This window comes from Cydia fagiglandana, chromosome 5, assembly GCF_963556715.1.
Source record: "Cydia fagiglandana chromosome 5, ilCydFagi1.1, whole genome shotgun sequence".
Taxonomy (NCBI): Eukaryota; Metazoa; Arthropoda; class Insecta; order Lepidoptera; family Tortricidae; genus Cydia; species Cydia fagiglandana.
The window spans coordinates 6324242-6396330 of record NC_085936.1 but is presented as its reverse complement, the minus strand read 5'-3'; the positions used below and the strand labels follow the sequence as shown (position 1 = coordinate 6396330).

Below are 72089 nucleotides of genomic sequence, written 5' to 3'. Positions count from 1 at the left end.
ATGAACAAAAACAATTCCAAGCACGTAAAATGGACCTAGAAATGTGCGGAAAGTAGTGATGCTACTACACCCGCTTAATGCCGGTGATTTGTCTCTGCCCCACTAGTGTTGGTTAAGTTTCGAGTTCTTAGATTTCACTCGACTCAATTAAATCGAAACTCGAGTTGTTTTCCACTTGTTATGGGCCCGAATATTTTGTAGAGACTTGAATTCCTTTGAGACAAGTACCTCTAACTCTTTTTAAACAAAGTTTTCAAAACAGATATCTTTTTATGTCATTACATGGGTTAAGTACACAAATTATACAATACCTATACTTCGTTTTTTTTAGCATTAGAAATTAGGTAAACAATCTTGATGTGTCTTTTAATTGAAAAACACATTTTAAAAATAAGTTACGGCAAATACGTAACAATTATGAATCTAATACGATCATTTATATTCTCCTGCTTTCATAAGTAATAGTTATTGATTTTTAAAAAGCCTTTTTCAATTAAAAGACATGCCAAGATCGCTTACCTTCTTTCAAGTTCTTTCTAATGCTAAAAAAAACGAACTATAGCGCCTGCTTTACAAACCGAAATAAAAAGAAAGAAATTAAATTACTTACATAAAGTAATTTAATTTGTTCTTAGAGCGCCAGTTTTCTTTACTGTTAATTAGATAAAGCCTACAAAATTGTTCGAGTTATTTTGAGTTGTGTTGTGCTTCAAAAATAATAAAGGACTCGACTCGGGGCTTAAAAACTTCTAAGGTATTTTTAAATTTTGGCTCAAAAGACTTAAGTTCCTACCATCACTATGCCCTACCCACTTTAATACAGCCATAATATTACAAGTACCAGTATTATGGCTGCTATTAGGTATTATGCTTGGACAACATTCTCTGTGACAGTTAATATGTGCCTAAATAAAATCGCTGCAAAGCGAGACTAACCGCCCTGATTAGAAATTTAAGATGCGTCAAAAAATTACGCTAAAGATACGACATTTGATGTGAGTTTTAGTTTGAAGAAACTACATTTTTGACACTTACATATCCGATCCATATGATACGATATGGATCGGATATGTAAGTGTCAAAAATGTAGTTTAGCAATTTTTTGACGTATCTTAAAGTTCGAATCAGTGCGTGAATGAGCCGTTACTAAACCAATGAGCTTTAAGGGCCAATAACTGAAGCCTGAATCCGATTTAACATGCAACTTATCTTGGTTTTGATGTTATTTTGATACGACGAAATGAAGCGAAAGTCGAGCGAAGTGCGAGATGCTCGCCAATCACTAAGACGATCGTCAGTCATATCAAAACCGTAACAAGCTGTAAATTTGAATCGAGCTCCTTTGGTCATCACATCTGTAAAAAATCTAGGTACTGTTTGGGGATCTTGAATTTTGAATTTATTGAGGAAAATTCAAGGTAACTTAACAAGAAATGATTTTTTTATTCTTCTGTATTTAATTTAGAATTAGGGCAAAATATGTATAATATTTGCGGTATAAAAACAAAGCCGGGCCTTTCAAAGCTTGCATATACTAGAGCATTTGGGACGGGTACCGTCGTGGCCGGGCTAGCAATGTACAAATTGCAGAACATTCCCAAAAAGCGGAAACGTTCTCGAGAATGTTCTCAGAACATTCCTGCAACATGGAAATTATTGTTTAAACAAGAGAATATACTTGAAATAAAGTTTAAATAGGCATAACTTAAAACTAAATGTTATTATGCATATATTATTGTCTATTACAGTTAGCTATTTTGTTGATGTGATAAATTTACCAATAAGTTGCTTAAATTCTCACTTTATATCAGAGAACATTTCGACTTTCGACAAATTTTTCCAACATTTTTTTTAGTTTCATTAGAATCTATAGGCCTCTATCTCCCGCCATGCCAAATCTCAGCGCGCTCGGACCAACTTGAAAAAATTAAAAAAAAGTCGGCCATTTTTTTTTAATGCAGTTTTTTTTTTTTTCTGGCTTACTCCCTGCAATTTTGCACAGGGTGAATTTGCCAATGTCGGTGTTGACTTTCACACGTGAGGAGAATGTTCGGTATAATAATTTTGCATTTTTGGGAGGATGTAGTTGGGGAAACCTAAAAACAAATAATTGTTATGAACATCACAGACAAACACATGACGAATACAACGATTAGCAAAAAAGCGGGAAGCGGATGACAGAACGTTAGTAGTAGAGATGCACCGGATATCCGGTTACTATCCGGTATCCGGCCTATCCGGCCATTATTTTACTATCCGGCCGGATACCGGATAGCGACCTGCTATCCGGCCGGATACCGGATTTAATGCAGTTTGTTTTGTCTCGGGGCCCTCTATGACATTTGGTCGAGCACCCCCCACCTATCACGCACCGTTTAAAAGTTGCCATACAAAATAAAAGTGGCCAGTTTTCCCGCAATTGTAGCATTTTTCCAAAAAAATTTTTTTCATAGGTTTTTAGGGGACCCTGAGATTCCGTGACCAAAATTTCAGTGCGCTAGGACAAAATTCAAAAAGTTTTAATAAAAAGTCAGCCATATTGAAAAAAAATGGCGGCGTCAAAAACTGCCAGGGTCCCTCTATGACATTTGGTCGAGCACCCCCCACCTAAGTCTGACCGTTTGGCCGGGCCGTCATACATTTTTCTGACCGGAAACGGACGACCAAAAGTCGGAATTTTCTGGGCGTAAAGACTATACCTGTTTAGGTGTAGTCTTTACGCCCTACAGCCTACGCCTTAGGACTACACGTGAATATTCATGGTATAAACTACGATAAATAAATAAATTCTCGTTCTCGAGAACATTCTCAGAAGTTACCGAGAATTTCTCATGTGGAAAGTTTCGCAACTTTGGAAAGTTCTCGTGCGTGCATTGCTAGGCCGGGCGGTATAGGCGTCAGGAAGTGAAGCTAAAAAGCTGGTGTGATTCCGGCCCCGGCTATCGGAGGGCTTAATCACTTTTTCTTTAGTATAAATACCAGTAGTTATAAAAACAAGCGGACCCCAGGCTCTCATGAGCCGTGGCGAAATGCCGGGATAACGCGAGGAAGAAGAGAGAGAGTTATAAAACAAGTTTTAGCAAACCGCATAAAGAATTGTCGTTAGGTATAACTAAGTGAAACAAAGAAAATAAAGAAGAAAAGTCGAAGAACAACTAAAAAGAAAAGTAAGTTTATTTATCAGCTAAATATAATAAATTGTAAACTTGCACGAATTCCGAGCACGCAGGTCGCAGCATCGACCAAATGTGCGGAAAATAGTGAAGCTACTCTGCTTAATACCGGTGATTTGTCAGTGCCCTACTTACAACCGGTCACCGGAACACTGGAATACCGTAATCTTGTTGTGCTTAGCGTCAGGTGCGCCGGAAAATATCGCCGGTGGAACGGGTTCATGGATAAGTTAAATAAATCGTCGGTATAGCAGAGGTAGTAGTCAGTGACATTGTAAATAAGCTTTTGACCGACAATGCACAGAAATCGGTTGATTTGAGTAGCACTAGCAGTGCTTCTAGAGTTCTGGATGAATTTAATTAATAGATTTTAGCATTGCGATACAGCGGGGAAATGCCGCCAGCATCCTTGGTACAATGCCTCAGGGGCCTATTTTAGATTTAAGCTAGTTATTAATTTCGTTTAGTAGTACCACTGTATATTATATATATTGTATGTAAATAAATGATTTAAGGTGGTTCGCCTAGGTTACTCAAAACTTAACTCTCGCTAGATGGCACCACTTTTGCAAAATTTCAGATTTTATTTTTTTGTGAAATGGTCTTGGTATTTGTATACTTAAAAGTATGTTTCGCGCACTCTTTAAGTAAATATTGAACTATTAAAATAAACATTGAATACTTCATTGTGCAAAAACCACCTTTTTAATTCGACGGAGTGTTGCTGTCACGCTTTTTCCTACTATTACTCACACATGCAAACAGTGTTTCCGTGATCCTTGTAGTAGACAATTTCACACAACGTAAGTATGCTGCAATAGCGTAACGGTATGTTCGTGGAAATACGTGCAAGAGGATTGGGGTTCAAGACTGGTGCGAGTAGGTAATTTCTTTTTGTTTCTCCTTTGTGTTATCTTACCTTTAACCCTTATCTTGGCAAGGCTCAAAATATCTTAAATATAAAATTTTTTTTAGTTTTTTGTCACCTATTGAGCATACTAGACTATTAAAAAATAAGGAAAAAAATCCAGGTTTTTCCAGTTTCGGAAAATCATATGTATCATATTTAATACAATGCCAATAACTCTACAAAATAGTTACCTACTTTTTAGAAGAAAAATGTAGTTTTTAATAAAAATAAAACATGTAATGCAACAGAAATTAGCATTTACTGCTAAATAAACGCAATCTAAAGCATCAGATGACTATTAAACCTGTAAAAATAAATTATATCTACGAATACCTGATCACAAGGGCGGAAAATTTGATCCCGTAAAGTTTCAAAAAAATCGTCAGCAAAAAGTTGAGTAAAATATGAAAAGTAAACAAATAATTAAAAGTAAAAAAAAAAAATACTTTGGGGCCATTTTTTGCCATACACATATTTTCCCGTGCTACGGGCTACGGCGTAGCAATAATGCTACAGCGTACGAATATATAGTTAAATAACATCTAGTACTTAAAAAAATTAAAGTTTAATAACTAAATAATACAACAACTAATATTAAATAATTGAAGCATGTTTTGTAACCCCACAAAAATAAAAAAATCATGTAAAACTATTTTGACGATAACTTGGCAATGTATTAAATGTAATACAATCCTTTCGATATGTACATTTCTGAGTTCTTGGCAGTGTATCAAATATAATACATAACAGTTTCATGTAAGGTTCTGTGTACTAAATGTTTTTAAATTCGAAGGCATTGTAAATATGTATGCACTAAGAGACAGTAAAGATATCAAAATGCAGATTATGGAAAAATATATACTAACATAAGAAATAAATGCAAAACTTCCAGTACGAACCGAAATCTATTGTTTCCGCGGCGCCATGTTGATTATTACTAATTAATTTACAATGACACTCGTGTCCATTATTTTTTTCTATAAGTAAGGAGGGTAGCTCGACATATTGATGGCAGAATTATTTTGTTAGCCAATAAAGTGAACCTGCTAGATTTTTTAAGTTCCATGTATCACGGGTGTTACGATGCCAACATAAGGGTTTAACGAGCAATTATTAGATATATAATTATTTATTTATATATTTGGATGGTATCAGAAACGGCTCTAACGATTTCGATGAAATTTGCTATAAGGGGTTTGATCTCTTAGCTAGGTCTATGAGAAAACGCGCATTTTTGAGTTTTTAGGGTTCCGTACCCAAAGGGTAAAACGGGACCCTATTACTAAGACTTCGCTGTCCGTCCGTCCGTCCGTCCGTCTGTCACCAGGCTGTATCTCACAAACCGTGATAGCTAGACAGTTGAAATTTTCACAGATGATGTATTTCTGTTGCCGCTATAACAAGAAATACTAAAAACAGAATAAAATAAAGATTTAAATGGGGCTCCCATACAACAAACGTGATTTTTGACCAAAGTTAAGCAACGTCGAGAGGGGTCAGTACTTGGATGGGTGACCGTTTTTTTTTTGCTCTTTTTTGTTTTTTTTTTGCTTTATGGTACGGAACCCTTCGTGCGCGAGTCAGACTCGCACTTGCCCGGTTTTTATGTTTTGTAAGCTTTGGTCGGTCTCCCAGATATTCAATCTCCGCTTGGCAACTAATCCCAGAATAGGCATGCGCACTAGTTTTTACGAAAGCGACTGCCCTGACCTTCCAACCCAGAGAGTAAACTTATTTGGATTAGTCCGGTTTCCTCACATTGTTTTCTTTCACCGAAAAATAGGTATCGGTGTATAAATAGGTATCAAATGCTATTTCGTACAAAAGTTCGAAAAATCATTGGTACGAGCCGGGGTTAGAACCCGCGACCTCCGAATTGCTTTCCGCTAGGCCAGCAGCGCTTCCCCCACATACTCAGTGTTATCAGGTTTTAAAAAAATCAAAAACGATTACTTATGAAAGCAGAAGAATATAAATGATCGTATTAGATTTATAATTGTTACATATTTGCCGTACCTAAATCAAAGATCCGTTAATAAAATCGTTTTTACCAGTTTTCTTTGATATCCTGATTGTAATAAAAAAATATATGTGCTAGTTACGCGCAACAAAATAACTAGGTACCTACGCACTCACACAATCAACTGTAGTTGCACACAACGTAAGTTAAGTTGTAACTTATCACAATGGCTCTTAGTACAGTCAGGTAATGCACTCAAGAGGGTCCTTTGTCCTCATTCCACAAAAAGGTCTACTTTGTCTGGGGTCACATCTGGCAGCTACCTTAATAACCTGCAGAAATCTGTTTTATATCATGTTGGATTTAAAGCGTTATCATGCCGTATCAAACGTTATCATGTCATATCCGCTTCGTGGCTTTCTTAGAAGTGTTAAAAAAGTTAAAGTTAGCGTCAAGTCCCCGACACTTTTCTGGAATGCCCCTTATATCTGTCACAGTCATTAGGTCCTCTAACACACACACACACATTCAAAGAAAACCAGTTGGTGTCTGCACACACACGGCTGTGAGTGATGTCGTTATCCCTTAGGCAGATTGCATTTAACATTTATCTGACGGATATCCTCAAAATAACGGCTTCCGATAGCGCAACGTGCTTTAAATATCGGCGCCGCCGACGGACGGACTTCCAGTGCAGATATGAAACTTATATTACGAGTGCGACTTTGAACTTCGAATTACAAGCGATATTGTGATAAACTGTTGGTCGTCAAAACGCTTTCTCAACGATCGTTTGTTCGAAAGATCGAAATCGCGATAAAAGGTTGCTCGACAGAATGGTTTTGCGATAAATATTTGTTCGAGGGATCGAAATCACAGCAAGCAAGCTCGACAAATCGGTTTAAAGCGTCTTTCTTACTTACTACAGCGTGTTATTTATATTGCAACCTTCCTAGATTCCCCTTTAAAAATTTCTTCATCCGTTTTATGCAGATATTTGCCTGACAAGCAAAAGTTGGCTGTAAGCAGGACACAAACTTCGACCAGCATTCTGAAACCCCAATTTTTCTGCTTTCCCTACAGAAAACTTATTACACTCGATTATTTTCCCCTGATCGTGTGATTTAATGTCGAAGACAATTCTTTATTGGCACGTACCTATTATTCAACACCGTTTCAAAACTTTTGACGAGTAATACCAGTTCTAAAATTCAGGATTCCTGGAACATGATCAATTGTTTTCAGGACACGAGGCGAATATTTGCCACGTGGACATTTAATTGAATATAATTTATAATTATAGAATACGTTGTAAATCTAGCAAATCTATCAATAATATAACACTTTAAACTCTCGCGTTTTGTACACATATTCAATTACACAAACGGGTCTACCGCGATATAATTTCATTGTTTTTACCTTTAATTCCGACGTTTCAGCTGAGTTGCACCAGCTGTGGTCACGGAAAGACTGACGTCCCAACAAATGTCAACGGAGATATTAATAAAACAACACTAAACTACCCGAAATTAGTTTATAAAAATGTGTTAATAATAATTCAGGATTCCTAGAATAAATGATCTATTGTAGTCAGGACTCGAGGCGAAGATTTGACACATGTACATTGAATTGACTATACTTAATTTATAATAATTATAAAATAAGTTGTAAATCTAGCAAATCTATCAGTACTTTAAAACAAAGCATGTAGTGCTAAATCGATACTGAAAGAGTAAATGCTGAACTTCGTACTAGGTACCGTTCGTTTACTGAAATCGTCAAGTTCGCATATTAATAGTAACTAATAGGTACGGAGGTAGTCTCTGACTTAACAATTTGTTAAAATTATGATTATGTTATGATACGACTCTCATAGCATTTTGCGTTTGTTGACAATTGTTCACGCCTATACGTCGACCGTGAGGTCGTATCATAACAAGATTCAAGCAAATTATAAAATCAAAATTGGCCTCATGGTGTTTAAGTTTTTCACTGGTATTACGACGATAGCGCTAGGTCACACCCGATACGAGAACACGACTGTCAAGCTAGGTTGCGTAACCGGCCTGTGAGTACAACAATGCGCTGAATAGGTGAAGAGTTTTTGAGTTTTGTAAAGGTTCTCTTTATTCTTCAAAAACTGATGAAATCTATCCACAGTACTAGTAATTTGATGCTAATTTTGTGTCACTTAAAAACCAATTCTAACACCCAACGTGAGGAAACACAATATTTTCCTCGCCTTGGTGTGATGAAAGAGCTTTTCACATCTTCCTGAATTTAGTAGCTTGTTCACAGACAGATGTTACTTGAAAGTTAGTACTTAAGTACCTTGTTTAAGCCCACAGAAACCAAAGTTACAAATTGTTTCGCTAAATGGATGTGTATTAAATTATCAGACGGCTTAATAAGCTCGTTTTGATGCATCTACAAAGTTTATAACTTGTTGCCAGGCACCATGTGGATTGTGGATAGGGTTGACATATGTTATGAATAAAATGGAATGTCCTGAAAAAAATCCCGACATTAAATAAATAAATATTACAGGAGCTGGTACTACCGACCGCTGTAGTTGCGTCGTACAGGACATTATCACATCCGAGAACGCCTGGGAGAGCTATTGGTCCATGAAACACCTCATGAAAGGAGACCTACCTATGTCACTCAAACGTAGGCTCATGGACATGTGCATACTTCCAATCCTCACTATACTTTTAGGTGCTCAGACTTGGTCTTTGACGTAAGCTCAGAAGTCCAAACTCGGGGTTTGCCAGAGAGCCATGGAGCGCAGCAGCATTAGATGCGAAACTAAGGGATTGCATCCGGAACACCACGCTGCGCTCTAAAACTCAGATAATAGTTGTAGCTCGAAAAGCTTACCATGGTTACCTGTACAATTTGACGTTGGGTTAACGGTTTAACCGCTTAACCCCGGGTTAGTGGGATGGTGCAAGTGGCACTAAGTGGTCAGGGTTTTTTAAAAGCCTCGACTCTCGACGCCCGCCCCGCAACCCTGATAAAGGACCAAAAATTCTGACATGTCAGGAGAAATCTTAACGTATGGCAACCCTACATGTGGAGTATCAGAAACCTGTTTTACGATCGTTATAACCTTAGTAACTTTTAGTCGTTACCCAGAGATTAGAACACTTTGTTGAGAGTTCTTCGAGAGTTGAGGTTAGTTATTTATTAAGAATCTTCTTTAGGTGTTTACGTCATGAGCTCTTAGATTTTAATGACCTTAAGTAATTTGATTCCGAAATTGAATAACCTTACCTTAGGGGAATTCTACATTATATTAGGTTTAAGAATATATCCATAATTATGTTCAATAGTTTAGGCTCTGTTTTGTCTATCAGTATATGTGACGGGATTGTTTTTTATACAGGATGTCGAGCTCAGTATCGACAAAACGAAGGCAAAAAAAAATAGACAAACATGAAACCTATCGATTTGATCTTATAAAATTTCGCTGAAATTGCCCTTTTGTCAATGCCTTTCTTTTGATCGGTACTGAAAGCGAAACCTTGTGTATTATGTATACCTACCTCTGTGTAGAATTGGATTTACTGTATATGTAATCACATTATCAATATTATCTACAATTACAGGAGCGCAATTAAGATTTAACATCTTGTTTTGATTTTGAACTGGATTTGATACGACATTGACGATCGTCTTGGTAATTGGCACGCATTTTACGCACGACTTTTACTTCTTTCTGTATGCACCAATTAGTGTGAGCGGTCTTCAACATTGTATCAAAATAAAATCAAAACCAAATCAAGTTGTTACATCTGAATAGTATTCGTGGTCTGTAGACCATGCTACGAACTTGCTACGAACACAAACTACGATCGTAGCACATCTTTTGACGTTTGTTTGTGCTACGAATTGAAACAGCGAATTGTTACCAGTTGCTGCCTCAACAAGATTTGTTTACTTTCAATTGAAGACTGACTTCTCAATATGAGTTTTAGCCAATAATATATTAAGCCGTATGCCCGTAAAAATAAGGTACACTTTTATATAAAAAACATTACCGTGGAGAGAAATTTTGAATATTACGGTAGTAACGTTAAGTATGCTTATTGCCTTTATGTTTAGCCTGAATGAGCTACGTGCGACATGCTTAAAGGAATATGGCTACGAAACGGTCTAGCTTGTTCTTGTATTTTAGCTTTGCGCAAAATCACCAACATTTACATAACATTGGAGCGATTCTCAACATTTTGTCAGCTCTTGACATGGCAACCTTATATTTTTTGTCTTTTTAATGTTGACTTTGATTGATGCTATATTTTACAAATGTGAAAACAGAATAGCCCGAAAATACGTTGATATTTTTTTACTGCGGGATATTGTTGATAAATGATAACATTAAAAACGTTTGCATTTGTGTGCCAAAGTTAAAGGAGAACATTTTGAAAATAATACGTTTTATTTAAATATATTTTTTATTTGTTTCGTGTGAACGTATTTTTAGGCGATCTTGTATATAAATAACACCAATACCAGGGTTCAGGATCTATACCTACCTGAAGGGAACTAATGGGAATGAAAATAAAAGATACTATCATTTTTATTATATTATTTCGTTCCCAGTTTCACATATCTTCTTAACCTTTATAATTAATAATATGTAAATATCTACGTATTTAACACATGAAAAATATATGTACATACATTTTGTTTTATTTACACTTTATTATCTGAGGAAGTACTTATTATATTTGACCATATAATTTATAATATGCTTAGGTTATTCTTTGAGAAGATTATATTTACATCACAGTAAGTATTATTTTTAAAAAACTGCCAAATGTATTTTAATTAGGCATTTATAAATACTTAGGTATAAATAAATAAATAAATATTATAGGACAATTTTACCCAGATCGACCTAGTCCCACAGTAAGCTCAATAAGTCTTGTGTTGTGTGTACTAGACGACGATATAATATACGTAAATAAACTATACATATAAAAAAAGACTGGCCTAATAGGATTATTCCTGTATGTGTTGTATATCTTTGCACCAGCACAAAGGCAAGCACTAGTGTAATATTTTTATTGCCTGATATCATATCCGATCAGCAAATCATTCGAAATTAATCCATCTCTAGCTGATGCTTGAAAAATTAGATCTAAATCAAATGACTTGGTAAAAAGTTTGTAAAAAATAAATAATAACGCTTACATACTCTAACCGTAGAGCTACAAAGCCTTCGAATCCTTCACTTTTTGAAGCTTTCGGGTAAAATTGATTGTTTATTTACTATATCTATTCGTAAAATATTAAGTAAATATAACAGAACACATTATTTCATTCTGATATACGTTCAATTAGGCTTAACATTTTTATGATAGGTACCTGATCTATATACAAACATATACATTTATTTATAATTTATAATTTAAATACATTTTTTCCTTCTGATTCAAGGTAAGTAATAGAAATGATAATCTATAGAATAGTCGTTGATATTTATATAACATTATCTGAAACATTTACTTAATTGTGGATTGTTACATAAGTATCAAATCTAGTTGGTAAATTACGTTACGTTGTATAAGTTGACAGTTAACACATAGCTCTTTCGCGACTAGAGGAACTTAACTACAACAGACATACGAGTAGTTTTATAACAAGCAGAAACCTGCCTTATGAAAAACTTTTCTTTGCACATTCATTTACATTTTAAAGCCAACCGTCACTATGTTTGGTTGACCAATCAGCTTACGCGTAGAGATCTTGCGGGGTGAGGTAAGATCGCGGGGGGTGGGCGCGTCATATCCACGTGCGTTCGACTTCAGTCGTCGCTCGCTCGCCGGGCGCGGCGGACGCGCGACGCCGTTGTCAGGTGGACATCACCATTGTATTGTTGTACGTGCTGTGCATCGACATTCTGAGCGTACCTGTGGGAAGAGAAAGAAATTGAGAAATGGGTCTCTGTTCCAATTTAATCTATAATAGGCCCCTGGTACTTTATTTGGGCTCGTATGTAAAAATTGTATAGGGAATGATGTGTTGCAAAAACATGATTTTATTAATGGGTATTAAAATCTGACAGTTATTTGTACATGATAATTTATCATAAACACAACGAATATAGGTACAACAACAAAAACATACTCATGCAAATGATGCTGTGCGTGCATCGTAATTTGCGTACAATAAACTTATACGAACAAAAATGAATACGGAATTCTAAAAAGCATGGAAATAATGACGTCTCGCCCTCACATCACGTTTCAAATATGTTAATGCTGTACCTACATGGTAATCTGCTTCTGATGAAAATAAAATAATCTTATTCAAGCTTTTCGTGACCTCATTTTCAGGCCCGCCCCACGTTTGGGCGCCATAGTACACTTATTTCCTTAAATCTCATATCTGGGGCCTAATGCATGATAAAATACAAGCTTAATACTATTAGTAATTTTGTATATAAATTCACTAAGAGTACCTATTACTTAGCTTGTATTTTACTATGCAATAGATCCTTGGTGCCATTGTCAGTAATTTTATTATAGAATAGATAACTGATATCTAGACTTAACGTTTATGTGGCTTATTTGGTCGTCAAATATCTATCTATACATACTATCTGAATGTCATATTTCATCGCTGTTATATGTAGGTATATTGTTAATTGCAGGTAGTTAGTTTATAATGAAATAATTAGCTGCAGAGGCGTCAAGTGTTCTTACAGATAACTTTATGTACCTAATTGCATATTCTAATTCTGATAATTACAGGACATTTATTGAGTTCGTTTGTTTAGAGTAATTAGTTACTTTAACTATACAATTAATCTAGATATAACCAAAAGACAAGCATGTAGATCAGACATTCCTTTTCTCAATGGTTTTTAGGAGCTGTAGTTAAAAATAAATATTCTGATTTCCATAAATTGATGATTATGTAAATGTCAGAAGCGACAGTTAATTCAAGCGAGAATGAGCAAGCACAACCAACGTCAAATTAGCCTACCTACTGATGAAGACCTAAATAAATTTGAGAAAATAAATTTAGAACAATTTTGAAATAATTAATACTGGCATACTTGTTTCAATATTCATTTGTTTTATTAGGGATGAAATTGCCGTTTTTTAATGCATGGCATTGATAACTAATATTAACACAATTATATAATTAAACGGCCTCCTAGCCTAGTCGGTAGTGACCCTGCTTACGAAGCAGGAGGTCCCGGGTTCAAATCCCGGTAAGGGCATTTATTTTGTGTGTTTATCACAAATATTTGTTCCTGAGTTATGGATGTTTTCTATGTATATAAGTATTTATATATAATTATATATTATATATATCGTCGTCTAGTATCCACAATACAACTCTCAATTGCTCAAAGGTTGACTGGAAGAGATCCCTTATAGAGATAAGTTCACCTTTGTACATTATATATATTTTTTGTTTTATTGTAATTTAACCTGTCTTATGTACAATAAAGTGTTTACATACATACATACATACATACATACAATACAAGCCTTATTGAGCTTACCGTGGAACTGGGTCGATTTGTGTAAAATTGTCTTATAATATTTATTTATATATAGCCTGGCAGACCAATTATTTCATCAGTTATCTCTGCAGTTTACTGCACACACTAGATGATTTGATGATGGCAAGTTTAACATTTTTCAACGAATCCATTCTAGTAATTTTACCTACCTATCATCAGTAAATAATTTTATAATAATAGGTCTTCGCCAGAATTCATGTTATCTGTAATAGGTATATGTATAAATAGCTAAGAAAAGCCGAATGTAGAATCGGGCCGGAATTGGGTTTTGACAGTTTGGCGGATGTCATAGTAATGTAACCCGCTATTAGGCCTGTACACTCAGCCAAGAAAGTGGTTTACCACTTTTCGACTCTATCAATCAGATAATAGAGTCGAAAAGTGGTAAACCACTTTCTTAGCTGACCGTACCTCATACATCTTTTTATTGAAATACACTTTTGAAAAAAAGTCACGGTTAATATGTAACAATAATTATGAATCATATAGGTATATTATTTACATTATTTTGCTTTCATTAAGTAATAGTTACTGATTTTTAAAAAGCGTTTTTCAATCAAAAGACACGTCAAGTTCGCGTAGTGTTTATGGTTTAAGACATTTATTCTCATAAGAATATACATTATTCACTTAAAATGAGAATACAAATTTAACTTAATGCTATACAATAACTTGGTGTAGGTATTATTATGTTTTTGTATCTCAAGGAAACACGAGTAAATTCGTATAGTTATTTATGTGATTTATCTATCTAATGCTAAAAAAACGAACCGTAACACAAAGACAGTATGATTTTCTCTGTCTATGTTTGAAATGAGACAGTCCTTGGCTAAACTATATTTACAAAGTTTTCGTAGTGTGATACTTCTATATGCCAGTATTATTTATTTATGATCCATACAATAACACCAATAAATTACCAAATTACACCTCCTACTTGTGTATTTTGTTTGCATGCAGCAAATGGGGGGACCCTGGCGGTTTTGTAGAGAATTTGGTCGGTTTTGTTGGTGGTGCCTTGAAGAATCTAGGCCAACCTACGAACAAGAATTATACTGTTCGTAATTTCGTTTGTTAGGCTGGACTTACACTTATACTTGGGGCATACTCAAAATTCCTGGAACTGGCCACTTAGAAAAAATAAGCCGTCTCATACCGGGTGTGGCCTGTAATATGAGAAAAAAGTTAAACTGTAGGCTGTACTCCTCATACTGACCAACATTTGTTCAGCGACTTTTAAAAATAACTTGTGGTTTGATTTTTAATACACTTTAAAGTTTATTATAAGACGCAATGTACTATTGCGAATTTTGTTATGTTTAAGGCGTGACAAGCAACGTCAATCACAATCACAATGATATGGCGTGGCGATGGCGTCCATTGAAGATAATATTTATTTTGTATTAAAAATAGGGAGTCTAAATACTTCATAATTTTTTAAAGTTGTTGAACAAAAGTGTCACCGTTTGAGGAGTCCAATCTATGTTTTAAATATTTGTTCGTGTTACAGGCCACACCCGGTGTATCAGAAATCAGAAACTTTCAGTATGGCCCACGTAAGTATTGATTATAATTATGCCACGAGAACAATATCTTAACCTGACACCTTCGGCAACGTAAGTAAAATTTACAAGTGTAAAACCACCCTTATTAGGATCGTGCAAAAACAATCCGTTTCCAAATTATGTTAGGTTTAAACTAAGCATGCATTCAAAGCAAAATTTAACTGTACAGGATTTATTTACATTTAAGTATTAGAGTAAGCTCAACGCAGATGGAGGACTGATGAGAAATATCCATTGACAGATTAGACTGCACAATTTCTAATTTGAAAGAAAGATGATAAGGTAAACGTACTGGTTCTCGACGCGGTCCCAGTACATGTAATCTTGAAACTTAAGTGATTATCAAAAGAGGTGACAGCAAGGTATCATCTATTGGGCATTATCATGTCGAGTACTAGTACGTTTACCTTAGCGTATTTTTTTTACAAGTTAGCGTTTTTCATAATGGCGGATGGTGAAAAATAACAAAGTAAACCATAGAAAAATCTGTCAAAGGAAAGTTTCCCACTTAGAGCCCTCTGTAATGAGCAGTTGCGGGTTCTTAACCTCAATGCAGATTTACATCTCTCGGGTTTGGTCTCTGCAGTACCGTAAACTTCCTCAGTTTTTCCTTGCTTAAATAAAACAGTTAAGGTAAGGTGGGGTAAGTTAAGACTATGGTAGTTTATTTTGCTCGGCGCTAGACAAACAGTATGAGCATTCCATACAAGTGATAGTCTTAACCCGGTGATAGTCTTACCCCACCTTACCTTATACTCTTCCAAACAGCTGTGTATATCTAGTTCAGTTAGCAAAGAAAGGCAAAAAATATTAGGAATTAGATACCTAACCCTATAATACTGCTGTTTTTAGGGAATCACTGTTTTTCCAAGCCAAAATTGAGCAGGTTTACGATAGACTTGAATTATTTAATTCAAGTCGTTCTAAAGTTGGACCAAACTGGATTTTGCAATGACAAAAGTGAAAGTGTCACCATTGAAGTCATATTTTTTAAGTATGATACTTTCAGACTTTGCCATGTCAAGGTACAGAGTTAGCTTGGTCCAATAATAGCGTGGGACAGGTGACAGGGAATGGTCGCCGGAGTGGCTTTTGGTGGGTATACCTCCTCTCCCCCTCTCAATCGGAGAGGACGGCTGCAGGAGGGATACACATATCCCCCATGGCTCCCCAGGCCGGGGGAATGCGTAACGCATTTTACCACTCCGTCAACAAAAAAAAAGGTGACAGGGAAGGGGGTACAAACGTACTTGTACCGTTTTTCCTGCTAGGCGAGAGGCTGTGTCCGGAGCGCTCGAGCCGGTCCGTGCCGAAGGCGCGGTGTCTGCGCAGCCCGCCGGGGCCCAGCGTGCGGTAGCAGCGGAAGAACTGCTTGAAACCTCTACGGAATCTGCGGGTAATTTAAATATTAGCCGGATTCTTAACGTTGGGTAACGTTTCATACATAAAAATAATTGACAGCAACACTCCCAACTGTACACTGGTGAACCTTATTACAAAAGGCATAAGGTCCACCGATGTACAGTCGCCATCAGATATATCGGAGCGGTCAAGGTGTTCACAATATCTGAACACGCACTCTAACGCATTGACAATAGAGGCGTGTTCAGATATTTGTGAACACCTTGACCGCTCCGATATATCTGATGGCGACAGTACAGTTAACAGTGAGGAGGAGGAGGAGCAAAGAGGAGTTGTCCTAGAATTTACTGCTTTACACATCTTACATTTTTGTTTAAATCAAAATTCATTAGGTCCTTTATAACAACCTAAAAAGTGTCAATGTATTGACAGGTATTTTTTTTGAAGAGAAAACGGTCTTTAGCGGCGCTGTGCACTTTTTATGATGGGGAAAACATTTTAAACTCTCGAGAGCGTAAGACGTAAGACGCTTTGTAAGACGGACACGTGACCTGATCGAAAAACTGTTACAATGTCATTGAGTTTACACTACTGCCGGCACTCCCGGAGTGCAACCCGTTTTTTTTATGTTAGGACCATTAGAATACTGTAGATATTAGATCGTATAAGGGGTCTGCTTTTAAATTTTTGCTCCTTCTGCAGGCCCGGCGGCGTTACAGATAAGTACTTACTTTGAATTCATGCAGCAGTATATCATAGGGTTGAACATAGAGTTGCTCATCGCCAACCAATAGATGCCGAGGTACACCTCCTGGATGTACTCCTGGTTGGTCAGCTCCGGGTAATACGCGGTCACAACGAAGTACACGTGGAACGGCAGCCAGCACACAGCGAAGATCAGCACTACTACTATCATCATCTTTACTACCTGGAAGAGAAAGTTCTGGTTACTAGAAGATCGAGGAGAGACAGAGAGATTCAAAAACGTTGGAAGGTAGCTAAGCGCCACTTGCACCATCCCACTAACTCGGGGTTAAGCGGTTAAAGCGTTAACTTATTCGGAGATTGTACTGGTAACCATGGTAACTCCAGATTTACCGATTAACCCGGGTTAGTGGGATGGTGCAAGGGGGCCTAAGTTGGGTTGGAGATGGATGCAACAGGCAAGGAGCTGGAGGTTAGCCAAGTGACGATCGTTGAATAGAAAACGCCAATTGAAACTTAACTAATGTATGGAACATTATTTATTTTTGTTTGGCGTTTGTCGATGTACAGCCGAAGTCATGAATACGTTTACACTTTTGCACCTTACTCTTTTGTAATAAGGCGAATAATGTAAACATATCTTTGACGTCGATTGTACAATTGTTATCTTGACCGTCCTCTGGAATCAAACTTTAAAATTTAATGTCATTTGGATCGCATTTTGAATATTTTGATAGCATTCGCACCGACACTTGCTCGTGTCAAACTATAATGCAGGCAAGGCGCACTGCGACTGCCCTTTAATATTTTCATGTAATTTTAATTTCATTGTATTAATATTATTGTGATTATGAGTTCTCGTTACTCTAAATAAATGAATTTTATTTATATTTTATTTAAAAAAAAGATCCAAATAAAATCAAAATATAAATTGTAAGTTCGAATACGGTTCAAGATATAAAAGAAGAATGGAAGATATAAAAATATATTGAATATCTCGGGGTACTTTTTCTCCTATTAGGATAAAATGAGCTCGTGATTCTGGGTAAAAATAACATGAAAAACCTAACTAAAAAAGGGCTGAAATTTTATGTTACGCGCATCTGTCACTTTATTCGGTCTCTGACTCTGACCCTGTCGTGTTGTCGCGTACAGCTTGGCAAAAAAGAGTAGAAATTGAAAAGTGGCAACACTGTAGTGTCGTCCCTTTCAAACCAATTTATATGAGAAAACGGGACGACACTACAGTGTTGCCACTTTTTAATTTCTACTCTTTTTTGCCAAGCTGTATGTTACACATAGGTCAATGTCCTACGTTGAGTCGTGTCACGTTGTTCGCGTTTGTCGCTTCAAGACAAGATATAATATCCTTTCGTTTTCCGTCTAGACTCACTGTCGATAAATAATCGTGGCAATATTTTACGAACCTAGCGACCCTCGTAAAACACCATATTGCTAGCCTAAGTATACCCGATTAAAACAATAAACCAAAACTAAATCACACCAAAGTATTAAAATTTGCTATAAATTAAACACAAAACGGCTACCTTCATCAAAAGCGGCCCTAAAACGCAAAGAGGCACGTCGTAAAATATTTTAGTTAGGATAACTTAGTTTACCCGAAAAAGTGGCGGGTGCTCGGTCGCAGTTACATGTAGGCAATATATACGTATATGTGATACGATATTCAGTACGCGGACTTCATAATGGCGACTTTCATAATAACAACCTGTGCGCTATAGGACGCCCGTGTGATTAACAGCGATTTAAGTTTACTGGTAAACTCATTGTCACTTTCCGCTGACTTTATGTCAGGCACCGAGTTGTAGTTCTTGGCCTAAACGACACAGCGAACTCCCGAGCTTGGGGGCAAGTGGGGCAACCAACATTGGCTGCCTGCGGTTATTCTCACCGAGACTACACATAGTTTTATACAGATTGACTAAAAAATTACTGCATTCCCGTTGCCAGGGAGGTTTTGGGATTATAGTGAGCAACTTTTACTATAGGACCAACCCCGAAATCCCCGAAAAAAAAAATACCCTCCCATAGAAAATGTATTTTTTTTTGTGTGCTATTTCGGGGTTCGTCCCATAGTAAAAGTTGCTCAGAATAATCCCAAAACCTCCCTGGCAACTGGAATGTAGTAACTTTTTAGCCAACCTGTATAGTGATATATATAACCTCCACTTTGTTCTGTCAAAGTCGGTGCAGAGTCAGCTTAGACGGGGGTGAATGTAAGAGCTGATTTAGACGGCGTGCGAACTCGCGTGCGATTTTAGTTACATTCCGTACTGTTGGTTACGTCCAATCCAACCGACCGATCAAAACCCGCAATGTAATGAAACTCGCATGCGAGTTCTCGCATCGTCTAAATGCGCCCTAATGTACTGCGAAACATACATTTGTGTTGATAAAATGACAACGTAGGCAGAAATTAAAAATGCATGTCACGAAAGCGAAAGGGGAATAAATGTGTCTAAGTGCGTTATGCCCCACTTGGGTCACTTTTGCGGAAATTTATGCGAGCGTTAGGTCTCGGGTCGTTAGGACATGGACAGTAGGACGTGTAAGTACTCGTTTATACCTTTTATGGTAAATAGATGAAATTGGACAAGGGTGTTCAATTTCTCTTCTGGTAATGTAATTTTGAAGGCCTTTTCTTTAGTTTCTTTTTCCTTGGAGTATAAATAAAACAGGGTCAAAGAGGTCGGCAAAATGTTCTGTCGGCAGAATTTGTATCTCAGCCATTGACAGCTTTACGAATGAAGAATTAATATGAACGAAAAGTCTTGTTAAACAATCATATGTTTGAAACTTTGCTGTTGATTAAATCTCAAAAAAATTTACGTTTGGCTAGAACGAAAGATGATGACGATGTCGATAGGTACTATGTAACTTGACGTTGTAACTATTTACGAGTATGAAGATACAAATTTAAAAGTGGATAAATTACTGTCTTGGATGATACTTGAGTATAACGTTCTTACGGTAGATGTCACTAGGGTCCCCTAGACCCATATGGTGGAAAGTTTTGTTGACTATGGATGAGGTCTTGGTGGCTCAGATGGCAGAGCGCAGGAGTATTGTTTCAACTTTTAAGTTTATTTTACGCTCAATAGCATCGCTCGCAGACGTTTCTGCCTGTTAATTTATGAAGATACAAACCCGTCGTTTGCTCTTGACGCTCTCGAGCTGCGCCTGCGTGCACTCGCCGATGGACTTGGAGCCCCAGAGCTCGATGCCAACTCTCGCGTATGTGTACATCATTGATATGATCGGCACGAAGTACGTCAGGATCATGTATGCCACGTTGTAACTGTGAAAAAGCGACTTTATAGAAATACTAGAAATAGAAATAGTTTATTCGTAGCAAACTGACTTATACAGATATAAAAGAGGAACAAAAAACAAACTTATACAAATAACATTTTTAGCCACGAAACTTTAGTAATAAACTTTAGCAAGTGGAAATCCGTGGTCTCTGCCTACCCCTCCGGGAAATAGGCGTAATTATATGTGTGTAAACTAAAAACTAAAAGTAATTTGACTACACGTGTCGAGCGAGGTATAAAAAGAGGGATTATGGTCCACGTTATTGAAGGTAGCAGAAAATCTACATTTTATACTAAAAGATACGTAAAATGTGTCATTAATTTCATATCGACAACAAAGAATGAACACTTCTCTAAATATGCTCTCATTTGAAAAAAAAGAAAATGTGGTACCTATTTTATTTTGATGCAGCTTTTTGACTGTTAGTCTACTCGTATATTTTAAGCGGAAAATGTGTCTAGTACTATCCTTTCTGATTTATAGTGCTATTAAGTTTAGGTGCTTTGATAAGCAGAATTTGTCAGTCACTGAGGGCCCAAAATTTTATACAAAAAGTGACTGACTGAAAATTTGTAGGTGCGCTTTGTCAGAAAAAGTTCAGAAAATATTAAATATTTCCTACAGTTTTCGAAAAGATACAGGATATTATATTACGAAAATAATGGGGATCCGTTTAAAGGCATATTTGGTATCGTGTTCTGATTAGGAAAAGTAGAAGAAAACATTTTTTAAAGCGGAAATTTTTTGGCCTTTGTATGTAGGTTTGGCAGACTAAGACGACCTTATCTACATATTTTTTTGACATTTTATTTTTCTTTTACTCGTTCCCAAGCATTAATCAGAATACGATACCGAATATACCCTTAAACGGATCCCCACTAGTTTTGTTACATCCTGTATGAACTTTCAATATGATGACCTAAGTACCTATACATGCAGATTTCTGTCTGTAAATGAAAATATTACAAAAGCAGCGTTTAAAAGAAAGTTAAAACTGGAAATGTTGGAAACATACTGACCTAAAAAGTAATAAGTTCAAATACATACTTACCTATAAAATTATAAAATCATTCCACAAACAAGTACATATTAAAATATCAATAGCAATATAAATAGTTAAAAAATGCATGCTTTCTTTTCTACTAACAATAGTATATAAGTCACGATTGTAAACATTTACCTTAACATTAAGTAAGAGTTGAGTGCGGCGCGCCAACAAACTGGTTACTCCAGTTTGGCGCATTTATTGTATATATGTATCATTGTAATTGTTTATATGAATAAATGAATTAATAATAATAATAAATGCTGTTGTGTTGTTGTGTGATTTTTAAGGCAAGCTGAATTTGCCAATAGGTTATATATAAAATATACTTACTAGTAGTCATACAGTGAAACAGGAGCTATGTTGTAGTCTGGCCATTTCGCGAAGCATACGCGTCTGTGAAATGTAAATAACATGTCAATAAGCTTTTATCTCGGAGTAATTAACAACGGAGACGCCATGTCTAAAATTTTCGGTACAAAATAGTCTGCCGTTTTTTGCGGGGGAGGGGCACATCAAATGTATAGGTACGTCATGTCAGATAAACGTCAGTCCATACATATGGTTGACATGTGGTTGACCATCGGCCGCCTATTTTCGACAGAGGGGAACGCCTGTTAATGGCGGCTCCAGGGTTTTATCGGTGTTTCATAGTTTAAACTACGAAAAAAGTATAGTACTTTTTTTGAGTACCTATAATACAAAAAAAAACATATGTATAACCTAATAGTTTTGATATAAATTTGATGATATATTTGATGCCATTTGTCATGCGGCTGAAGAGAATGCTGCAAGCAGACCTATCGACCTGTCGAATAGTTGTAGTACAGTATTTAAATTGTAATAACTACAAAGGTTATCTAGTACCTTAGGCACGTGAATATCAATGGGAAAGTATATGACGTGCGAACTGCTGATGAGTGCTGCCTGCTTAGTTAAAATTTACTCTATGTATCAGGTAATAAAGTTGCAATCCGTTTACCTTCTAGTCCCATCCGGTAAGTCAACCGTGTCGGTAGTGAAGTAGACAAGGTTGGAACTGCTGATGAGGGAACTGCCCGCCTAGATGGCAGCAGCGATGCCCAGCGAGACCCGCTATAATGAACTCTTTGTATTAGATATTAAAGTCATGATTGGTCTACCTCCTAGTGCTGTCCGGTCGATCATCGAAGTTGGTGGGAAAGTATACGAGGTGGGAACTGCCGATGAGTGCTGCCTGCATGCTTAGATAGAATTAACTCTATGTATCAGGTAATAAAGTCGCAATCCGTTTACCTTCTAGTCCCATCCGGTAAGTCAACCGTGTCGGTGGTGAAGTACACAAGGTTGGGACTGCTGATGAGAGAACTGCCCGCCCAGATGGCAGCAGCGATGCCCAGCGTTGCCCGCTTGCCCAGTCGAGGGCGGAGTGGGCTGATGATAGCCACGTATCTGATGAATGCATTTTATTATTATATATTACTGAATTAACTAGGTATTCTTCTATTTTTCTTTTTTTTCTGCCTTGTGTCGCTGATGGTATGTTTTTTGGTTAGTAAAGTTGCGTGATTAATTAATAATATACCTATATAAAAAAATAAAGTTTTTAGCAAGACAAACTGAGGAAAACAATTGTTAGGTAAGTACCTAATGTAAATTTTATTCAAACATGGCTCTGGCATGGCAAGAACGGTACATGTCCTACATTCATTACGCGTAAATGCACGCGTAATTGCCAAGTGCGAGTTTCCATAACTTTTTACGACTGGCTTAAAACAAAAACGTGTTTTAGGTATATTTTGATAGATATTTTTTTCTACAAAGGCCAAAAAAATGGATATTTATTATAGGTCAACGTTAATACTTATAATCGTAAATTAAACTTTTAACGGCCCGGGCCTTTTAGTCGAGAGCTTAAATTTAATATGATATTTAAGCTTATGGAGCCTACATTATATAATTTTACGGTGTTCCTAATATGTATTTACTTTCTCAATCAGTGTGCTGTTCCTACATACAAGTCATAAACTATCTATTAATCTAAGTTACGATGTGATCCTGAGTAAATTTCTCGTGAAATGATTAATTGGTCTACATAAAAATTGGCAATAAAGGATTTTATTCACAAAAAAAGGTTGATGTCTTTAAATCACTTAGAACCCAAAGCCAACGTTAATCAAAGTCTCGCCAAACATTCATTGGCAAATTCCCCTTGGAATCCGTTACAATTTAAAGAAAGAAACGAAATACGAAATTAATTCCACCGGACTTTCTTGCTTTTCTTTTTTTTAATCTGTGTATAATAAATTTAAAATCGCTTTCAGGACAGATTCTCCGCTGAATTTTAATCAGTAGCAAGGAAAAGGGGCAGCAAAGGATAAAATACGATTAGTTTACGTGTATTTATTTTTGCTGTGGATAAATGGAACTATGTTTGCTGAGCAGTTTTTATCTACTAGCGCAGTGGTTTTCAAAGTTGTCTGGGCTCCGACCCACTTAGCAAAAACTGCTAAATTTAGGACCGACCTCTTGACCGTCTTAAATAGGGAGCATGAAATATTACTATTAGTTTGTATTAGTCTAGTTAGGCTGTTAACCCGATCGGTCGGCATATCGTCTTATGTTTCAGAGCCCACTCAAATTTCGCTCTAGTTCGGGAAATGCTGTACGCAGTCTGGCGTGGCGTATTTTTGTGACTTCTTTCTATATTTAAAAGTCAGGTGGTCAACACACCGTCGCTATATTTAGAAACCGCTTATTGCTCACCTACTTAATTTAAACTTCCATTGCAACCCCTTTACGTACTTATTTTAAACCCCCATTGCAACCCCTTAGGGCCACTTGCACCATTCCACTAACCCGGGGTTGACCGGTTAAACCATTAACTTAGTGTCAATAAATAGCACTGGTAACCATGGCAACTAGAGGTTTACCCCGGTATGGGATGGGATGGGATACGATGGTATGGGATGGGTGGTCCCGGGGTGGGATGCTACAAGTGGCCTTATGACTTCAAAGGTCTAATTTAATTTATATTTGTATAAGTACGCGGACACTTGGGAAGGGATGTATTCCGGACAAAATAGGCCTTATTCCAAGTTAAAAAATATGTCCCATATTTCATCGGAATGCAGCTGTTCTAGCTTGATTAAGAAATAAATCTCTAAACATTTAAGCATAATCACTTTCACGTGTAAGTACGAATCATATTAATTATTTATGTAATAGGATTTTCGGAAACACTTATGCGACATTCAGCTCCTTAAAAACTTCACATTGAGTTAGATCTTCTTAAGGCGAAGTTTATCTGCAATCTAATAAGGGTACATATTAATAGAAGCTAGAATAGCGCCATTAATTTATTAAGTAAGATGATTTTTGCCAGTTTTTGACCCCATCCCAACCCTTTGTAATATTATTACTAAGCATTAGTTAAATTTATTTTTGGGCAGTAAAGAAATATAACGACACAGATATGGTAAATATTATATTTTTATAAAACCCATAGTTATTAGTCCAACTAAAAATCTTTTAAAATTTCTTCGGAAATTACTCGTATTCCGACTTTAAAACGAAGACTGTGTAGAAATTGTATCTGGCAAATTTCAGTTCTTTTTTAACCGACTTCAATTTCATAGAAGGAGGAGGTTCTGTATTCGGTTGTGGCTATTTTTTTTATTACTCCGACACCGATTACTCCAACATCCGTAGTCCGATTTGAGTAATTCTTTTTTATTTGAAAGGAGCTACCTCCAAGTTTAAAAATAAGTTATATTATTATTTTGTTTCATATTTCATTTAACTCTGTTGTAAAAAAATCTACAACACTAAAAACCTAAAAACTGAACTATAACTAAAAGACGTTGCAACGGATGGGACTATTACTTCACAGTCTTCGTTATAAAATCGTAATAATTTCCGAAGAAAATACTTAACCAACAGGCGTATTCGACTTCACGGTAAATGCGAAGATTCGCCTGTATTTCAAGCAGGCCTAGAAATTTCGATAAAACAGGTACTTTCCTTGGCTCCTTCATATATATTAAGGCCGTTTTTGTCCTCTTCCCAGGCCTCGTAATTAGTCATTTCTCTGCAGGAAGTTTTAATTAATAGCGAACAGCGGGTGGAAATGTAAAGTCGGTGATTTACGGTTCAATAAAACTGATTAAACGACATTCCTTAAAAGTGGCGAAAATGTCCTCTGGGAGGAATTTTTCGACATTTATTTACATTTTTTTCCTCTAAAAAAGTTACAGTGCTATTAATTTACACCGAGACCAGGAGCCTCTTAAGGGCTTTAACGGTGTATTTGTGGTCATATTTAGAGACTATAATATTTTCTTCATTGCCCTCTTTCAGAGAAAGGTAAATGCATTTTCATCGATCCCATTTTTTCATTTTATGTGATTGAGTATAAAATGTTTATTATCGCTAAAGAATTCGATGGGAACCAAGCCAAATCGTATCGTATTATTGTTTTCTTCTTATGACCTCTGGAATGCATGGTTAAAATCCTCTGCGTTTATCTAGGTCACAGCGTTTTATCCTTAGACTCAAAGATGTCCGTTAATAATAGCAGGATAGACGGACTCTGTGTTTTTCTTGCGAAATGAAACACTAGGGAGTCGTAAGTTGAGCAGGTTGGCTGTTGTCTGACAGCGAATGACCTTATTTAAGAACTAAAATAAATGAAGAAAAGTTTATACCTGTCTATACTGATCGCCATTAATGTGAACACGGAGGCAGATATGCTGAGCACGGCGATGAACTGGCAGAACTTGCAATAGAAGTCACCGAATGGCCAATCAGAGTGCAGCATGTACGTGAAGTTGAAGGTCACGTTCAGAGTGGACACCATCGCGTCGGCCACTGACAGGTTTACTGTGGAACAAATTTGAATTTAATTCTAGGTCCATGGGGTCCCAGCCGGGCCAGCACATGATTGGCGCGCCAGTATCTCGTGACGAGATAGACTACCCGTCCTTCTTTTATTAACATAGAAAAAGTCGACAAAAAACTATATATAAACATTATAAACTATTCAAAGATTTTACGAAAACATAAACATTGCCACAAATAATACTGTTTACATTTAATTCATGTAGGTAGACTTTGTCGTATACTTTGTCGTATCACAAATTAATTATACTTAGTAGTTTACTGTTCAGGCGTACATATAAGATTACAGTAGATTTATAAGATAGGCTTAAATAAGTGTCTAATTAAAACGGACTGTTGCCAACATGACTTTGGAAAGTTTCCAAAAAACTATCCTTCTGGCTACAAAAGTTAGCGTGTTTGAAATTAAATTTTTGAGTATAGTTTGAGAAACAATAAGATTTTATTACATATTTGTGACGTTATCTATGAAAAGGGACCTTATTGTCGATGGCGCTTACGCCATTATTAACGATGCTCCGATAATTACAATGCCGCGCGGCGCGACGCTGTGCAGCGTATGCGCCATCGACAATAAGGTCCCTTTTCATAGACAATGCCCCATTTAATGCATGAATTATGTGGTATCTATTTCATTAAATATTATGAATTCTTAGAAATTTAGTACAAAAGTATCGACCACAATTACTTCTATACAATTAACTTTATATGTTTGTTATCCTTACATTTGTATTAGGAATAACAAATGAATATAATATTATAGAAATATGACGTGCAAATTCCCCGGAGATATAACTGTGAAATGAATGTTGACACTCACTCAGTAAATTAAAAAATTGCCGTGCAGTTCTCTAGAGGCTATGTGTCACGTCCGCGTCATATAAAGTTAAAATCATAACATAGAAGCAAAATTCGATGGCTACTTTTGTAAGAAGAATTTTGACAACAGTCCTTTAAATAATAATATTGTATTACTCAGCATGTTTTTGACAGCTCGAAACTTTGTATATCTTAGGGCATGCAAAATGCTACATTTTATATATTTATTTTATTTTATTTTGAAGATATAAATATTTTGTCAACTTATTTTTGGGACAACCTGTATAATGAACAAAACATCTAGTCTGGCGGTCATATAACTATTGCAGTGTTGCTATTCCATACCCACTGTTTACACTAAAATATAAACAAAGCCATTAGCCAGCCTTCCGTCCATTAAATTCTAAGATTTAGATCCCCCTTGGGACCACAGAAGGCTTACCTCACTCAAGTTCATCTAAATTCGCAACACAGACTGTTTTCCTTGGCGTACCTCTAAAAATAATGTGATCGTTGGCTGGGGATGTCCTTGCTGTATTTTTTCCACTGAAAATATCCCGCGAACGCGATATTATGGATAAAGTGTCAACAGGGAGCCTTAGAAGACCAATTTGGGAATGTAACAGTCCTCAACCAACGATTGTCGAGTCTAGCGGTCAGACGGACTACCGATTATGAAAAACAAAACTATTTTTGAAAGGATCCTTGCTTGCTAAGGGTTATATCGGGCGGTATACCATATATGGATCCACTAGACCCATTAGAACCACTGTTTGACGTGCGGTTGATCTCAAATTATAAAATTTTCGGCTCCGCGCACGCCTCCCAAATGTCTGGAACACCAATGTTCCGTGATTGGAAAGAGCCCTGTGGCTGTGTGAGGTGGCTCCTCGGGTAATCCTAGGGCTTTTTCCCTTCGGCCGTCTTGTGCAGAAATGGCGTAATCCTTTTAGATGCAATGGGTGATTATTTATTAAGTACTTGCCTAGGAAGTAATGGGTGACGCTCCTCATCCTCTTGTTGGCCAGTACAACCCAGATGACGACGAGGTTGCCGATAGTAGCCGCCACCACCATGAAGGCGAAGACCAGTGTCCATATCGCCTGCCGCCATGATGGTAGTATGAACGACTGGAACGGCTGAAACAAAGGATAAAAGTAGGTAACAATTAAGAATGTGCGTCAACTTACTTTGGCCCCTTGTGGACAAAATACAACTTTCTATTCAGGGTGCCTGGTCAAGGTGGCAATCGCTTGCGCTAAGACAACGAAACGCTTTGTGTCTCGTCTATTTATATCACTCTTCGGAGCGGAACGTAAAAGATTGGAATATTAGCTATTTTTTAAATACCATAGGTACCTAGGGACCAATATATTATGTTACATTCAGTATTTTTTCTACACTCTCACAACGGCTCACCAGTATTTTTGCTGTACTTTGTATTTCAAGGCTCATTCAATACTAATTAAATACTTAAGCTTTGACTGCACCACCTTTCAAAATAATAATATGTAGTTACCCATATCTCACGTTGGAATTTCCGTATTAATTCGAGAGTGAAATACCTACAAGAGTATCATAGGCGAGTTCGATTCACATATATCTCTCTGTTTCCTGATAATTAACGACCGGCGTGGGAACATTAAATATCCACAAGTTTGGGTAAGTATAAAACATACGTTGGTGTTTGGTGTAGTTATGCTATGAGTAGGTTTTTTGAACAAAAACTTCTTTAGCGGCGCTATGCACTTTTTGTGATTGGATAAAAATGTTAAACTCGCGACAGGTCACGTGACCGTAAGATTCGTAAGACGGACACGTGACCTGATCGAAAATCTGTTACAATGTCATTGAGTTTTCACTTCTGCGGGCACTCCCGGAGCGCAGCCCGTTGTTTTTTTTATGATATAGAAGGCAAAGAGCAGATGGATCACCTGATGGTAAGCGATTACCATCGAGTGAGCCCATGGACCCCCGCAACACCAGAAGGCTTGCAAGTGCGTTGCCGGCGTTTAATCTACGAGTACGTTCTTTTCTTGAAGGTTTGAAGATCGTATCGGTCCGGAAATACCGCAGGCGACAATTCATCCCACAGTTTGGCTGTACGAGGCAGGGAGTTTCTGGAGAAACGCACAGTATTTACGGATTAAACTTTAAAGCCAACTTACTAGGTAACTGTAGAGCTTTACGCTGTTTTTAACTTTACGCGTGATTGTTCTACTGTAACCGATACTTTAACAAAAGTTGGCCTTTCATGTCGTAAAGTCCTTACAAGACCAAGATAAGAGCCAAATGTATAGATAAAATTTTATTCAGGACATTTAAAGTTTCAAATCGTATTTTTCCACAAAAATGAGCTAAAGATACTTCGGGAATACGATACGCCAGCATTTATGAATCTACCTATTAGATCCTAACGATGTAGACTGCGCACAGACAATGGCACCCTTCTTTATCTAGGTATCAGTTTAAAAACAAAGCAATTTAAGGAAAATATGACGTCGCGACTAAGTTTATCTGATCATCCTATTGTCTGCTTCCGGTCTGATGACTTTAAGACATGTTATTTCTTAGTTAAAAAGCTTAAGGTGGTTCGCTTTTCATACAAAATTCAATCAAATCTCATTAAGTAACTACACAGTATTAGTACACAAATATTTCCGCATTTATCTTCTTTCGAATATTCGTTTGCGCGAAATTAACAGGAAAACAATGTTTCATACAGAAATCATGCAAAAATCATAGTTAACTTTTCATCAATTTTACGTATGTGTGTGTCACAAATGTCGTGTACAGATACATTTGCGACGTTGCCATACCATTTCCGACGTTGCCGGGCTGACCACGGCTCGAATTTGGAGTGCCGTCATGTTTAGTGCAATTTTGTTGACACTGATATTTGACAGGTAGTTAATTGACCTAAGCGAGAAGTTCGTCAGCTTAGCTAAGAACTATCATGGCGTGTTATGCAAACAGTCGCTTTTTTGCTTGCAAACGGAAGATTCCCGGTTCGATCCCCAGTCATTGTATGCTGGAACATAACTTTTTGTATTTTTGTTACACCTACATTTCGTATTGTTTTTTATTTTTATTTAATTTTTCTTATTATCATAAATCGATTATTAAGTATAGGCTACACGTATTCTTTAATTTTTACAAAGATAATTAGAAATTATACTCTTCCTAATCTCTCTGATTTTTACAATCAGGACATCCTCACTGCAATAAAAACCGGGCAAGTGCGAGTCGGACTCGCGCACGAAGGGATCCGTGCCATAATGCAAAAAAAAACAAAAAAAGCAAAAAAAAAAACGGTCACCCATCCAAGTACTGACCACTCCCGACGTTGCTTAACTTTGGTCAAAAATCACGTTTGTTGTATCACGGGAGCCCCATTCAAATCTTTATTTTATTCTGTTTTTAGTATTTGTTGTTATAGCGGCAACAGAAATACATCATCTGTGAAAATTTCAACTGTCTAGCTATTACGGTTCGTGAGATACAGCCTGGTGACAGACAGACGGACGGACGGACGGCCGGACAGCGAAGTCTTAGTAATAGGGTCCCGTTTTACCCTTTGGGTACGAAACCCTAAAAAGAAGTGTATAAAATTTCCTGTGGTTAAAAATAATGGATTTTGTCTATAAATGAAAAACACAATTATTACTATAGTTTGTTTTTTTTAGCATTAGAAATAAGGTAAACAATCTTGACGTGTCTTTTAATTGAAAAACACATTTTAAAAATAAGTTACGGCAAATATGTAACAATTATAAATCTAATACGATCATTTATATTCTTCTGCTTTCATAAGTAATCGTTTTTGATTTTGAAAAACCTGATAACACTGAGTATGTGGGGGAAGCGCTGCTGGCCTAGCGGAAAGCAATTCGGAGGTCGCGGGTTCTAACCCCGGCTCGTACCAATGATTTTTCGAACTTTTGTACGAAATAGCATTTGATACCTACCTATTTATACACCGATACCTATTTTTCGGTGAAAGAAAACAATGTGAGGAAACCGGACTAATCCAAATAAGTTTACTCTCTGGGTTGGAAGGTCAGGGCAGTCGCTTTCGTAAAAACTAGTGCGCATGCCAATTCTGGGATTAGTTGCCAAGCGGAGATTGAATATCTGGGAGACCGACCAAAGCTTACAAAACATAAAAACTCAAAAATGCGCGTTTTCTCATAGACCTAGCTAAGAGATCAAACCCCTTATAGCAAATTTCATCGAAATCGTTAGAGCCGTTTCTGATACCATCCAAATATATAAATAAATAATTATATATCTAATAATTGCTCGTTTAAAGGTAAGATAACACAAAGGAGAAACAAAAAGAAATTACCTACTCGCACCAGTCTTGAACCCCAATCCTCTTGCACGTATTTCCACGAACATACCGTTACGCTATTGCAACATACTTACGTTGTGTGAAATTGTCTACTACAAGGATCACGGAAACACTGTTTGCATGTGTGAGTAATAGTAGGAAAAAGCGTGACAGCAACACTCCGTCAAATTAAAAAGGTGGTTTTTGCACAATGAAGTATTCAATGTTTTATTTAATAGTTCAATATTTACTTAAAGAGTGCGCGAAACATACTTTTAAGTATACAAATACCAAGACCATTTCACAAAAAAATAAAATCTGAAATTTTGCAGAAGTGGTGCCATCTAGCGAGAGTTAAGTTTTGAGTAACCTAGGCGAACCACCTTAATTTACGCCCCTCACGCTGCACGTTATTGTGTACAGCTTACCTACACATATTATATTACTTCAAGTAAAAATACATTAAAGAACATACTTATAAAAGCAAGTTTTTATAATTTAAATGAATATTTTGATTATAATTTTAACGATCTCATGTAATAATTAATGTTACCCTAAATGTAAAAATGTTAGATATTAATATAGGTATTATTCAGTACTGATGAGATGAAGGAGATAAACCTATTGCATGCTCTGACGGGTAGATTATGTGTTCTGATAAACATTGTAACATCTTTACTATTGTAAATGTACCATAATCTTGCAATAAAGACATTTTTGATTTTTGATAAAAAAAAGTTTTTTAAGTATTAAATTATTTGACATCTACTTACTTACCCATACTTATGTATGTAAGATGTATGATTATTGGTGCAATAAGGAATGTTTACTTACTTACTTACTTACGCTTAACACCTGCACACTACCAGGATAATTTATACTGCATACTTCGTGTGTATACTTCACACAAACACATACAAGAAAAGCCACACTTAAGCTATAGTTAGACCAAGATAAGTCTGCCACGATTTTGATAGCACACGCAGTGCAAGTATTATTTTAAACGTCAATCTATCTAATCTATGAAATTATGACGTATACATTTCCGAATTTACCTAAAGGTACAGTACTCAATACTCAACGTTAAAATCGTCTGTAAAATCTTTCAGTAGGTATTTGTACAGCGGCCATCAGATATATCGGAGCGGCCAAGGTGTTCACAATATCTGAACACGCACTCTAACGCATTGACAATAGAGGCGTGTTCAGATATTTATGAACACCTTGACCGTTCCGATATATCTGATGGCGACTGTACGAAGTAGACCGTAAATTATTTGATGCTCCCCGGATATGTCGCTGGTAAGTGCGAATCGATGTCTACGTGCAGCAATGCATTTCTCAGAAATCATAGATACTTAATACGGTGAAGTCTGCAGTCAGACTGTTTTAGTTTTATCATTTTTTAGGGTTCCGTACCCAAAGGGTAAAACGGGACCCTATTACTAAGACTTCGCTGTCCGTCCGTCCGTCTGTCCGTCTGTCTGTCACCAGGCTGTATCTCACGAACCGTGTTAGCTAGACAGTTGAAATTTTCACAGATGATGTATTTCTGTTGCCGCTATAACAACAAATACTAAAAACAGAATAAAATAAAGATTTAAGTGGGGCTCCCATACAGCAAACGTGATTTTTGACCAAAGTTAAGCAACGTCGGGCGTGGTCAGTACTTGGATGGGTGACCGTTTTCTTTTTTGCTTTATGGTACGGAACCCTTCGTGCGCGAGTGCGACTCACACTTGCCCGGTTTTTTTATAAACGTTATTTTTGAGATACTGTAGTTTTATTTTAAAAAAAACTTGTGTTTAAAAAAAAATATCCTAAAGACTTAGAATAGGTACCATCGCCCACACTGTTAACTATCCATCGGTGGACCTTATGCCTTTTGTAATAAAGTCCACCGATGTACAGTTAAGTGTTGCTGTATGTACAGTCACCTGCAATAATATGTTACTCTTCGAACGCCGCAAAAATATGTGACACTCTTATGGCTCTACAAATAAGACCGTGTCAGATATTTTTGCGGCCTTCGTTGTGTAACATATTATTGCACTGTACTACCTGTACCTGAGTACTTACCTCAAAAGTTAAAATATATAAAATGGATTATATTGCGGACACATAAAGCAGTCTCATTTTGACTTTGGAGTATCGAAGTAGATAATACAAGCCCTCAAGAATATTCATTTGTATTTTTTGTTCTGTACGGTTTTATAATGTATATCATAAGTTCAAATTTACTCAAATTTGTAATACATGTAGGTTATTATAAGGTTTTGGTTTATTTTGTGAAAAAGTAGAGGCGTGGCTCCGTGTACGTTACGCGTATCTTCTAAAATGAATTTCCACGCATGTTATTTATTAAGCTTCCTTGCTATGATAATTTTCGTCATGGTTACGCCGTATTCATCTATACAGTCACCTTATATTACTCATTAGCTTTTGAACGTTTGTAACATTTCGTTATTCAGTGGATATTATTTTAGGACACTTACTCTGTTGGCTCAGCGACCCAAAATGAGACATGGCCTCCGACACAAGACAGCGCCACGTTTCTCGGCTTTTTTAGGATATATAGGTAGATTAAATTAAATAATATCAGAATTACTTTAGTTTTAAAATTTTTAGTTCATATTTAGTTTTAATGTTTTTTATTATAAATGGAGAAATATCAGAAGGCTCAGTTACCTATAATTAAAAGAAAACCGATTATGAATACTGAAAAAAAGAACCAACCAAGCACAGCACGGTGGAAATCGTCCTAATATCTAAATAATACAATTATGAAAGGGGTATTTCCTCAACCATAACCTACTTACTATAATAATATAAATTGGGCATTAAGCTCCTATCAACTCAACAGCGATAACTGGTAAGACCACGACTAAGGTGTTAGCCGAATATGCGAAAATAACGCTATAAGTAAACAGTATCTTTATTCTGTAAGTACAGATAGTAGTGAAGTTAAACACTTACGTGTCTAACGACCATGTAAAGTGCTTGTAAAGTTGGTACACTAGCACGAAAGTACATATTCCGGTGAATAGCGACGAGTAATTTCATGTTACATTGTAGAGAAGCTGCGTTCTCTATGGTTACATGAGTGCGAGTGAGACGGGGCTAGAAGAGTCAAATAGTTTTTGGTACTGGTACGCTGATTTCTGTGAGGCAGCCAAATTATTTTTCACACTTTCACCATTAGTCTGATAGCACAGAATAAATAATAGTACTAGTACAGAAGACTCACTCTCTAATAAAACGCGTCTATTACGATTAGCACACATATGGCCGCTAGGTGGCGACAGCGCCACGCGCGGCTTATGGCTTTCCCCAAAATGGGTGTGATATATACGGATGTACTTTTAGCTACCTGTAGCAAAGCGACGAAATCACGGAGTGAGCCACGCCTGCTGATAGTAAAAGTTGTTCAGTAGGACCTATAAGGTCCTATACACGGTGTAACACGAGGAAACGGAATAATTTTAACCACGCATTTCTGAGGTCAAAAGAAGAAAAAAATGTAATATGAGGTTAGATCAATTTCGCCAAAAAAGTTTCTTTTTTGTTTTCATTTTTCAATTTTTTTAATGTATATAATAAATAAATGTTATTGGTAAACTTGACACTTAAAATTGATTTTAACATTTTTTTTCGTAAAACCTACTTTTTGCAAAGTGTTACTTGTCACTTTTTGACATCTATCAATAAGGATATTTAGACTACGTCCCATAGCAGCAACATCACCATTAAAAAGGCATTTTACACTATGTAACAATAAAAAAAATTTTTTTAATTAATATTATCTTTGAAACTAGGCGAATTTCAAAAAAGTTTATAGGACATTTTTGTCTCTAAATATGATCAGGAATACGCTGTTAAAATTATTCGGTTTCCTCATGTTACACCGTGTATAGTGGCGGTATGACCTACTCGTATATAGTGGCGGTAGAAAACACCTACCTGCTGATCTAAATAGGGTTCTTACTTAAATTACACTCATAACTACTTTTAAACTTCCCATGTCAGTTGATTTATGAACATAGCATTTGCAAAATATTGGGAAATAAAAACCCCCTTTTGAATAGAACATTATAGTTGTGAAAAAAAGACCAGACTAGTCCTTTGCTATTATTTTGTAGACATACTTAGGCATTAACATGATTTCTACTTTCTAGACAATTTAACTCAACGTGAGTGCTAAACGACTTCCGATTTGAACGTTCGTCGGTTAAGAAATATACTTAGTGTCGGATATAAAGGATTTTTTACTTAGCTCTCTGAGGTTTATCAATGTCTGCGATTCAATTTATGTCCTGTAATACTTAGTGATTTGTAGTAAATGTGTTAATACGTAAATAAATGTGCAATTTTGTGGCAAATAGTCTGTTGGTTATCATTGTCAACATGGTGGCGTGCAAAAGTAGTGGTCGATAATCAGTAAGTAGTTAATTTAAAATATATATTAAAATTAAAGTAAAATAATACATACAAAAGTAGATATTTGTTTTTAGATTTGGATTGGTTGACTTTGAAACAAGAATAAAATTCCATTTCAAAAGAGCGCGTCAGACTAAGGCACTTGTCCCACCGCCGACGATGAGCGATAAGTGAATAGAACGATAAACTAGAAACGAGTGGGCGAGCGGCGAGAAGCGAGTGTTAGCTCAAATAGTTTTGTCGCTCGGCTATAGGCGAGTGTTCGAGCGCGACGGGCTATTACTCGCGTCACTCGCTCGGGCGGTGCAGCGTAGCCGAACACGCAGACGTCGCAGACTTGTTCAAACTACGAAGCGAGCATCGCCGAGCGAGTACCGCTGAGCTAGTTTCATCTTATCGCGGCGACACACTAGTAGAGCGTGTGTTCTCGCCGGCAGTGTGAACAGCCAGCGATGAACTATTAATATATGTGTCTCTTCCACACACAGAATTTCACAGGATCCTAATCTTTTGTTCGTTTCTTGGGCGAGAAAATCGCCGATAGTTAATCGCTTACTCGCTCTTGGTGGGACAAGTGCCTGAAGAACCGTCGTCGAAGACACTTCCCTTAACATCAAACAGTTTTAAGTACTACAAACTCGAGTAGGTATTGTCGATTTATCAATTTTCTCGCTACGGCGTACTCCTTATAAATGGGTACTGTTGATAAGAGTTCAACTTTCTTCACGGCTTTTGTAAATGTAAGTAGGTACTTATAGTAATATTGTGATGGTAAGTTGTTAAGGATATACGCTATTGTTGAACCTTTATTGTGGACGCCATATTTGATATTTGTTCTTTGTTCAGAATTACTCTCGAGGACACATTTTAGTAGGTAGATGGCGTAATGTGATATTTTTAAGATGTTCATAAATATGGTGAAATAATTTGTAAGTTTAAGGTTTTATAATATAAACAATTACTAAGTTATTTTTCGGTACCTACCTAATTTTATTTCATTGTTACGTATTGTTATTGTGTTGTCCCTAAAATAAACTTTTCAGTATGCATCTACCTAATCTCTGAATAGTAAGTAAACCTTAATCACACGTCGCATTAGAGTTCTCGCCTGCCGTTTTAACGCAGCATTATTTGAAATTAACTGCTGGTTGAGGAAGGTACCGGCTCAGTATACGTTAAATATTGCACAGTATTAATATTCTGAAAAAAATTAGCTTAACTAATCGCTTACGTTTTTATCTTTATTTATTTACCGTTAATTTAGCGCGACGGATTTGAAACGTAGTAAACGGATTTGAAAAGAAAACGTATGAAAAGCCCGGCAACCCTTATTTGTGACCGGATTATCACAGGCAAACCTATACAACTGTATTCGCAATTAAATTAGCATTAATTCGACATATAAATAATTCAAGCGTCAGACAGATGAGTGCAATTAATATTACGCTGCACAAACTTCTTCAATGATAAATTAGTCCGATAGCAATAACTTTTGAAGTTATAAGATTATTAATGTTGCTTATTTTTTACATATCGTTTCCAGACCACATACTAACCCTAATAATAATAATTTGTGTCATCCTAGGTATTTGCTTAGGTAGAAATTTAGGTATTTCTTTTTTTAAACAGCATTCGGTAAAAACAATATTCGAGATGAAATTCTTTGTTTCCCTGTAAAAGCGAAGTGGCTGCCGACATACACACGCATTTTGTGTCATTTTCATCCACGGGTATAATGACATTTAATAAATACCTAATAGTGAACCTAAAATGCCTAAAATAAAATTATAGTCGGTAAGTGAAGTGTTGTACTTCACAGGATATTATAATATGTTATTCAAACAGATGTGTGTCAAATTCATCCACCGCTTTTATTTTTAATATTTTTTTTTCTTATAAAAATCAAGTATCTGCCACAAAAAAAAAATCATGTTATTAAGTTTACGTCTACATTATTATAATGCCACATCGAGACAACATTCATAATTTGGGTCATTTTCAACCACGGTTTTTTACTATTTGGCAAAATAAAACTTTGCATGAACGGCGTACGCGGAGAACGCTACCTACGCGGGTAGGGTGCTTGTTAGATGAACATTATGGCTTCTCTATCCGATGGGCCAACGCCGGCCACTCCAAGGAACGCAGCCATGCGGTAGAATGAGATAGCAATATCACTTGCTCCCTCTAACGCATAAATGCGTCCCTTGGAGTGGCCGGCATTGGCCCATCGTGTAGAGGAGCCATTACAGTGTATTTATTTCATTCGGAGGCATCTTTTCATAGGCTCCTCATACTGACCAACATTCGTGAAGTTCGCAATCAAAAGGTACCACTTTATCCTTGCCATAAGGACTCTCTGACAGGTTATTTGTATAAAGATACAATAAAGTTTCGTCTTTATGGTAAACGACAAAGTGGTCCCTACCTTTTGAATGAGAATGTCACATCAGCGACTTTTAAAAATAACTTTTATTCGATATTTAGAACACTTTTTAAGATTATTTTAAGACGCAATGTATTGCTAATTTTGTGATGTATAAAGCCTGGCAACGTCAATTATAATGATGATGATGTACATTGAATACAAGACTTCATAAATTATAAAAGTTATTGAAAAAAAAAGTATGTTCGTTTGAGGAGCAGAATATAATTGTTTTAATTATTTTGGTGATATTACGGGCTCCACCGGGTTGGTATAATTATGAGAAAAAATGTTGGCTTGCGATTATCGTTAGCCACGCCCCCCACAACATAGCATAAATTGAATGCAATGAAAATATTTGCACTTGCATGTGCAACTATAATATGTACCTAGTTGATACATAATATAAAGACTGATTTTTTTAATTTTAGTAATATATATTATTACGATACCTTTTGGTTCAATTGGCGTAAAGGACAAAATGCTACTTTTCAGGAGACGCGAAAAACTGCATTTTTTAAAAATGTTTATAATATATATTTGTAGTTTATCGAGCTATGTTTTTGATGTGTATTGGAAAAGTACTCAAAATGTTAGTCTCTTTAACCTGAATTAACAATCATATCTATAAATTAAATACGAAAGAAGTTAATTTCCTTTAAAATTGGTCAAAAACACTATGAATGTCCTTTACGCCCATGAAATTTTTGATAATTTAGTGAATCTTGTTTATTAGGGGGACGTAAGAGTCGTTATCAGACTATTTTATTCCAAATTCGGGGTGTATTAGTTACCAGTCACGGTACACATGTTAACTTTTCTCAGCATAATTTACTGTTACGAAGCTTAAAAATGTATCAAACGGTAACTACCGCTCATTCAACCGCGCTAATCAACTTATGCAATATTATGCCAGGTATATCCCGATTAGAGTTATAATAGTATAGTATCTAAAATCCTAAGAACTTTGTTTATTAAAATTTTCATACATAGGAATTTTACATCTTAAAAATAATTACACAGTAACTATTAGTCAAACCCGTTCTTTATCGCTTCCGGTGCAAAAGTGCCCATAATACTCACGGCATTACCCCGCTGGATGGCTATGGACAGCCTCTGCACCAGAAAAGATTCAGAGTGGGGATCCTCTCCCTTTTGCCTATGTCACGCACAAATTGTTTCGCGTCAGCACCCCAGCAGCCCTCAGTTTCCTCCGCAAAAGGGACGAAAATAAAGGGCAAGTAAAATAATATCAATATGTAGTATAATATGTCCTTTACGACCATATTGACCATACGAGATACGATATGAAAAATCATCAAGACAAATGAAGGGCTTAAAGGACGACAAAACACATGTAAGTCATTTACAACAATATTTATAGCGGTAACCTTTACGATAATATCCATATTTCTAATTTATAACTGGTAATTTACCATTGAGATAAGCTGTTTTTGCAAGCTCATAGTGCAAAAATTGGGTCATAAAGGCAACTTTTTAAGAGATATCGAACGAAAGCGCTTGGAATTCTGAACAAAACTGTATATAACGACTACCGTAGGCTCAAAGGGCGTAAGGGACAAAATTGCGAAAATGCAGTTATACTCAGTATTTTATTTTCTATCGAATAGTATTATTTAACGTCTCGATAACTTGAAAAAAATGTCCGTTAAGCACTATGAAAAATCAATGCTTGAACACAATTTTCCAACGCATTTGGCCGTATCTGCCAATTCAGAAAAATTTTGTGAGACATTTTGGCGTAACTCCCAACTTTGTGTATGATTTGCGTGGATGTCTTTTGCATCGGAAATTTTATTAAATAAATATGTGGTAATTTTTTGTCCGTTACGCCTCTTTGCGCTTTTTGAGTGCTAAATGTACGTTACGCCCACAACTAATGGATGTTTACACGAGTGTTAGATAATTCAATGTACGAGATACGCCCCCATACTATGTATAATTTCGTTATACTTCCCTATATCCTTGTGATTTTTTTTATTAAGTAGGTACTTGCATTACCTGCTCATGTGCTCATTGCTTTATTTATAGGGTTACTAAATTTTGACAATTTAAACTGAACTAGTGGGTACTTTTTCATCAGTTTTATGAAAATAATAAAACATGACTATATTCAAATGATAATTATGGCGTTTAATTAAGGTAAGACTGATAACTTTTAGTTTTGTTTGTGACTGGGTCATTGGTAATACCTATTGATTAAAACGTATCATTAATACTTTTTTGTTTAAACCCTAATTTACAGGATTACCCTTATGAAAGTTACTGTTTAGTTAAATTAACGTTTGCATTTAAATCCATAGAAGTACGTAAGCCTGGCCTTTTTCTACTCTAATGTAATGTCATAAATATGCGATCATATTCATTAAGTTTTACTGAATAGGCATATGAAATTTCTAAACTACTATTGTCCCTAATAGTATTTTAGTATGTAAAAGTAAAATTTATAATCTAATTAACATTACAAACAGAAATAACGCATAATACTTTCTATAGTTAAATTAATTTGTTAGAAATTGTTGTATATCAATATATACATCAATGGTAGGACAGCAGTGATTCTGTTGAAGTAATATACCTAAACAAATCAATAGAACATTGTTTTAGTGGCTAAGAAAACGACCTTTTCCACGTTTAAGTATTCAAAATAACAAAAATGTGGAAAAACTTAACAGTGAATACTACATCTCTATATTTTTTCGGAACAAAAATGTAAATTATAGTAAGTACTTAGAAGTATAGTGTTCCCTAAATGCAAGTAGTAGCAATAATGCAACGAAATTATTGGATTTACGCCAAATAGTACTAAAACAGTTTAAAGTTTAGTACATTACGCCCTTTTTCTAATAAGATAAACAATAAAGAAGAGACGTAAGGGACGCCCTTCTTAAAAACAGTCGTGTTTTTTGGCGTAACGGACATGCTATTTTCGTTAATAAGCATTGTATTGTAAGTTCAAGAAATCAGTTTAAAAGACCTCAAAAAGTTAGGAATAAGCCACATACAGGCATTAGTTTATTCAAACAAACAAAAAAGGTCTGATTTTTTCCTCAAACAAAACTGATTTTGGCTCTCCTGGAAAATCGCGTTTTGTCAGTTAAGCCCTTTGAGGCTACGGTAGCGGATATAACTTATTTTCGCCAAAATGTCCTTTACGCCAATTGAACCCAAAGGTATTATCCAAGAAGCTTGAACTATCAAAAGTGTTGGTAATTATTATTTAAGGTAAATGTATTCAAAACATAAAAATAAACAGGCTTTAAATAACCTCAATACGTGTAATTAATAATATCTATTGTAAAAAAATGCTAAGAACAAAAAAATACATTAAAAAAAATAATGTGCATAATTTACGTTAAGTATGGAAAGACTGGTTTGTGCTATTTATAATGAAAAAAAAAATGTTTATATTAAAATTTATTAGTCCATATAATTAAGATATATTGAAGTTAGACTTGATTAGATAATTAGATATGGAAATCAAAATATTAATAACATTAATATAAATTAAGTTCAAGAAGTAATATTTTTATCAAAGAATGAAAGTTACCTCAAGTCACGGCATTAATAAGGAAATTTTACTCAAGTGGTACCTTTTCCCTGTCATTGTCACAAGTATATGATGCGTAACCGTGAACACTAAAGTTTGTAAATTGCGAACTCTTTCTCTTTTACTCCAATTAGACGTAATAAAAGTGACAGAGAAAGATGTCCGCAATTTGCGAATTGCGATGTTCGCGGTAGGCCCTCAGGATGGATATGTCGCATATTTGTTAATCAACATTACGTAACGAATGTCAAAGAGGAATTTCACATTCTCAATGTGTATAGATATAAACAGACCTTAATTCTCTTTCTTACTTACACACTTACAGTTATTTTGCTAAATGGTGACATAATGTACAATATCTATAAGTTCTCTTTGTAGTAGTATACTTTGCATAAGTTGCGTTAATTTGGCGCGCAGGCGAAGTAAACATGCGTTGCGTACGCAACGTGTGGTTTTTAGAGAGAGGCCCCTACCCGCCGCCAAGCCAAGGTCGCGCCGCACCCGCCGCGCCCGCTCCCCGTGCATGGCCCGCGTTTCCCGTTAAGAGCCACCCGCTAGCGTCGTATGAACGCGAACATTATTTTTGTATTATTTGTTTATGCAATGGATGAAACTGACACAAATTCATATTTCTTATTTATCCCGCCTTTTATATTAATAAGGTGTGAACTCTAGTAACCTTAATATTCTTTTGTTATGGTAATAGCCTGTTAGAACAAAATTATCAAAAATCTTATGAAGCTGTGCCTCAATAAGACACAAAAACATGTAATGTACATATTGATACGATTAAATGCGACGTCAGCAATTTATTTTAACTTTAATTATTTTTTGAGTCATTTTGAATAGTATGACATAGTATCCGATTGCAATGGACGTAATTGACACAAACTATGTTTTCACATTAAAAAAACTATCCTAAATGCGACACAGTTACATGTTTTCTCTCGAATATTCTTTTCTCCAAAATAATTCAAAATAAAAATAATTACCACAAATTATTAAATAACTTAAAAAGCAAATAATATCTGTGACACAAAACAAAATGTAAGATTAACATCTTAAAACAGCATTCGTAAGCGAAAAAAAAATTGACTTTAATATTACTTTAAGTTAGGGCTCAAAATATAGCCAGCGCTGCAGGACTAAATATTTACTTGTAGTAGGCGTAATATCATTCAGCCTCTGGCCATGTTAAGTATTCAGAGTACCTAAAATTTTAAAATTTCTAAACGAGAATTCAAAATTTTGTATCAGATTTCTGAACGCATAGTCGCGCCCCCGCGCGCGCGCCGTTTCTGTCGCCGTCATTGTCGTTTTTCATCGGCCGCGGCCATTACGTCCTATTAAAATAAAAAAGTGTTTTTAGGACGAAATATGTAAAGAAGAAGATAAAATAAGAAGATTGGAGAAGATCAAGAGCATACGCGTTACATACCGATCGATGGGATCATGATCTTGAACCTATTCTGCATAATCTAGATCCCTATCTCCGCCACCGGCGTCGAGAAGTAGATATCGCTCGGTATCCAGATGTAAGCCTCGCTCTCCAATAGTGCCAGCATTCGGTTAATTATTTAATACACATAATATTCCGAAAAGGAACATTAATTATTATCAGGTAAAAAATATGATTTGTTTATGCTATTTCTATCTGGTGTTAGTGCTGTGCGTTGGAGTGTTATAACTAGCCAACTCTGGTTGCTGATAGTATTGTGCTGTGCATATGTATTCTGGAGCGCTATTCAGTATCTGTTTCTAATTGCATAAAATGGCTGTGCTAATCATTTTGGAGTGTTAATCTAGACATCTCTGTTTGATATTCGCACTTGGCAACCTTGGCGTACTACACTAGGTGCGTTCACTGCCAATAGCCAGGGGATATTGTCACATATTCCTTGCCAACAGCACTGAGACATTGCTCATGTCCTACCTGATAATAGGGTGCATTATAAGCCACCTACAAGTCTTGCTAGATAAACTTACCTACTGGGTTTTGTGGCGTGTTTGACTAGACACCGCTCTTAACCTAATGAGTTAATCATGTGGTATGCCAGATTAGGCCGTCTCTTGATATATACTCATCTTCAAGTAGGTGAAATTAAGAAGGTACTTACTTATTCTAATGTCAGCAAGCGAAGAATTAAGCGAGCAAACCTTGACATTGTCGGAGGGACGCACCAGAATTTTGGATATTATAGGAAAAATCCTTATAGGATAGTGTTGTTGTTTGATTACAGATAAATAATTAAGAACATTATAAAAGAAGTATGACCCGGACAAGATTACAAAAAACTACTCTGCGCTGTAAGAAATTATTGGTCCTCCGAAGATGAACCCAGAGACTTAAGCTGCAGCTGGCGAGCTTCTTGCCAGTGGGGAACGAGGCTAAGTATTGAAATGATACAAAATAAAGTTTCCAGCCGGCCTAGCCGAGGTTACAATCGCTATCGCTTCGACAACGAAAACCATTATGTCTCTCTATCACACTTCCATATTAGTGCGACAGTGACAGTTGCGTTTCGATCGCTACGGAGCGTAAGCGATCGGCATCTTGGCTACGCGGCCTGTTCTCTAACTGTGATGATTTAGCTCTCAAAAATTGTGTACTGTACCAGCTATAAGAAGGTATTGTCACTTTTAAGTGATTCTGTCCATTTTTTGAAAAATTTTTTTTTTTTTTTTTTGAAATTAAATACTGAATCATAATAAATGGCATAAGAGGTTTATTAAATCTTTTAAACATGCTGTTGACAAGTGATGTTTTAAGAAAATCTAGCAGAAGAACTTTAAACTCCGGCAGCCCAGCCCGTAAGCCTGGCACTTTAAAATTCAAAGGCTCAACTATCAATCATATTTTCTAACGTATGATTTGCTGTTGTATTTGTTTCATACAATAAAGTATTTATTAAACATAACAATATACAAAAACCCCTGGTCAAAAGCAAGAAAGAGAAAGCAGAGCAAGACTTTCCTCTCTGCAGTCACAATGTGGTCGCCACAGTGGTCGCACACAGCGACATCACAACAGCCTGTGTTCATTTAGAACAAATTCTTAAAAGCTGTGGTTTACTTAATTGTATGAACCTAACCTACCTTTTTTCACATATAAGGATTTTGTCCGGTCTATCTCATACAAAGTTCCTTTTTTTATCTGTGCCAACACCTACAAGTATTCCGAAATATGATCACTTCTGTGAAATTGATAGTCGAATACTAGAAAAATATGTGACTGAGGTATATACTGTGTGTACAAATATATGCCTATGATGACCTAATAAAATAATGTTCACTTTATAGGTGTACCTATAGGCAAGATCCATATATTAATATAAGCACATTTAGGTAGTGCAACTGAGCGGTTTTAAGTTAACAAGATATTAGAATTGCCAGAAACCAAGAACACAAAATTTTTAAATGAGCACTAGCTCCAAGATGTTTTTACTTGATTTCTTGAATGTAGAAAACATATCTGTTTCATGTGGAAAGATGAGATTTCAGTTTTTAGTCTTAACATACCTAGACTATTAAACTAGATATCTCTCTAGCTAGATATATGTGCCAGACCTTTTATGAAGTGTTTAAGATCACATACACACACAGACTGTTTAGATGATAGATATATCTATTGTTGATACTCCTTATAACAAATGTTATACTATGTAGGGTAGGTACTTATACAGGACACACTTAATTATAGTCTTGGTACCATTACCTATGTGGAGTTATAATCAAATGGAACTAGCTTCTTAGTACCTCACAAAGCTGGCTAATATATAGATTTATTTCTTTACCTACTAGGGAAAAAATTCAAAGTTAATCAAAAGATAAAGCCCTTTATAAATTGGTACATTGCTAATATAAATTGGTTGTTTGTATAGTCATAGGATAAGTTTGGCTATTTGTATGTTTACACAAACGCTTTAAGGGTTAAAGAGCTGAAAAGACAAAAATACATACTTAAGTATACTAAATTCAATATATATTTTAAGGAAACATAGTGTGACATTTTTTGGTGGCTCATTAAAATAAAGATTTATAAATATACTTTCTGCAGATATTTACTTACTTACAGTAATAGTTTATTGACACGCTGGGGCGGCAGATTACAATGAGTTAGCTGTTGGATTATGGAAGGAGTCAAGAAGAATATATATTACATTAAATTTGTTCAGCTTATGGTGGTCTTTTATGTTTAAAGACTTTCTTTCCGGTTTAACAGATTGTGAGATGCTTCTGAGAGCACAGCTTGACAACACAGCCATCGCAATTATTTATAAACCGAATAGGGAGCATTCTACGGGACAACGGTAGACAATTTCATGGAATGCTCCATAGGTGAAATTAAATCCTGTATTTTTATGTCTAGGAACATTTTGCAGTGGTGCGAAAAAAGACATTACAATATTCTACTTAAATGATATATTTGTGCTATAAAGCTATTAAGTGATAACTTGGGATTTTAGAGTTAATACAAAGTTTTAATACAAATTTGAAATGTCTTGCAACATTTTGCAACTTCATATACCTATCGAGTTATTGGTAGCCGTGCAGATGAAATATGTGAACGCTATACATATATCCTGGTGAAGTAACCCAGATGTTTTTTCTACATAAGTAGATGCTTTCACGTTTTCATGAATATAAAAATTATTTTATCTACTTATGCTTTTCTTTAATTTGAAATGAAATCTAAGGTATTAAAGTTATAGGAAAACCAGAAGGCACGGTCACTGAAACTACTCAGTTTTACAAAATATTTATGAGTATATGTTACATTTAATTGTAAAGATTAGAGCCCCAGCTCTCAATTAAATAAACTTATTCTATTAACCGATTTCAAGTTTCAACAGCGTCTTATCCATGGTTATCCCAGTGTTATCCGGGGAGTGCCATCGGCCATCTCTGAACGAGCAGGGAAGAGGAGGAGGAGACAGGAGGAACTTCTGATTGGTGAGGCCAACAGTATGGTGTAATCCCTTGCGCCCAACACCGTCAAGCAGCATGATACCTAAACACTTGAAATACTGGTGTATGTTTTGTGAAAATAATTACATTAATTATTTTATGGTATCTGTTCCAGAAGTGCTTGCCGTTTTAATAGCATTACTTATGCTAGGTATAGAAGTGTAATTTTCTGTAAATTTGTTTTTGGGTTTTTATTGGGGAATAGGCTCTCCTCAAATGATACAATTGAACATTTTAGGAAGAACGTTTTTTACATTACACCCACCTCAACATTAAAGTGTGAGCTGATACCTTAATCAGTCTTAAATTACTTATCAACAATGTCACCAACTAATGAAAATATTTCATTAGGTACAGACAGAAAAAGTAAAAAATTACTTTATTTCTTTTATTAGCCATTGTGATTGTACGTAACATGCAAACCCTGTAATTGATAAAATATGAAACTTTATTCTGATTTTTGATAAAGACCTTTATGGCTTTATAAATTACAGTAACCTTTGTTACCTTCAAAATTAATTTTTCAAGATAAAACTAAATTGAAATTGAGTAAGGTTGCTTAAGCTAAACATTGGTTAGCTATATATAAATGAATGATAATATTCGTGATGGTAGATTATTAAATTGTTAGTGATTATATATTATTGCCTTCAAAAACCTCATGCAAAATTGCATGTTAACTCCTAATTTTTATAAGTACCTACTACAACTCAAGCAATAAAATTCTATGTCTATTTCATAGAAAAAATCTCTTCCCAAACGATTTGTAGATGGACTAAGTCCTACTCTTAAAAAAAATAGTGGTGTTGATATTTTTTAATCTCACAACTCATTTAACCCATTATGCGCAGCCTGACAAGGCTGCTCAGGCTGACAAGCAGCAAAATCGTTTAGGAGTTAATATTGATGGAAGAAAAACATTACACTTCTAATAATTTTGCTCAATTTAATAATCATAGTTCCATCTAATTCTAATAATTATATAAAGATATATCCTTACTATCTAGTTAATGAGAAAATAAGTGTTACCAAAGGTTGTAAGCAGCAACACACTATCAAGAGTTGCTTATAGTTGTTGAATTCGTTAAAAATTGCATCTCATGCTAACATTTGATTTCTTTGATAGTCCTATAATAATTGAGTTTTAAGTGGTACTTGGTGGTACTAATGATTAAAAAATTTTAAAATTTTAGGTACTCTGAATACTTAACATGGCCAGAGGCTGAATGATATTACGCCTACTACAAGTAAATATTTATCATTTCGAAGTTTGTGCAGCTAATATAATTGAAATAGAACTTCACTTACAGGTAAGTTCGTTTAATTTCCAATTATTGATATAAACTAACCTGTTTAAACACGGCAACCTTATATATAATAGTGATCGGAAAAAGATAGAAAATCTACTAGTAGTTGATTAATATTGTATAAGTTGTATATTTTCCGTTGAACTTATTTGGTTCGTCAATCAAGTCGGTGAAATTTGAGTTTTTTTTAACTAATTAAAAATAGTATTGACCATTATTCATTTGGCAACCCTATTTATTTATGTTTATGAACATATTTTCTTTCATAAAATATAAGTTTCATCCGTCAGACGTATCGCTGAAAGTCGACCATTTTATAATGTAGGTACTTAAATGTACCTACCTATGTTACTTATTACAAATTACACATTACTTTACAAAATAATACCATAAATCTTGCTACTGCTTAAATAATTATGCTGTGTAAAAGGGAAATAAACCCTCACGATCAATCTTAGCTTACCTACGTCAACATAAGTGCGTAAGAGCAGCCGAGCCGGAGCGTCTATCAATACAATGTGATTACTGACGGCTTACCGAGGTAAGCCGTCAGTAATTTAGCTTCGGTTATAAACGGGAATTTCAGGATGATGAACATAATTATTTATCTTTGTTGCACGGTTAACCCTTTAACAGGCTAAGGGATATATATTTCCCAAATACGGCACTTCAAACATGTGTTCTATTTTCGATCAGTAAGACTGACATTCGAGGTTATTTCTGAACTGTCGGCTTGGTAAAGGGTTAAAGTAACGCAAATATGCCTAACTATTTCAGTCCAAAGTGTTCCAGAAGCCGGACTTATATAAACTCTATCAGTCAAAAGGTCAAAACGTTTATTACGAACAAAATTAAGTAGCCGTTACAAAAATGGGTTTAATTCATTTGGTACTTATTTGAAGTACCTCAAAATTAGGTAAAATTGTACATATCCGAATCGTAGATACTGTGTGAGCCAGTGATCCTCTCTATCTGTAAGTCCTCCTATCTATTCGTTAAAAAGTCTCGTTCTAAGTATGCTAACTTTGCTACATCCTACGGAAGCTAACCTTCGTATAAGAGTGCCCTATGAATTCATATAATGCACATTTCGTGTTTTTACTTTGTTAAAGCCGACTTATTGTCACGAATCTTTTTCAAAACGTTTACTTTCAAAAGGTCATAACTGGTATTGATTCTGCACATATAACGCGCCTTTTAAAGAAGACAGTAATATAATGTAAGAGGGAAAAGTGCAGAGAACCTCTTAAGAAGTCGTAGGTACTTATACATTGAGATGAGAAATACTGCCGTATTCGAACTTCAAGATATTCACAAGAGTCGACACGCACTAGATCCATTCTAGATACGTTATAGTTTAGATATCAACTAGTTCTCTTTTTTATTGCTGAATAGATAATATATCTTAGTCTATCTAACGCAAAAGTGATATTGTACATATCACTTTTGCGTTAGATAGACTAAGATATATTATCTATTAGATGTGAATTGGACCTCTAAGTCATATCCTGTGGAAATCATTCAAGAGTATCTCCAGAATCGCGCAAATGTCAAATTTGACAGGTTAGATCTTAAACATAATTATCGTTACCGTATCTTGGTGATGTCTAAAAGCTATTGTCGCGTTACGTGCTCTGCCAATGAATTGGTAGAGCACGCAACTGAGCAGCTGGAAGGATGAAGGGTGAAGAAATGAAAAGTAAAGACTCAGGGGTAGGTAACGTTTATTTTTCCAGGTATAAGTGGTGGGTCAATATGGCACGGCTGGGAACTTAAATTGTCCAACAACACCGGGAAGTTGTAGTAGCGTGGTAGCACGGTGCTCCGGGGTGCAGCGCCTGGGAAACGCGTTCCCACGCACAGGCGCGCGGCGTCAAGGAGGGCGCGATCAGGCGCGCGGCGTCAAGGAGGGCGCGCACAGGCGCGCGGCGTCGAGGAGGGCGCGCACAGGCGCGCGGCGTCGAAGAGGGCGCGAACAGGCGCGCGGCGTCAAGGAGGGCGCGCACAGGCGCGCGGCGTCGAGGAGGGCGCGCACAGGCGCGCGGCGTCGAGGAGGGCGCGCACAGGCACGCACAGGCGCGCGGCGTCGAAGAGGGCGCGAACGGGCGCGCGGCGTCAAGGTGGGTGCGCACAGGCGTTCAGCGAGGGTCACCAAATCAGAGGCTTGTAGTAGATTTGCGTTTGTAATTTATAGTGAAAGTATTTATATAGTAAGTTACGCCAGGAAGAGGAGGGTTTCTTGAAGGTGCGGGGCCTCACTTGGCCCCGCACGGACCCTTAATTTCGAAAATGCTCGGATGAGAGCTGACGAAGAACTGAACAGAATGACGGTTGTTCCGCTTTTATACCTGATTCTTTAGAACATCTAAAGAATCAGATTTACAAGATTTGAAATTTAAAAATAGTCGAGTACCAGTTATGATTTTACCAAAATTTTGAATAACCTTTGCCGAAAGTATACATACTAGTCTTTTTAGTGGTGAAATCCGAACAGTTGAAAGCCGATTGACGGGTTACGTCAATCATCTTACAAAATGTAAACAATGAAAGAATCCCGAAAAATACAGCGATAATATTAACAAAAATCCCCTAGATTTATATAAAATAGTTGGAAAACCCTAAAGGTATGTATTTAGGTGGCTTAGGGCCGCATTGCATATGAAAAGTTATAAAAATAATAGCCCAAAGTAAGCCAGGCAGAAGTCCCAGTCTTCCCATGCATCCTGAGGGTTGAAAAGGATTTTAAGAGTCTTATTAGAGTCTGTAAATTTCAGATACAATTCAAGAAGTATCATAATGTGATCGGAGCCATAATAAGCAAGTCAGAATGATCGGACTTGGAAAGCTAAATGAAAGAATTAGGATACAATAAACAGAGGAAGGAGGTCATTCCAAGGTAAATGCTACATTACCCCAAAAACCTCGGAAAAAAAAATTTTGACGTAGTCTCAAAACGGCTAAAAAATTTTTTTTTTTTGTTTAGTATTAATTATGAGGTAACATGCTAAAGGTGTTAAAATTATTAATTAGTTAAGTATTCGTGCAAGGTATGAGATGAAGGTGCTGTAGAACATAGCAAAATAGAGAATTTCCTGCTCAATCATACTTCTCTTTCAATTATCGCACAATTATTCGTCTCTCACATGAGTAAGGGGCTGTGGTTCACTTTCGATGACTCACACTCCTAAGGAAAGTCTCCCAATGACCTAAGGCTTATTTTTTTTGGGAGTAGTCTACCGCTCCACGAGAAGGATGACAGAGTATATGTACAAGCTCTAGCCGGTTTAGAGCCGACGAGAGTAAAATAGGATTAAGACCTATAAAGATTATGGTAGGAGTAGACCTACCGAGTAAGGAACCATTAGTTGGACCATATAGGTAGATATCATCTTTATTTTTTATTTATATTTTCAGAATGGAGAACCACTCTGGAAAAAGAAAAGAAAAATGCCGTGCGAGACACTACGGTCGAGTCGCAGGCTGAAGCATATTAGATGCCTGGAAAAATGAAATAAAAGCAAAATTAAGCCTAAGATGAAGTTATGAATATATTAGTTAGAAGTAATTATTAAAACTAATTATCCTAATAAAAATTACGTTTTGAAGTCCTTAATGTGCCATTTACTTCTGGACCCATTAGAATCTTCAAGTATATAGACAAGAGGTGAGAGTTTTTGAATAACTCTACTTTTTATGTATCTAGGGGCAAGTTTGGCACTAAAGTAGTTGCCAGCATTGCTTAGGACGTAATTTTTCCTCCAAATTATGTCGCCGACCTCAAATTCTTTAAAAGATTTTCTTAGGTCGTATCTGTTGCTATTTTTAGAGTGTGCCTTGAATAAGGCGACTTGAACTTTGTCGAAAATTGGGGGTAGGAGGGCCAGGCTGTTGGCGTAAATGTCTCTAGGGAGGAACACTAATTCGTCAAGATTCTGACAGTGTGAATAAATAGAACCACAAGGAATAGTTTCGCGACCGAAAACCAAAAATGAAGGCGTGTAGCCAGTTACTAGGTTGGTCGAGTTATTCATGGCTGCCTGGATTGTTGGGAGGTGGTTGTCCCATGATCTGTGATCTTCACCAACCAGGGATGCTAAGGCAGTGATAATGGTTTTATTATACCTTTCTGTTGGGTTGACCTGCGGGCAGTAATGTGGATTAAAGTTTGCAAAAGGTATTTTATATTTAATAATTAAGTTGTGGAACTCACGTGAACGAAATTGAGGTCCGTTATCCATGATTAGAGTCTGTGGAACTCCAAAAACTAAAAATACGAAATTTTCTAGGTGATAGATTATTTCTGAAGCTCGAGCACGCTTTAAAGGAAAAATTATGGAGTATTTAGTAAAGTAACAGTTTATGACTAGTATATATTGGTTTCTTTTTCTAGTCATGGGTAGAGGACCTAGAAGATCAAGGGATATGCATTGGAAGGGTCGTGAGCAAATTTTTGGCTTGCCCATAGGGCCATAGGGTGAATGATTAGAGTGTTTGTAGGATAGACATGTTTCGCATGTAGATATAAGTTTAGCTACCTCTTTAAACATGCCAGTCCAGTAGTAGTGTTGTGAGAGTTTCTTGTATGTTTTGAAGGTTCCCAAGTGAGGTCCTGACGGAAGTCCATGGAATTTTTCAATCAGCGATTTTCTTTCGGCAGGAGGTGGAACTTCCTTCCAAATGAAGTCATCTGATAAAGAGTCTTGGTTGCTCATTCGACGGAGAAGTTTGTTGTTTCTGAAGTTGTAGTTTGGGTAACTGTCGGGATTGTTTTGGCAATCTGAAATAAGTCTATTATATAACTCTTCGTCGTTATTTCTATGTTGATTTTCTTGGACTATAGGGGCTACATGGTAAGGGTCTGGATCTTTGTTATTGGAGCGTGATAGAAGGTCAGGAACGACATTATCCTTACCATGTTTGTGTTTTAAAATGAAATTAAAAGTTGAAAGTCTTAGAGTCCACCTGGCAAGTCTTCCTGAAGGATTAGATAGATTTAAGAACCATTTGAGGGCAGCATGATCAGTGTATACCGTAAACTGTCTGCCGTTGTCGAGATAGCATCTCCAGTGTTCCAGTGCAGATATGACGGCTAAGGTCTCTCGTTCGGTGGTTGAGTAGTTTTGTTCGTGTTTATTCAGGGTCTTGCTCATATATGCAATGACAGCTTCTTTGTCTTCGTGTTTCTGTGTCAGAATTGCCCCGATTCCGTAGTTTGAGGCATCACAATGGACGGCGAAGGGTTCTTCAAAATTAGGGCAGACAAGGACGGGTGTTGTAGCCAAAAGTTCTTTCAGTTTCAAAAAAGCTGTGTTAGCTTCAGGAGTCCAATGGAATTTTGGAGCGTTCTTACCCGTAGCTGCTAGCTTGTTTAGTGGAGCTGCTATAGTGCTAAAGTTGGGTATGAATCTTCTAAACCAGCTGCAGGTGCCATGGAATCTTCTGATTTCTTTTTTCGTAGTTGGTGTAGGGTACTCTAATATTGCACGAACCTTATCAGGATCAGCTCTTAAACCTTGTTCATCGACGATAAATCCTAAGTATTTCAGTTCCTTTTTGAAGAATTGACTTTTTTCGAAGTTAATTGTTAGGCCAGCGTAGGTTAGTTTTTCGAGAACTTTAAGTAAAAGAGAGATATGTTCGTCGAAGGTTTTGGATACGATAACGATGTCGTCCAAGTAGCAAAATACCTTGTGTTCGAATTCTGGAGTAAATAGTGTATCCATAAGTCTTTGTTGTGTCGCAGGAGCATTGGTGAGACCAAATGGCATGACCACAAAACGATACATACCTCTGCCGGGGACATAGAAAGCGGTTTTATCTCTGTCTGGAGGGTGCAGTGGAACTTCCCAAAATGCTTTAGCGATGTCGATGCTAGATAAGTATTTAGCTTCACGCAGGTGATCCAAGATCTCGTTCATGAAGGGGAGGCTGTAAGCATCGCGACGAGTGATGGAGTTCAGTTTCCTGCTATCTACACAGAATCGCCACTCACCGTTCTTCTTAGGTGTTATGATTACTGGTGATAGCCAAGGGCTCTCGCAGGGCTCGATTACTTTCCAAGCAAGCATCTTGTCCACTTCGTTGATCAGGGCCTTTTGTTTCTCGGGGGAGAGTCGGTAGCAGCGTTGCTTAATTGGAGGGGAATCACCGGTGTCAATCTTGTGACAAATCAGGTGAGTTCTTCCGAGTTCACCCTTTTCTTCAAAAGAGATCTGCCGAAAACGAGCGATTATATCCGTAACGATGTTTTTCTGTTCAGTGCTTAAAGCTTCAAAGGTAAAATTTTTTCCTTGTTCAAGTGTTATAGTGTTGCAGTGTAGATTGCTGAGAAAGTTAGGTTTTAATAAATCAGGTATAAGATTAAAAGCTTTCCAGAAGTCTACACCGAGAATTATAGAGGGGTGTATTTCAGGAAATACGTGAGCTCTTATGGCATGTGTTTTATTGTTGAAGGTCATGAGTAGGTCCATATGACCAAGTGAGTGTAGTTTCTTTTTGTTGGCTATAGAAACTGAAGTTGGGCACGACTTAGATAAATGGTGACCCATTTTTAGGAGGCTGAAATGGGAGTTATTGCCCAGAATGGTCAATGAACTGCCACTGTCTAGTAAGCCAGAGAAGGGGATGTTATCTACAGTGAATGTCAAGAATGGCCTGTCACCATCTTGTTCTTCTTCATAGAGAACTGAAGAAATTTTATAGACAGTAAAGAAGTTACGAAGGTACGACAGCCAGTCTTTCCAATCACTTGCATCAAAGTTATTGGCTTTATCTAAGTCGTGCTGGGTTCGTTTTTTGAGGGAGGTTTATTTGTAGGATTGCATTTAGGGCAATCGGGGGTCTTGTGACCTTTTAGGCCACATTTGAAGCAAATAGAGTAGTGGGGTTGCCTACAAGTGCTAAGGGAGTGTCCATTGCTACGGCATCGGACACAGAAAAGATTAGAAGTAAATTTATTATGAATGGTATTTACTTGTTTTGGATAGTTATACCTGTTAGGTCTTGCGTCTAAGTTGAATGTAGGTTTAGGATTAAAGTTAGAGGAGGATTTAGAACTTGATGGAGTAGCCATGTAGTTGAACTCCGAAGCCAGTTGGTCTACAGCTGGTTTGGGTTCTTTGAAGTTACGGTCTCTATCCAAAATATGTTCATAATTTTGGCATGCCGCAAGGAGATCGTCAACAGAATTGATTTTGTTGAGTGCAACAAAGACTGAGTAAGAGGGACGTATGTTTCTGAGGAGAATTGCCAGTTGTTCAGATTCTGGCAATTGTTTGTTAAGACGAGAGAACATGCCATGCATAATGGAAATGTAGATAACAATAGCTTCGTTTTCGCCTTGGGTTCTAGCGTGGATAGCGGTTAGAAGTTTATGATCGTAGTCCGTATTTCCGAAATCTCTAACTAGTAAGTTAGAAATATCGTCCCAGGAAAGGTCTGGTTTACGGATTTTTTGGAAACGTATCCAATGAAGGGCTTTATCAGTGAAAATTTCGAAGACTTACTCGGCTAGACGTTGTTTTTTAAGGTTACGAGAGGTGCTGAATTCCTCTATCTTCTGGAGAAAAGATTTGGGGCAGGAATCACCATTATAGGCAAGCTTTCTAAGCTCTGAGATTATATTCGGTGGGGAGACAATTTGGAAGGTTTGTTGGTTGAGAGGGGGGTTTAGTTGATGGGAGTCAGAGGAAGTTAATTGATGGGAGACAGGAGAAGTTAATTGTTGGGAGTCAGCGGGGGTTACGGGGGTAGTCAGTGATGATGTCGAGGTCTGGGGTTCGGGAGGGTGTGGGGAAATCTGAGGGGTAGATTCTGCAGACTCGAATAATAGACTTTCATACCTATTCTCCAAAGATTTAAACCTTTCAAGGGAATTATTAAGATTATCTGTGAAAGGAGAGTCATGATCTAGATCAATACGATTAAGTCTATGATACAAATGATTAAGAAAAGATTCTAACCTTTTAGTTGCGTATAGTGAAGGCTTGGCTTGGAGTAGCTCAATTTTCGCTTGCACGAAGTTGAGACAGGTGTCGATTTGTTCAAACTCTTCTTCAGGGGGAATAATGGAATAGAGAACGTCTGATGCAGGTTGGGCTTGTCCTAGGACCTCTGCCTGCTTTTTAAGGGCAGCTAAATTATCCTTAGGCTCCTCTAATCTAACACGAACTTCATATTCTAATTCTGCTTTGTTTAAATTAGCATATTTAATAGGACGTGCCATATTGACTAAATGATGGTTAAAAATAATAATTTAAGGTTCTAAAGTAAGGCCAAAGGGTTTAAAATTTTAGAAACACGAATGTTGTTTTTAATTTAGAATTTTGAAAAAGGTCTGGAAAAATAGCTATTGGGCGCCAAAACTGTCGCGTTACGTGCTCTGCCAATGAATTGGTAGAGCACGCAACTGAGCAGCTGGAAGGATGAAGGGTGAAGAAATGAAAAGTAAAGACTCAGGGGTAGGTAACGTTTATTTTTCCAGGTATAAGTGGTGGGTCAATATGGCACGGCTGGGAACTTAAATTGTCCAACAACACCGGGAAGTTGTAGTAGCGTGGTAGCACGGTGCTCCGGGGTGCAGCGCCTGGGAAACGCGTTCCCACGCACAGGCGCGCGGCGTCAAGGAGGGCGCGATCAGGCGCGCGGCGTCAAGGAGGGCGCGCACAGGCGCGCGGCGTCGAGGAGGGCGCGCACAGGCGCGCGGCGTCGAAGAGGGCGCGAACAGGCGCGCGGCGTCAAGGAGGGCGCGCACAGGCGCGCGGCGTCGAGGAGGGCGCGCACAGGCGCGCGGCGTCGAGGAGGGCGCGCACAGGCACGCACAGGCGCGCGGCGTCGAAGAGGGCGCGAACGGGCGCGCGGCGTCAAGGTGGGTGCGCACAGGCGTTCAGCGAGGGTCACCAAATCAGAGGCTTGTAGTAGATTTGCGTTTGTAATTTATAGTGAAAGTATTTATATAGTAAGTTACGCCAGGAAGAGGAGGGTTTCTTGAAGGTGCGGGGCCTCACTTGGCCCCGCACGGACCCTTAATTTCGAAAATGCTCGGATGAGAGCTGACGAAGAACTGAACAGAATGACGGTTGTTCCGCTTTTATACCTGATTCTTTAGAACATCTAAAGAATCAGATTTACAAGATTTGAAATTTAAAAATAGTCGAGTACCAGTTATGATTTTACCAAAATTTTGAATAACCTTTGCCGAAAGTATACATACTAGTCTTTTTAGTGGTGAAATCCGAACAGTTGAAAGCCGATTGACGGGTTACGTCAATCATCTTACAAAATGTAAACAATGAAAGAATCCCGAAAAATACAGCGATAATATTAACAAAAATCCCCTAGATTTATATAAAATAGTTGGAAAACCCTAAAGGTATGTATTTAGGTGGCTTAGGGCCGCATTGCATATGAAAAGTTATAAAAATAATAGCCCAAAGTAAGCCAGGCAGAAGTCCCAGTCTTCCCATGCATCCTGAGGGTTGAAAAGGATTTTAAGAGTCTTATTAGAGTCTGTAAATTTCAGATACAATTCAAGAAGTATCATAATGTGATCGGAGCCATAATAAGCAAGTCAGAATGATCGGACTTGGAAAGCTAAATGAAAGAATTAGGATACAATAAACAGAGGAAGGAGGTCATTCCAAGGTAAATGCTACACTATCTATTTCAAAATCCCGAATCGGGCCCCTAGGCTGGTTGCGAGCGTGACGTCCGCTTCCTTGTTTGTACAAGGCAAGATGTTATTTACTACTCCGAATCACGGGAGTATACCCTTGTCACTTTACACGAGTTACATCAGAAGTTTATTTTAGCAGATAAACAAACCCTTGTTTTGTTTAGTCCACATTCTCAGATAATATTGTCATTCTCGATGTCTTTTGTGTTAAATGTCGTCATTAATTAACTGTAATTGTCTCGCTTCCCTTCTTCGCTTAGTTTTATTTTCCTTTTTATTGCATTATTTTTTCAGGTTCAGCCATAACTTTGACACTGATTCACCATAAAGGTTGTCGCTTGTCAATGAGTATCAAGTCGATAGTAACGTACCTAATCCATAATTGCTGGGGTCGCCGTCATCGAAATCGATGAGGAGGACTATATATATGTATCAATTTGCATCGTTAAGAATAAAACATGTAAATGCAAAGCCACAAAGCATTCAATAAGTATTTCTTAAGTTTATCAGAAATTACCTACACACTCCGAGCTCTTCTAAGTCATAATAAGTTCTATGCACAATCAAGACGCCTCAAGAGTAGACGAGCTCAAAAGGCGTTTTAAATAAGACTAATTATTCTTATTAATCTTCTGGGACTTTAAATAGATCGGGCCTTTCAAGGGTAACTGCAGAAACCGAGGCGTAGTAAAGTAACTGAATACATAAATGCCCAATTCGTTCACCACGGCAGAAAACTAGCCTAAGATGAATATTTAGCGGAAGGGCAGATGTGTAATATCTCGAGTAGTTCTCAGATACGAGTAGGCCCGATTTAGCGGCATGTCACCATGAAATTACCTTTTAAGATGTTTATCGTGCAAGCTCAGAACGCCTACGCCAGTGCTATGGAGCGCTGCGTAGACTTATTTATGATTAATGTTTGTCATTGAGTACAGGCTTTTTTCAGCAACGATAAAAAAGTGTCTCATAATTCGCTCTGCTCGATCAAATAAAAATCAACGTTGCGTGCTAGCTTTTAAGTATCCTTTCAAGATCCAAATATTTCATGTTTTAATGACGCTGATATCACTACACTATATGGTAAATCAGTTTTAAACTGTATTAGACAGAAAACTAAGCAGAAAGTCGGAAGAGCAGCTGCGAACTGGTTATCTTACTTCTGAGAAGGGTGAATTTATTTATTACCTCTTGTACTAGTTTTAAACAACTTACTTATGGTTCCCACAGTAAAGTAGAGAAAGTTCTTATTAAGGTGACGTTCAGATTTCAATAGCTGCATGGAGACGGAGACGTTCGGATGTCAATAAAATTGCAGTTGCGTTACTCTTGCGGCGTCGATGTTGACGCTTCAGTATCTTTCAATTTCCTTGATAAAATGGATGTCTAAATGAACGTCATCATTGCGGTAGTAATGCGGCGGCAAACGTCAATCATTTTATCAAGAGAATTGGCAAAAACATCGGTGGCAAAAATGACATTGCAACAGCAACCCAGCTGTACATAGTTGACATCCGAACGTCACTACTACCTTATTATTCCTGGCTGTATGGCCCATCTGATGCAAACGCGCGTGGGTATTTTGTTTATAAGGTGGCTGTCATCATCATCATTAGGAGCCTTGTTGTCTGTGACGATTTATGGTGTAACACCGGAGAGACATCTTTTCTGATGGCTAAAAAGCCGACGCGAGACCGACATGGTCTACTGAATTTATGGTGGCTGTGTGGTTAATTTAGTTATAAGTATCGTACCTCTGTGCTGTTGCTGACGTTAAGATATCGCTTATTGACTTCATCGTAGAGCGTGAAGTAGAAAGTGGTGGCGTTGACGTAGTTGTTGGTGGGGTGCGATTCCGCCATCATCCTGTCGCGCCTGCAACAAACAGAAAGTTTGTGGTCAACAATGTTTATTTTCTACTGAAAATGTTTGGACATATCATCCGCAACGAAAAGTCGATGGAGCGGTTGGTAGTTCAGGGTAGAGTGGAAGGTCAACGTTCTCGTGGCCGATCTCCTACAAGGTGGACGGATCTCATAAAGTCCACGACGAAATGTTCCCTGACTGAGGCTGCTCGGAGTGCCACAAACAGAGAGAGATGGAGGAGTATCGCAACAGCCACAATAAACATAGAAAAGGACAACCCATAAACACGACCACTCTGACAAGAGTGTACGACTAAGGAGGAGGAGGAGTACTGTCATCATCATCTCAGCCATAAGACGTCCACTGCTAAACATAGGCCTCCCCCTTCGACCTCCATTCGTACCGGTTGGAAGCGACCCGCATCCAGCGTCTTCCGGCGGCCTTAACAAGGTCGTCCGTCCATCTGGTCCATTGTCTTTGTGACGTCCAGCATTTGCAAATTAAGACAAGGAATCCAAAATGCTAAGAAAGAGTTTAGCTCGCTCGTAAGGATCGAGGAGAATTTTTTCTGAAGTGTTCACCGGGAATGTCCCCGATTGTACTAGTACCTAAGATCTAAGAACAAAACCGTTCGTGTTCTCTCATCTCAAGTGGAGGAGATATCGCTCGATAAGCGTGAATGTGGTAATTTTGCAGACTAGATGAAGTGACGAGAGCGTATCTACGCAAAAGTTTTAGTATCGCACGGTATCTAGGTAAAAGATTTAGTTTTACGAGTATAGCTGAAAATCATTCGTCTAAATTGGGACTATTGGGAGCACAATGGTTTGGAATAGGCTGATATTTATACATATGATAATGATATTGATAATGAATGATTCGACTAGTCAATTTAATAGCAGTGACCTGTCATTACCATGTGACAGACCTTTGTAATAGTAGTTTATGTGACTGCTGCATAATGAAAGGCATTAAAATACGAGTGTGGGTTTAAGAAACGAACGAAGTGAGTTTCTTAAAAGGATCACACGAGTGTTTTAATGCCTAATTATGTACAGTTACATACACTACTTTATCTACACACATATTATTACCTTCTATTATATATTCACTAACCTCATATTTCAACCGACATCCATCGTTGCTGTCTGACTTAACTCGCAGATTTGAGAGGTGGCGGCTCCTAAATATCTTTTTATCCCTCATTTTACACGATACTTTTGCTTATATTTTGTTTAAAAACAATTATCAAATCAATTTTATAACCTAAAACTAATTAAAAGATGCAACTGTAAGTCAAATGGCGGTAAATGAAAACTTTTTTTCACAAATGTCACGCATTCGTAGTTTTTTTAATTCATAGACAAAAAAATGAAGTCCCTATTCTCATGCCACTCGAGATCAAATGTCGTACGGTTTATATTTAAAAAATATACCGAATTGACGTTTCGTATCGATAATTGTTTTAATATCTATGCATACTAGAATAGACACCCACTTGAGTTTTGACAGCTGTTCCAAATTTAAAACTCATAACCTTACAAAAATCTGTAAAGTTATAACTTTAAGGTGGATGTCTAGGGATGGGATGCCGATTATCAGCCAAAAGATGGCGTCACTGTGCACGAATTGTGGATTTTCACTATTTCTCCCAAAATACAAAGTTTCATAAGATGTGTTGATATGTGCGAAAACTATAAAAAATACTACATCTAAATCGAGACATGTTCAACTCAACATTGTCTCATTTCGTTATTACCGGAATCCAACTGCAAAATATTGCAATTTCTTGCATTCACGCACACTTACGTACTTAAAGTCACCTTAAAGTCAGTGTCAAATGTCAGCAGATTCGTAATGTTACAGTAAAGTAACCTAGAGGGCGCAGCGGATGAAATGTTTATTGTTGAAAAAAGATTGGAAATTAAATAATAAATTCTTGTTTGAGCAACGATTAAGAATTACAACGCATTCAGAAGCAACTAATGTTTTCGACCATCAAATGTCATGTGCTCGTGGCACCCGTAGCCTCTATTTTGAAAAAAATCAGATTGTAGCTAAGATACATGGTTCAAACCCCGACAATGCCAGTTTTTTTTTATTTTATAATTTTAGCATTCTCTTTTGAATTATTTTAAGCGTATGTTATTCTTCGAAACTAAACTTACGTGAGTAAAATATTTTCAGTATTTTAATTATTTTTTAATAATATTATGGGAAGATTTATAAAAGTATTTTTATTTTCCGGTTTTCAAAGGATATAAATAATGATTAAAATAATTAAAAAAAAGTCATGCATGAGGCTAATTAGGATCGCAGAATAGGTATATAAGAAGTCAACTATCGACGAAGTATAGCTGGTCAAGCAGATCTTGTCAGTAGAAAAAGGCGGCAAATTTGAAAAATGTAGGCGCGAAGGGATATCGTTCATAGAACATTTGGATTTCGCGCCTTTTTAGGGTTCCGTACCCAAAGGGTAAAACGGGACCCTATTACTAAGACTTCACTGTCCGTCCGTCCGTCCGTCCGTCCGTCTGTCACCAGGCTGTATCTCACGAGCCGTGATAGCTAGACAGTTGAAATTTTCACAGATGATGTATTTCTGTTGCCGCTATAACAACAAATACTAAAAACAGAATAAAATAAAGATTTAAATGGGGCTCCCATACAACAAACGTGATTTTTGACCAAAGTTAAGCAACGTCGGGAGTGGTCAGTACTTGGATGGGTGACCGTTTTTTTTTTTGCATTATGGTACGGAACCCTTCGTGCGCGAGTCCGACTCGCACTTGCCCGGTTTTTTTACTGACAAGATTTGCTTGACCAGGTATAAAATAAAAGTTTCCAAAATTTTATTGAAATGATATACCTACATGAAATAATCAAATACAACACATTTACTTAAAATAACTTTTAAAATAAGGCATATAAAATTACCAAAAAGATGAAACTAAATAAATAAATAAATACAAAAAGAAATGAGTCTTTGTTCGTGGTTTGAACCCTGTCATGCTGTTCAACTTGTTAGTATACTCAATAGCTAAAAGCCACAAGACCATTTGACCATAGTAGACCCGGGCGAAAAATGCCTTCTTATTTAAGTAACCCATTACTGTCAAAAATATCAAGTTTGAATTGATTTGAAATATAATTTTTCATTGTCGACTTATTAACATCCAAACGTTGCGAGCATGTTGTACTTTAAACCATTTGGCAACGTCGCACGGGGAATTCTTCTGAAAATGTATGTCCTTTTATATTTTGATATTTATGGATATATGAGGATTCTTCTACTTATGTTGCAAATTGATTAAATTATCGAGAGAAAAATGGTAATGCAAAGAAAACAAGAAATATCCGTTTCATTTCTCATGCTATTGATTCGGTTAAATTGTGTTCTAATGTATGGGGAAGACAAACTAATTATAGCCAGCCTTTTATGACTGTAGTATGATACCATAGGGTATGGTGCTTTACGCACACTAGCGTCCCTTCCCCTCCCCCTGACGCAACCCCCCCTTTTTGCATGAAATATGTCCCGGTACACAGTTTTTTACATTTTTTGAGGAAAGAATATATTTTAGGAAAAAAGTGTCAATGAAAGAAATAATCCTTAATAAATTCTTAATAAAAAAGGTCATATTCATTTTTTTTTATATCATGCACCTAATTCATGTATTAGCTTGTCAAAATTCGAAATAACATAGTTTTTACTTAGGGTTCGAAACTCATTTATTATACACGGTGTAACATGAGGAAACCGAATAATTTTAACAGCGTATTCCTGATCACATTTAGAGACAAAAATGTCCTATAAACTTTTTTGAAATTCGCCTAGTTTCAGAGTTAATACCAATAAAAAAAAAACAAGTTTCTATTGTTACATCCAATCCGTTTTGGGCTAGCGTGGGGACTATAGCCCAAGCCCTCTCGCGCATGAGAGGAGGCCTGTGCTCAGCAGTGGGACGTATATAGGCTGAAATGATGATGATTGTTACATAGTTCAAAACGCCTTTTTGATGGCGATGTTGTTACTATGGGATTTAGTCTAAATATCCTTATTGATATGTCAAAAAGTGACAATTAAGTAACACGTTGCAAAAACTATGTTTACCGAAAAAAAAGTAAAAATCCACGTTAACTGACAAGTTTACCAATAACATTTACTTTTTATGTACATACATATATATTCAAAAAATTAAAAAATTGCGGCCAAGTGCGAGTCGGACTCGCGTTCCAAGGATTCCGTATATTACACAATTTTTAACAATGTATTTTTTATTTTATTTATTTATTTATTTAGATATTTAATTCAGGGAACAAGGCCCATATTACAAATACCTTACAGACTAACATACATATGTATTTTATAAACTTAAAACTAAACATTATTTATGCGAAACGTGAGTGAAATCTTTAAAAAATCCGTAGGAGTCGGATCAAAAACTGTAATTAAGTCCGACTCACGCTTGACTGTACATTTCTAATAGGTTTTCCTGTCATCATAGACCTATTTTATGTATTTTTTCAAAATTTTAAACCTAGTAGTTTCGGAGATAAAGGGGGAGGGGGGAATAGTCATTTTTTGCCTATTTTCTTGAATAACTTCTAAAGTGTTTATTCGAAAATTATAAAAAATATATATTTGAGATCCTTACAATAAGCTCTTTCATTTGACATGTAACATGATATAGTTTGAAAATTTTTATTTTTTAATTTTTTCATTTACCCCCCAAAAGTGGCCCCCATGTTTAAAATTCATTTGTTTACAAACTTACATATGTGTACCAGATTACAACTTGATTGGTCCAGTAGTTCCGGAGAAAATCGGCTGTGACAGACAGACAGACAGACAGACGCACGAGTGATCCTATAAGGGTTCCGTTTTTTCCTTTTGAAGTACGGAACCCTAAAAACAATAAAAAAAATTGTTTTCGGCGAAATTGACCTAAACTCATACAAACATTTTTTCCTTCTTTTAATTTGACCTCAGAAATAAAATCTTTCGCATTTCTTGAGGACACCTTGTATAATAAGTGTTATAAAATGAATATATAACCTTTTTTACTAAGAATTTAATAAGGAACTATTTCTTTCATTGACACTTTTATCCGAAAATGATATATGAGGTCAAAAAAAGGAAAAGATGTAATATGTGTTTAGGTCAATTTCGCCAAAAAAAAAAATTTTTTTGGTTTTTTTTTTAATTTTATGAATGAATTTGTATATAAAAATTGTCACTTAAAATGGTTTTTTTTTTCGTAAAACTTAGTTTTTGTAAAGTGTTACTTGTCACTTTTTGACATGTCAATAAGGATATTTAGACTAAATCCCATAGTAGCAACATCGCCATCAAAAAGCCGTTTGAACTATGTAACAATAGAAACTTGTTTTTTTTTTATTGGTATTAACTCTGAAACTAGGCGAATTTCAAAAAAGTTTATAGGACATTTTTGTCTCTAAATGTGATCAGGAATACGCTGTTAAAATTATTCAGTTTCCTCATGTTACACCGTGTATAATAAATGAGTTTCGAACCCTAAGTAAAAACTATGTTATTTCGAATTTTGACAAGCTAATACATGAATTAGGTGCATGATATAAAAAAAATGAATATGACCTTTTTTATTAAGAATTTATTAAGGATTATTTCTTTCATTGACACTTTTTTTCCTAAAATGTATACTTTCCTCAAAAAATGTAAAAAACTGTGAACCGGGACATATTTCATGCAAAAAGGGTGGGTTGCGTCAGGGGGAGGGGAAGGGACGCTAGTGTGCGTAAAGCACCATACCCTAAGGTATCATACTACATTCATAAAAGGCTGGCTATAATTAGTTTTTCAAAAAGCACAATTTGACCGAATATATGAAAGAGGGTCATTGTTGTTGTAAAAGGTGTGCAGGAAATGATACGTTTCTGCACTAGAGCAGTTTAGGTTCCAATTACAAGTACGATTTTATTATTCTTTTTACAATAAGCAATTGAAATTTGGGTATAAATGGATTTGTTATACAATTTCCATTCTGATATTTGACTCCCCATTCCATAAATTACTTTTGGCCAAATTGTTAATTGAAAATACCTACTCTCAAAAATACCTACTCTCAAAAATACCTACTATAAAAATGTATTTAAAAAAACACATGCATTTTACTTTCCTCGTATGCGAAATGAAAAGTAGAGTGTTTTAACTCGGGTGAAAGGCAGCATTTTTGAAAAAAAACCAGGCAAGTGCGAGTCGGACTCGCGCACGAAGGGTTCCGTACTATAATGCAAAAAAAAACAAAAAAAAAAACAAAAAAGAAACGGTCACCCATCCAAGTACTGACCACTCCCGACGTTGCTTAACTTTGGTCAAAAATCACGTTTGTTGTATGGGAGCCCCATTTAAATCTTTATTTTATTCTGTTTTTAGTATTTGTTGTTATAGCGGCAACAGAAATACATCATCTGTGAAAATTTCAACTGTCTAGCTATCACGGTTCGTGAGATACAGCCTGGTGACAGACAGACGGACGGACAGCGAAGTCTTAGTAATAGGGTCCCGTTTTACCCTTTGGGTACGGAACCCTAAAAGTATCATCTACTAATGTTATTGTTATGCACAAGCAGAAGATATTATAGAATCTTGTTTATTTACAAGAAGATGACATTTTTCTCCACATACCTATAGTAACAGCACCAGTCATGGGACATTTAAGAAGAAATTTGGAGTATTTATGATATTTCCCTTATACATGTAACTGGTCTACCGCTTAGCGTGTTAAAAGATGAAAGTCCTATCCGTCTTTCATGTTTTAGGCGTGTTGTATCAAAGATATTGCAATGAGTTTCCACATACTTAACAAATTAAAACTATGTTTTTTTCTTCTCCAGTCATGGACACCAAAGCTCCAGTAATGGGCCCCCAGTAATGGACGTGGATCCAGTAATGGGCCCCCTATAATGGACATTGCTCTATCAGTATAAAATATTGAAATGGGGTATAAGTTATGGAAAAAAAATCAATTTTTGGTATAAGCTTTTATCGATGAATGTATTTTTCTTTCCACAGCCAATTATTATTGTATTAGATCCATCGAGACAATTCTAATATACCTAACACAATTAGTTAGGGTTTATTTCGATAAAATTCCCATGGCCACCTCCTGTCTCCATCATAAGATCAGGTCGATGTTATCATATATAATATTGCATTATCATCAGATTTGCATACTTAATTACGTACTTACAAAAAAATTCAATTGTATCGGAAATCGAAAAGTGGCTCAAATTCAGTTACCAAAATTTGACCCACACAAACTAACAGGGCAAGTTAAATAAAAGTTTGGAAAAAACGATATTAATTTATGCGAAGTCCGAGAATACCTCCTGGTTGACGTATTTCGTAACTACATTTTACTTCTGTATTGTTTAAACATGAAATTATGCCATGGCAAGCATTATAATGTCAATTGTCCCATTATAGGAGGCATGCAGTTTTACAGCTCCTATAATGGGATTGGGCCAAATACCACTATTTTTTTTACATCTGTGGAGTCACAACATAGTGTGTTGTATACATTATCTCATGGTAAATGCAATTAACAAAACACATTCTAGTTTTCATCGAGTATTAATTAATTAAAATTTAATAAATTAACTCACCTCTCTTAGCGAAGTTGTTAAGAATTCGTAGTGGTATTTTTTTTCAGTGACACGACAACTTTTGGGTTGACGCCAATTTCTTAAAAAATAACCAAATTTAATGAAACTTTAAATTGAAACAGCTCTAAGACTCATATTTATGATAATATACAGACAGTGTTTATAAACTATTTTTAGATACTTATTTTAGAGGATTTGTGGTTTTTTGTCCCATAACTGGTTCCACGTCCATTATAGTGTCCACTACTATATATATTTTTGAGAAAAATATAGCTAGGTATTTTAGTTTAAAAATCATTGTTACAATAAATATAGGCTTTTCCAGAGAACATTTACCGAAACGAAAGCAGAATTCACAAGGGTTTTCGGTGGACGACCGTAACGCGAATGATTGTTTGGACTGACCTTTCTATAAATATATTAATGTATTTTATTGTGTAATAATCATAATAATTATTAAGTTATATTAAATCTGGGAATGAAATTATATCAGAAAGGAGATTCTTAAATGAGTAGGTATACTCGTAACATGCTTTGTGCATTAAATATACCTCCCTCTATTGAGTGAAAATAAAACAAAATACACAGGTAATCTGTGTTGCGGTTTTAAAGTGCCATCTGTTACACCTTTGACAAATTAAAAATGATTGCTTGTCAAATGAAGTCGCCATGTTAGAATTACACCGATACTATAAGCATCACTCACACAAACAAGCAATGAGGCAAAATTTTACCAATATTCAAAGGCTTTTTTCTTAATAATTTTAATCAAAATCTAGTATTTTTTTACGTTCTGCGAAGACAGAAATATATATACTACCCAAACATTACATATACAAGTGAAGAAACCCTATATAATAGGAGCTAGGGTGCCAAGAAAGTTGTATGAAAATCGAGCAAGGAGAACCACCTTAAAGTACAAATTTTACCTACTACCACAGATAAGAAAGTTCTCATAGTAAAATTGGTTGTGATAATGCTGGTCATTTCCTACGGTTTCTGAATGCATTTTAGAGCAGTAATGATATGTGTGTAGATAAATATAATTTAGGTGTTTGTTACAATTGTTACAGTTAGACCAAAAAAAGTCTGCAACGGTTTTGATAGAATACGCAGTACAAGTGTTATTCATACGTCAATATTACATATCATTTTGGCATGTGAAAGAGGACTTACCTGTGGAGTACGCCAGTATTAGGCCCCACTCGCCTGGCATCATTGCATTAGATCTGCGGACAATTAGTATAAACTTAATTTTTATACTAAACTTGAAGAATCAAGTGCCTTTCTTTGAGATAGATACCAAGGCAAACATTGTGGGTCTTGAAAAAAAAAGGAATAGTTATCCCTATACCAAACTGTCCGAAATAAGTACTCCTAATGGTTATCACGCCTTTATCCTTTATTACCTACTATATGTACTTGCCGCAGCACCAAGTGGTGAGTCGGGCTATAAAAGTCAGTACCTTTATGGAAGTGCGAGTAAGTGTGAAAGAAAATAATTATCTTAGTTTCCGTCTTATCATTTTAAAGTTGATAAAAAATAGTTTAAGTTTGACATAGTGTTTAAAATCAGTTCAATAGCTACTTAAGCTATAGGTAACTCTACAGAGCGGCTGTTGGTCTAACTCTATCATATTACAGAGTCTTCAGGAACAAAAAGCTACCATGTGCCACAAACGGAATATTAAGATGCCCTGATCCGATAAAAAGTAAATCAAGAATTGGGGATGATGAACGTTTCATCGAAAACCATTCGATGTTCCCGAGATTAGGGCGACCAGGATTTTCTGTTGCAAAAATACGAGAAACATTTTCGCTGACTCCAGTGGTTTTTAATTACTACGCTGAGCTGAAATTACTCGAGATATTAATCCTTTAATTTAATGGATTAAAAAAATAAGTCTTATTGTAAAAAGGTGATGTTGTTTATAGGGTGGTCGTGCAGCATACGAGTACGAGTACTATAGTGTATAGTGCGAGTACTACGTTTTTTTTATATTACAGGATAATTGGAATAAATTCACCGCTTTGGGTAAGACTCGAACTTGCGACCTTTCGAAACACCGGTCCGACCACTCTTAATCAACTGAGCTACCGAGACTTAATCGTGTGCAGCGAATACATATTTTAACCATATCCTTAAACATTTTTAATTTATTTCTTTTCAACGTGGTCTCATAGCTGATGTTCTTATTGGTTTTCAGATATATTTATTTAATTGATTAATGGTTTTTTATTCCATACATGGTAAATAAAAGTGATTTAGACGTTATTTAATAAAAATATTATCATCATCATCATCTCAGCCATAAGACGTCCACTGCTGAACATAGGCCTCCCCCTTGGACCTCCATTCGTACCGGTTGGAAGCGACCCGCATCCAGCGTCTTCCGGCGGCCTTAACAAGGTCGTCCGTCCATCTTGTGGGTGGACGTTCTACGCTGCGCTTGCTAGTCCGTGGTCTATAAAAATATTATAATATAATAGTATTGGAAAAAAAAATACTGAGTTTTCCAGTCCATTAAAGTACCCATTACAAAAATGTTACCCGTTTGTAAAGGCTAGAATATACCAAAATAGAATGCCGAGTGACACAAGTCGTAATTTATTGCGTGCCATTCCGATACCTTTTGGTCAGCTACCAAAAAAGAAATATTTCTTTCAGGAGTAAAATTATTATTTTCCCCTTGTCCATTTTTACGCCATTTTTTACAATTGTGCCCTGAATGCGAGTTCTGTAAGCCGTATTAAACTCTGATAATTCCGTGTGATATAAATTAATTTGTATTGCATGAAAAGTTTCTGAACAGGACTTGTGGTGAAATCGGACATGTACTTATACTAGTTAGACACATTTATGTGTGTTTATAAACTCGTGTTAATGGAAGTAACTCGAGTCGATAATGAAATTGGCGGGCGTGTCATCGGCGTTTGCTGGGTGCTAAATATTGTAAATGAGTTTAGGCTTGCTCTATACATGATGGTTTAGCCCTGAGCCGTAGTCATAGATTAGTATAGTCGCACCAATAAAAGTCTGCAGCGGATTTGATAGCCTACGCAGCGTAAGTGTTATTTATACGTCATAATTTCATAGAAGTTTGACGTTTAAAATGACGCTTGCACTGCGTGGGCTATCAAAATCGCTGCAGACTTTTTACGGCCTGACATATATGTTATTACTGTGCCATAATCGGCAAGGTTGAAGGTCGAACTGAATGACTGTTACTATGGAAACGACCGCAAACTCACAAAATATGGCCTAAGCTAACAATGCACAGATTCCCCCTACCCTCACCCTCATACTCAACCTCACCTCAACTACTTAATGTTACAAGTATGGCGAGCGAAATCTTCGTTATTATTACCTGTCTTCGTAACTTGTCTTGAGTCTTGGTACCTATATTGTTTAGTCATTTATGCTCACAGTCCCAAAAAATTAAACACAAAATGTTGACATAAAAAATATGCAATAACACCTACAGATAATTTCCCTATCAAAAGTAGGGTAGGTACATATTATCTACAAGACAAAAAACTACAATAAGATACAAATCGGCTCATCTACTGACGCCTTCAGTGTGACCCAGTCCTAAACCAACAACGGTTACATAGTTGGCAAATGTTGACCGCGCGCCGCTGCGGTATCATTTCGGTCTCAAATAATTGTGCCAAATAGTAGGCCGGCCTTAAATATATTGCGTTCGTTAAATTGTATTGTTACTTAATAAACATTTAGAGTCGCACCAATAAAAGTCTGCAGCGGATTTGATAGCCCACGCAGCGTAAGTGTTATTTATACGTCATAATTTCATAGAAGTTGGATGTTTAAAATGACACTTGCACTGCGTGGGCTATCAAAATCGCTGCAGACTCTTTACGGTCTGACTCTATGTTTTAAGCCCTGTCCTGACTGAATAGAATTTGCGACGCGGAACAGCAAGTGAAACACATGAGTACGAAAAAACCAGGAAAAAACATATAGACAAAGAAGTATTCAAATAAGATATTTTTTATACCAACGGGGGGAACAGGCGAACGCTTGCGATCCGCCTGCTCTTTAAAAAGTAGCCACCGTAGCCTACTATGGACACTTGTAACAGTTTGTAACTCTAGTGGAGTTGTCTTTCGGAGCACGGGACACCTTAAGGGGCCCACAGATTACCAATTCGCTGAACGATATCAGCCTATCAGTTGTTCGCGACTGTCACCTTTTGCGTTTATTAACTGACAGGCTGATATCGTCCGGCGAACTGGTAATCTGTGGGCCCCTTTACTCACTAACAGGAACACAACACTACATAAGTACATACATAAAACATAAATTAACTAATTGCGGCTGTGAAGTTTTATGAATAAAAGGGTAAATGTCTCGCTGCTGTAGCCAAGGGCATAGCTAAAGTTTTAGTTATAAATGGAGTCTTGAGTGACGCCTATTAAGTATTACGCATTGACGTCATAATCTCACTAATTAATGAGTTTTCCACTCTCATAAATCATACTTTTACTAACACAGACTTATTCAAAAAGTATTCGCACTCAGCGATTATGTATTTCAAT

The 72089-nt window shown here is 36.6% G+C and overlaps 1 protein-coding gene across 1 annotated transcript; it reads right to left on the bottom strand.

The window, feature by feature from the left end:
- Window positions 1-11713: 11713 nt before the first annotated feature.
- On the bottom strand, window positions 11714-68761 carry LOC134664801 (tachykinin-like peptides receptor 99D). The gene is made up of 10 exons (XM_063521541.1): window positions 68706-68761; window positions 59768-59888; window positions 28285-28438; window positions 26288-26462; window positions 22878-23033; window positions 21936-21998; window positions 20390-20540; window positions 17248-17444; window positions 16405-16544; window positions 11714-11961 (listed from the first exon to the last, which is right to left on the bottom strand). The coding sequence occupies exons 2-10, from the start codon at window positions 59876-59878 to the stop codon at window positions 11903-11905; spliced, it is 1206 nt and encodes a 401-aa protein (XP_063377611.1). The 5' UTR covers window positions 59879-59888; window positions 68706-68761; the 3' UTR covers window positions 11714-11902.
- Window positions 68762-72089: the final 3328 nt, after the last annotated feature.

Excerpts from the sequence above, each read along its gene's own strand:
- LOC134664801 (XM_063521541.1), bottom strand. The coding sequence starts at position 59,878 with ATGATGGCGGAATCGCACCCCACCAACAACTACGTCAACGCCACCACT. Across the intron at positions 20,541-21,935 it reads GTTTCACTGTATGACTACTA|TTACAACGTGGCATACATGA; the intron begins GTAAGTATATTT and ends GCTTTTTCACAG. Across the intron at positions 11,962-16,404 it reads TAGCAGGAAAAACGGTACAA|GTACGCTCAGAATGTCGATG; the intron begins GTACGTTTGTAC and ends CTCTTCCCACAG.